The sequence below is a fragment of the Vicia villosa genome, linkage group LG4 (assembly GCF_029867415.1).
Source record: "Vicia villosa cultivar HV-30 ecotype Madison, WI linkage group LG4, Vvil1.0, whole genome shotgun sequence".
Lineage (NCBI taxonomy): Eukaryota > Viridiplantae > Streptophyta > Magnoliopsida > Fabales > Fabaceae > Vicia > Vicia villosa.
In genome coordinates this window covers 120,931,992-121,004,080 of record NC_081183.1, presented here as the reverse complement: position 1 = coordinate 121,004,080, position 72,089 = coordinate 120,931,992, and the positions used below count along the sequence as shown (strand labels likewise).

The window sequence follows — 72,089 nt, the reverse complement described above, 5'->3', positions numbered from 1 at the left end:
TTAATTTGTAAGACTTCTGTTATTGAATTTTGTCCAATTTATGTTATGTTGGTTCATGTTAACTCATGTTGGTTTATGTGACAATTAATTTGTCTGTGTTGTAATGGCTTTATGAAGGTGTATGGTTGTATTGAAATAGACTACAATGGAAATGACATTTGTTCTGATATGAAATTCTTATGTGTTTTATTATACCAAAATATGAAATTCTCATGTGTTTTAGTTAAGCCAATACCAAGTGAACTTGGATTGATTCCAAAATATTGACAATAACAAGTACATAAATAACAACTTGGAATGGTACCAAAATGGCACATAATTAACAACTTGGATGAGTACCAAAATGTCACATAATTAAAAGCTTGGATTGGATCCAATATGTTCTGATAAGTAGGAGTTACAAAATGGCACATAATGTGCTTAACATAAGTTCAATAACACAGTACATTTGAAATCACCAAAATGGCACTTAAAGTACATAACTTAAAGACATTAAAACAGTCAAATTGAACTTGTAACACAGCTACTGAGTCATTCTCCTAGCAATTCCCTTCCACTTCTGTTTTGAGATTTTCTTTGATGCACTCCAACCAGACCCTTCAGGTTCATCAATTGTCAATGGTACATCAGTAGATCAACCTCTTTGAACTAGATCCTAAGACACTCTTGGGCACCAATAGATTAACCTTCTTTACCATGCTTTTGGCTTTCATGTTTTTGGGATCCTTGGATGCACAACGCTTGAATCTCACAGATTTCCCATGGACATTCACCCTATTCCCACTCTCGGGAAGAACTACCTCCACTTGATCGAATTGTTCATCTTCTACTTCAATCACTCTTTCCTCTTCACTATCATCGAAACATTCTCCTGCATCAGTATCAGAACCACTGCTCTCAGTTTCACTAGATGTGCTGAAGTCATCCACATTAGGATGAACCACCTTGGTCATCATGTCCTTGACACCATGCTCCACCCAAATATGGCCATCAACCTTACAAGCCATACAATGCTTAGCAATTTCTACACATGCTGCATCATTAACAACATTCATAAAGCCTTCATCTAATTGCGGTATCTTTCGCCATAGCCTAAAACCTTCATATCCCCAATCCCTAACCAAACTAACAGCTTCAAAAAAACTCCATTTATCTTCATCCTGACCTTCAACAATAGTGTCGCTACCCCCTCTGTAATATATATGACCCTCTTGCACGAAGTGTCCCCCATGGTGAAATACTACACTAAAAACACCCATACCTGCAGAAAAGAGACAATATTCCGTCCAATATTTCAGAAAGATTTTCACTTGGGACCACAATCGCAAGAAGACAATACGTACGAGAATAGAAATCACAAGAAGACAATACGTACCTTTTTTAACTTCGAATCTAAAGCGTAATCAGAGTGTGCGAAATCGTATTCAGAGAGTGCAATATCGTATTCAAGTTTTTCTTTGTTACGGTGAAGTGTTGACAACAGTGAAGATGAAAATGAAGAACCCTAATTGTAGGGTCTGAAACGATAACAAAATCAAATGCAAAGTCAATAATGAAGTTAAAAAGACTAAGGGTAATAAGGTCATTCCATTTCATGAGTTAGTGATGTGGCATATAAGTTTATTAAAAAATTACAGAAAATAATGCCACATCAGATTTTTTAATGATGTGGCGTGATAAAGGTTCAAATGCAAACTTTTGAAATTTTATGAGGCATGTTTTGAAACTTTTTTTTTGGCAGGGGGGTTTTTCAACTAGGCCCCATATGGCAGGGGGTAAAATAGGTATTAACCCTAAAAACAAATGTCCTAGTCGCGGAACAACCTCAACGCATGTTTAATTGTATTCCTTATGACAATTATTGGGTAACAACTTTGTAAAATATTTAGAATATTAATAATTAGGGTTAACGACAGAGAGAAAAATCCGAGACAAAATCAATGAACGGAACAGAAAACTATGTGCGAAATGAAAAGGAATGTTGTATTTTTTCCCAAAAAAATCCCTAACACATAGGAGCCATTTCAAACGGCTCCTATGTGTAAACACTTGTACATAGGCGCATTTTCAAATGACTAACCTAATTTGGGTTGAACATAGGCGCCATTTGAAATGGCGCATTCACTTAAATTTTGAACATAGGCGCCATTTGGTTTGACGCATACTCCAGGGTGTGCTGCCAAAACTATACACTTTGGTAAATTTTCCCATAATGTGGTTTGTTTGGTAATTTTTTTAAAAACCTTGTTATTCAAATTTTTTTCTGCTAAATCGGTTTCATCATCCTTTTTTAAAAAATAATTAACTTTTGGGTTTAATATACGACACCCCTGCCATTAGAATGAGATTCGGTTTTGCCCCCCTAAAATGATTTTTTTACATAGACACCCTTATAAAAGTTTTAATTAACTTTTACCACACCCTTTTACTCCAGATGCTGACTGGGCTTTAACCCATTGGCTTAGGTGGCAATAAAATAACCATTTAATAAATTAAAAAAAAAACATGTGGAGTAACCTCATGGCTCCGTTATATACTCTTGAAGAAGAAGTTTACAACTCTTCTCATCCATTCTGTGATTATTGTCGTTGCGTAGGTTTGTTTCCGATTTTCAATCTTGAAATGGGTTCGTTCAGTTTTTTGAATTGGTTTTCGATTTTCGGAAAGTCAGCTAGCAATCTATTCAATGTTAAACATGTTACATGTTTTCTAGTTTTCTTATCAATTATCATGCTATTTGTAACCCTTATTTTCAATCTCAAATTAGTTTTTGTGTTGGGGAAAATTGTACACTAACTAAGGATCTAAGATAGAAATACACACAAGACAACCTAATGATCTTAAGATATAAGCATGATTTGTGATCTAGTCTATTTTGCTTGCATCGACGAAAATACTTAGAAATATATTTGTTTATCTCAAAATAAGAAAACAAGTTTTGTGAATTGTGTATCATCCTATGGATCCGAGTATTCTGCTTTGCATATCATGGGGAAAACCGGTTCTCTCTTTTATTTCTAAGAAAATCTAATTGTTTTTGCCATATTTTATGAGCAAGAGTTCTAAGATTAAAAGAACTTGCACTTGCACATTGTATTTGTAGTCATTCTTTATTTGCTCTGCAATTATTCATGTTATTTGTATACTTGGATGGTTATGATTGGTGGTTAACTTCATTTGCATTTCAATTTTCCTTTTGAAATACTAATCATTTTGCTTTTACAATTTCATTTTATAAAAAATCTCAGTTTTGTGATGTCTTGTTAAATTATGGATCTATGGGACAGAATTTGTAGCAATTGTAATACGGTGGGAGAACTGACTTTTTGAAATGTCGCGGATAGCAAGAGTCGCCACCGACTTTTATTTTATCCAATTGGAAAGGCTAAAAGAACAGAAAAAGACCTTTTAAAAGAATTTGAGTTCGGGGGGTAAGTTATACAAAGGGAAGGTGTAAGCACCCTTTGTATCCATGGTTATCCATGGGCTCTTAATTGCTTGGCTCACTTTGTTTTCAAAATATTTGAAGTGTAGTGTGTGAATAGGAAAAGACTTTGTTTAAGGACTTTAGCTTGTAAATAAGTGTAGCCTTGTTTTGAAAGTATTTGAAAATAAGTGGGAAAAAGAGATTGGAATTTTGAATTTGAATTTGAATAGAGCAACCAATCAGGAGCACGTACCCTAAGTTAGAAAAAATTGTTCATTTAGCTTTTCAGTTTGAAAGGGTTATCCATGCCATGTGAGGGTAGGAAGTCCTCTCATTGGATGTAAAGGGTCATCGAGGAAATATCGTTCGCCATAAAACTGTCCCTACCATGTAGAGGGTAGGTAGTCTTTAGGGAATGATAGAATAGTAATTCTTAGGGAACCGGCGAGGATACCTTAGCAATTGGGACAATCATCATTTACCGAGGCAACATCGAGGGACAAGATCATTTTTCTGTTAGGCAACTTCGAAGGGACTATGATCTTATGATGATTTATGAACTGAGAGCGACATTTTCTTTAGGTATCCCATATTTGAGGGACTTGACTATTTTAAAATTCAAAGGCAACAAGCAACAAAAGAGGTTACCCTAAAGGTGTGTGTGTGGCACAATCAGGTGATCAATATTCAGATATTTTATCTTGTAATTAGAGTGATACTATGTTACTTTTAGCAAGGCTTGCACTCCCTAGGATTACTAACCACAGCAGAAAAATAAAGGAAGAATTAAAAGTTCATACGCTATTACAATAAACACCTGCGGGCAGAAAAAATAAAATGCTGAAATTAAAATCCTAAATCTATTACATGGCTTTGGGCAGTTACAATAGAATGAACATATCAAGAATTAAACAAACCAATGGTGTTTGAAGGGGCGCGTTTGGGAATGCTTCAAGCTTTAAAGAGAGTATGGTTGCGTTCCTGGGAATTCAAGGAGGCTTATTTGATCCTTGAAAGTGATTGAAAACGTCTGGAGTGAAGGATACGAGTTTGCCCTAATCCTTAGGATTTTGCAACTTTTGAACTAGGTCTTTTTCTCCCCATTTTTTGTCCTCTTGAATGTTAGGGTTCTTATGTATATATATGGATTGCATTAGGTCAGAATCATGGCTTGAGATTGAAGCAATTAGGTGATGTAGAGATTGAAAAAGATTTGAATGAAATCTTTCTATTTTGATCACCATACAATTTTATGCATTTTACTCATTCATTCTTGGCCATTGGATGAGGTTTGATTTGATAAAATATTTGGTGAGTGAATCATAAAATTTTATTTCATTTAAATATGTTTTTATTTCATTTAATTTGAATTTTAATGAATAAAAATCAAATATAAATAAAATAAAATCATGAAATAAAGTTTATATGACCAATGGGCCTCTCTTGTGCTTGGAATCACGTGGACAATTCAAATTTATGGGCCCAATACTCAAAAATATGAATTTCATCCATTAGGGCTACATGCCTTTTTCTCAATTTTCCCAACTTCTGTCAGTCATAACTCCTTCAATATTTGTCATATGAACATGTTCTAGGACTTTTTGGAAAGCCCAAGATGTCCCCTACAAGCCACTTTGGAACCTCTTTTCCATTTGAGGATTTTATCTTAAAGATATGGCTTCTGACAAAAAACAGCTTTCCGCGAGCTTTTAGAAGGACCTGTAATGTATTGGCCCATAGCTCTCAAATGGTGCATTTCTTGACTTTGGGCCCAACATCAAAGTTGTAGAGAATCAAATTTCCTTGAGAATGAGCTTTCGTTGAGGAATTTTTGAGAAAGTATGACAGAGATATGGCTGGTCAAAGTTCAGTTGACTTTTACCTAGAAACCCTAATTTAGCAACTTATCCTTTTGATGATTTCTGAGCTCTCCTTAATGAATCATGATCAACCTTTGATCAAATTATGAATCTAACATTAAAATGCTTATGTTGACAAAAAATCAGGAGTTTTGACTGTAATGTGACCACAGTTTACTTTCAGGTCAAACTAGTCGACTGTTTACCATTTGAGCAGTTGAGTGAGCAGTCTCATGAATCAGGGCTTGAAAATTGGCATGAGTATCCTTTGAATCATATGAGAGGCCATGAAGTCCACTTAAGGCATCAGAAGTTGATTTCTCTTTGAGAGCAGCAAAACCCTATTTATGGGTTGATTGCTTAGGAGAGAAGTAAGTGTGCTCAATCCTTGCATCGACTTGAGTGACTGAAGATCATGTGAGTCAGAATATTTTGAAATATGATGGGAAAATTTTGGGGTATGACAGCAATCTTAGAGCAAGGTAATAGAAATAGTAGTAGCTATAGTAGTTACATATTTCTTGCGTTCATAAGCCAGTGTTTTATTTGTCCTTTTTCTTCAATGCAGGCAAATTGCAGTAGAAGATGCTTCAAGGAAAAGGTCAATGGATCTTCGATTATTACATGGAGTTGCTTATGGAGTCTCAAATCACAACAATTAGGGAGCTTCTCAGATTCATGCTCACTGTCAAGTCTCATCGACCCGTGTCAAAGATAACAATCACTTGTTCTTCTGGTTCTAAATCTACTTCTGCTTCACCTTATTATTTTACTACAGTGATGTATTTACCTCTACAAGAACGTGTTGTTGGGTTATCCAGAATCAGAGGCGGTGGAATAGCAGTTCAAACAATTCTCGACTGCAAAAACTTTGTGAAAGAATGGGAATTGAGAGATGAAATGTAATTAGTATAAACTTATGTACACCACTGAAATATCAAGGAGGGTCTGATAACTGGCAAGTGAGGTGTGAGTGTGGAGCACAGGATGATGATTGTGAGAAAATGGTTTCTTGTGATATTTGTGAGGTGCGACAGCATACAAGATGTTGTGGAATAGATGATACTGGGCTTTGACCTATTTTATCATGTTTCTTTTTTTTAATTAATTAAATGGTTATTTTATTGCCACCTAAGTCAATGGGTCAAAGCCAAGTCAGCATGTGGAGTAAAAGGGTGTGATAAAAGTTGATTAAAACTTTTATAAGGGTGTCTTCGTAAAAAAATAACTTCAAGGGAGCAAAACCGAATCTTGCTCTAATGGCAGGGGGTGTCGTATATTTAACCCTTAACTTTTTACTGATTAGTATCATATCTCTATGACGGTAACAAAATCATATGATAAAAAATAAATTAAATTATTTCAATTTAATGAGTAACTTAATGAAAATATTTGAAAGTGTTGAAATTGAAACTTAAAATTAATTAAAATTTAAAGTGATATTTAATTCCCATTAATAAATGAGTGTGAAATACAAATGCATACAATTTTAATATTTATTAATAAATTTAATAAATGGTAACAATATTACATTGAAAAATAATAGAATTTAATGGGAATACGCCGACGGTGTAAAGTAGTTTTACACCGTCAGTAAATTGTAACCGTCAGGTTTTAAATTATATTTGACTTTTATTTTAATTATATATATAATAATAATTATGAATGGTTGTGATGGAATGACAGTGTAAAAGTTTTTACACTGACAGTGCATAACCATTAATTAATCCCAAAATAATAAATTGAATTATTTATATTTTAAAATTTATTCAAAATATTTAAAAAGGTTAAAATAGACAATCATAAAATGAAGTCGTTAACGGAAATTAATATTTAACTCTAACTATTATACAATTATTAACATCTTAATGATTCATTATTAGTATTGGAAAAAGAATACTAATATAATAATAAAATTAAATAATTTTAATTTAATAAATAATTTATTCAGAATATTTGAAGTAGACAAATCAGACAAACATAAAATTAAATCATCAATTGGAAATAACATTTAATTCTTATTAGTAGAGGATAGTTAAATAAAAATATATAAAATTAATTTTTTTACTAATAACTGTGAATAAGAAAAATAGAAGGATAAATGTGTTTTGGAGGAACAATCGGCTTTTATTGAGGGTCGGTCTATCCTGGACAATGCTATGGTTGCGACAAAAATTATTCATGCGTTGAAACGGAGGACGAGAGGGAGAATATCATACCTTGCTCTCAAAATTGATATTAGTAAAGCTTATGATAAAGTTGATTGGGGTTTCCTCAAAGGAATTCTTGTCCGTATGGGCTTCGATGAGAAATGGATCCATTGGATCATGATGTGTGTGACTACGGTGCATTATTCTGTTGTTGTTAACAATGATAGTTGTTGAAGTACGAGAGACTAAGAGACATTTGAATAAACCGTGTGTTTTGTAAAGCACTACGGAGACTTTATTATATATAGAGAGATTACAACTAATTATATGATATATTCGATGTGAGACTATTCTATATTCAAATATTATTAACACTATATATTTACAAATACCAACACTCCCCCTCAAGCTTGAGCATATAAGTCAAATGCACCAAGCTTGCCACATATATAATTAGTTCTGGGACTTCGCAAAGATTTTGTAAACACATCTGCTAACTGATCATTGGAGTTGACAAAGCTTGTGACAATGTCACCTGATTCCATCTTCTCTCTGACAAAGTGACAATCTATCTCAATATGTTTGGTCCTCTCATGGAAGACTGGATTTGTAGCAATATGCAATGCAGCTTGATTATCACAAACAAGTGTCATTGGTCTTGCTTCTTCAATTTGAAGTTCTTTGAGCAAGTGTGTTAACCAAATGAGTTCACATGCTGCCATTGCCATGGCCATATACTCTGCCTCGGCGCTTGATCTTGCAACTACATTTTGTTTCTTACTTTTCCAAGATATAAGGTTTCCTCCAAGTACACAATACCCAGAGGTGGATCGTCTATCAATGGGTAACCCTGCCCAGTCAGCATCAGAGTATCCAACTATCTGAGTATGTCCTTTATCTCCATACACGAGGCCTGGAGCACGTTTGATGTATCTCAGAATCCGGACAACAACATCCATGTGTTCTTGGCAAGGAGAATTTAAGAACTGGCTTACCACACTAACTACAAAAGAAATGTCTGGACAAGTGACTGTGAGATAATTCAACTTTCCAACCAATCTCCTATACCTTCCTGAGTCAGATAAGGGCTCCCCTTGCTTGGGTAGGAGTTTGACACTTGGATCCATAGGAGTATCAGCTGGTTTAGCGTTCAAAAAACATGTTTCTTCTAAAATATCCATAGCATATTTCCGCTGAGAAATCACCAAACCATCTTTAGATTGGGCTACCTTAATACCCAAGAAATAGCAGAGTTTACCAAGATATTTTATCTGAAACTGATTCGAGTGATGTTGTTTTAACTGGAGTATTCCCTGTTGATCACTGCAAGTTACGACAATATCATCCACATATATAATAAGATAGACACACCCTTGGGTAGAGTGACGATAAAACACAGAATGATCAGCTTCACTATGGACCATACTAAACTGTTGTACAACAGTGCTGAATCTGCCAAACCAAGCTCTCGGAGATTGCTTAAGACCATAAAGAGACCTGTGTAGCCTACAAACCATATTTGAGGACTCCCCCTGAGCAACAAATCCAGGTGGTTGCTCCGTATATACTTCCTCTTCAATATCACCATGTAAAAAAGCATTTTTGATGTCAAGTTGATGAAGAGGCCAATGTCGAATGGCTGCAATGGCTAGAAGAAGTCTAACAGATGTCATCTTGGCTACAGGCGAGAAGGTATCACTATAATCTAACCCAAAAATTTGAGTGTATCCTTTAGCTACCAAGCGAGCCTTAAATCGATCAATCTTACCATCTGGACCAACCTTCACTGTATAAAGCCAACGATAAATTACTAAAGATTTTCCAGGGGTAGAAGGACCAATTCCCAAGTACCACTACTTTAAAGAGCACACATTTTGTCAATCATTGCTTGCCTCCACTCAGGGTTAGATAATGCTTCACCTTGAGTGTTAGGAATAGAAACAGAAGAAAAAGAAGACAAACAATTATACTGCAAAGGAGAAAGAAGATCATAACATAAATCAATATAATGTGGAGAAGTATTTCTTGTTTGACGTATACGTTTTTGAAGAGCAATCGGAAAATTAGACTCAGGTTGCGGGATCGGATCCAATGATGGCGAAGGCCACATAGGAGAGTCTGCAATGACCTCAGGGACATGTACTGTCTCAAAGATAGGTACTACCTCAAGGATAGGTGCGACAAACGAGGGTTGACGACACTGATATGTTTGAAGCGTGCAAGAAGTGGGGTCAACCGTAGGGCTAGAATGATGGTGGATAATGGGAAATGGGACTTCCAGAAGAGGTGGGGGAGTACTATCCTGAAGGGGTTCCGGAGTTACTTGGCTGGACTCGAAATATGGAACAAACTCGAAGAAAGTAACATCGGCCGATACGAGGTAACATTGTAGAATATGTGAGTAGCAACGATAACCTTTTTGGGATCAATGATAACCAAGAAAGACACAATTTAGTGATCGATCTGATAGTTTATCAAGACCAGGAGAGAGATTGTGTACAAAACATGTGGACCCGGAGACTCGGGGAGGAATTTGGTGAAGTCGCGAATTGGGAAAAGGATTAAATGAGGGATTCTATTGTTAAGGACTGATGAGGGCATGCGATTTATAAGGTAACATGCTGTTAGCATAGCATCCCCCCAAAACCGAAGTGGAACGTTACCATGGAGAAGTAGGGTCCGAGTAGTTTCTACGAGATGCCGATTTTTGCGTTCGGTTACCCCGTTTTGTTGAGGTGTATGAGGATAAGATGTTTGGTGGAGAATATCATTGCCGGACATAAAAGTTTGAAATTGTTGGGATAAGTATTCACGAGCATTATCACTTCTTAAGGTACGAATAGACACATCAAACTGAGTTTTTATTTCTTTATAAAATTGTTCAAAAATAAAGAATAATTCAAATCTATTTTTCATTAAAAATAAACACATGCAACGTGAAAAATCATCAATAAAGATGACAAAATACCTAGACTCAAGTGTAAAGACAGTACGCGAGGGACCCCAAACATCAGAGTGAACTAAAGCAAAAGGGGATGAAGCTCGTTTATTGAATTGATTTGGAAATTGACTACGAGTTTGTTTCCCTAACTGACAGGACTCACAATGTAAATTAGACACCTTCGATAAACTTGGAACCAACTTCTGTAGTTTAGGAAGACTAGGATGACCTAACTGAGCATGGATAGTGAGTGGAGAATCTTTGCCTGAGCATGTCTGAGATGACATTGAGAGGTAAGAAAGGCCTTGAGACTCACATCCGACGCCAATCGTCCGTCCCAAACTCCGATCCTACAGGGTAACTGTAACACGATGGGAGAACTGACTTTTAAAATGTGCCGATAGCATTTATCGCCACCGACTTTTATTTTATCCAATTAATAAAGGCTAAAAGAACAGAAAAAGAACTTTTAAAAGACTTTGAGTTCGGGGGGTAAGTTATACAAAGGGAAGGTGTAAGCACCCTTTGTATCCATGGTTATCCATGGGCTCTTAATTGCTTAGCTCACTTTGTTTTCAAAATGTTTGAAGTGTAGTGTGTGAATAGAAAAGATTTTGAATAAGAACTTTAGCTTGTAAATAAGCGTAGTCTTTTTGAAAAGATTCTTTGAAAAGAAGTGGGAACAGATTTTGAAATTTTAATTTGAATTTGAATAGAGCAACCAATCAGGAGCACCTACCCTAAGTTAGAAAAATTGTTCTTTTAGCTTTTCAGTTTGAAAGGGCTATCCATACCATAAATAGGGTAGGAAGTCCTTTCATTGGATGTAAAGGGTCATCGAGGAAGTATTGTTCTCCATAAAACTATCCCTACCTGTCATACCCCAAAATTTGCCCACCACATTTTATACTCAAGCTCATTTGAATATCATAAGCTCAAGACTTGACTGACTGTACACTCTCCTAAAGAACAACCCTCAAACTAGGGTTTTGCTTCTCTTCAAGAAAAATCAAGTTCTGACAATTCAAGTGGACCTCATAACCTCTCATATGCCTCAAAGGATCCTCATGCCAATTTTCAAGCTCTGATTCAAAAGATTGTTCATTCAATAGCCCAAACGATCAATAATCTACTGGTTGACCTAAAAGTCAAACTATGGTCAAACCACAGTCAAAACTTCTGATTTTTGGTCAACATCCTCATTATGAAGTATCATTCATCATTTGATCAAGGATTGATCATGATTCATCAAGAAAATCTCCAAAATCACCAAGAACATGAGTTTCTAAATTAGGGTTTTCATGGGAGAAAGTCAACTGAACTTTGACCAGCCATAACTTCCACATGGAATATCAGAAATTTCCCATCCAAATCTCATTTTGAAGGAAATTTAATTATCTACAACTTTGTCTCTCACAAGCTAAGGCCAGAAATGCACCATATAGGACATATGAGCCAAAATATTACAGGTCCTTCTAAAGGATCGCAAAAAAGTCATTTTTTCTCAAAGCTCATAATTTGAACATGGTAAACTCAATTGAGATGAAACCCAAAAGGAGGCTTTAGAGGACATCTTGAGCTCTCTAAAAAGTCCTAGAATACCTCCATACAATAAAAATTAAGAGAGCTATGGCTTGCTGAAGTTGGTCAATTTTGGAAAAATGCACAAAAGTCAATATGAGCAAAATGGATTTTTTGGATCAATAGACCTAAAATATGGATTTGAAACATGTCTATGGGCTTTATATGGACCTTTAAACTAATTATTTTATTTTTAAGATTTATTTTATTTATTTGAATTTTAATTCATTTAAATATGAGTAAATCATATAAATGTGAAATATTAGTTTTTAATCAAAGATTCGATTTCCCATCATTTTTAATCAGTCAAAAGAGGCCCATTGATAAAAAGTAATTTAATTCATGATTTTATTTCATTTATATTTGTTTTTATTCATTTAAAATCAATATAAAATCAAATAAAATCATATTTAAATGAAACAAATTATGTGATTCACTCATTAAGTATTCAGTCAATCCAAAATCAATATTGAAAGGGCAACAACACGTGAAAAGAGGTGGGGAGTATATTGATCCAAAAATAGGAAAGATTTGATCAAAGTTTAAATCTCTCCGATCACATAAGTTATTTCCTAAAGTGTTGACCTAATAAGTCCCATATAAAGAGTCTAATTCATTCAGAGAGGGGGATCACGTGAAGCCTGTCTCAAAGAACCCTAAAAAAACTTCCAAAATTCTTAAAACTAGGGCACGTGAAAAGAAGTTGTGGCTGCAAGTTTCAAAGCTGCTTGGTCGTCCAATCTCGTCCCCAAGGTGATACAGAATAGGTTTGTGCAATTACTCAGCCCCCATAATATTTATAGCGTGCGTATTAAACTTGACCATATTCATGTTTTTTTTAATTTTTCGTACTATATGCTCCGGTTGATTTAAATGGATTCTAATAGCATATATAAGTTCATAATGATTTATAGAGCAGGTTAGAACCATTGGCACTTGAGTTTGGTCTGGAATGCATGACTTGCCATTGTTAGGGCAAGAAGGTATGCATGCTTCGTGTTCCTATTTGCAGGGGTTTCAGGAAAAGCAACCACCACCAATCAACTCGTGGTACCTTGATTAATATATCTGGGTCGGTTTTAGTGTTGTTTGATTCAGTTTTTGCAGGTTTAGAATGATGGCCATGGTTGGTTTCAGATTCGCGGAATAATCCGCAGGAAATTCCATGGGAATTTCCGTAGGTAATTCTGCAGGGCCCAAGGAAGAAGATGATGACTTGGAGCGTGGAGTAGTGGACCGCACGCGTGTTGAGCTTTCACTGGCCGGTCAAACGCTCCCTCCTTCTCTCCAAATGCTACTCGCCAGTCAAAATTCCACAAACTCTCTCTCCCTCTCTCATTGGCGGCATATGAAGACAGGGGGGTCCCACGCTGACTTATCTTAACTTTGCTTCTTTTTAGCGTACTTTATTTTATTTATATATTATTAATGGTAATAATATCAATAGATCAACGTGGTACCATTGGTAAAAGCGCTTGGGTGTGTGTTACACGTTTTGGGTTCGAGCCCAGACGCTGACACTAATTTTTTGATGAATTGTTGATTTCAGATCCAGTACTCCGCCTCTCTGTACGTCTACAATACGCCCTCAGCATTCAATCGTGCGATCATCCCTGAATCGAATCTAACGCATGTGCACGCGCAGCCCCACCATGGACTTCAAAGGCCAGCCACACCAGATCCAAACCCCAGGTTTTTCTAAATTGTTTTATATTTATTTATATGATTAGTTTTATTCTTTTCTTTTTCTTGCAAACCTTTAATTAAAACCAGTTTTTTTTATAAACTAATTTAGGTTTTTAGGATTATTTTAATTAAACTAATTTAATTTTAATTTTGGGTTTTATAATAATTTTAATTGAATTTTTAATTTAGGTCAATTAACTTAATTTTAGGTTTAAATAATAGTTAATTATTTAGACTTAGGCTAATTTAATTTAATTAGATAATTTAGGCTAATTAGACTTATTTAGTTAATTCATTGTTTTATCAGGCTCAGTAATTACCCTCAATTTCAAAAACCATAGATGACTCTAGAAATATTGGTAGGTGTTGTCCGTCAACTAGGATTTTACCCTTAGGTTTTTAGCCATAAGGCTTTTAACCCTGATTTTTCAAAAATCATTTTTATGCGCAAATTCTCTTCTCATCTCACACTCCCTTTGATTGTCGCATGCCTTTAATTTTAATTGTCTATATTTTCATGTTTTATTTAAATTTGCATTTATTTAATTTTATTTAATTTCTGCCTTTATTTTGCCCTTTTATTTTTGCGCCCAATTCTTCCTCTATTATGTAATTGCCCCAAAGCCATGTAATAAGTAATTAGGACCTTTTATTTTCTGCCTTTTAATTTCTGCCTTTAAATTTCTGCCCACAGGTGTTTATTGTAATAGCGTAGGACCTTTAATTTCTGCCTTTAATTTTTGCTCATTTAAAACTGCGTGGTTAGTAATCCTAGGGAGTGAAAACCATGAACTGAACTAGAATCACTAACTTTACAAGATAAATGTCATCGAAATTAACCACGTGATTGTTGCACCCACACACCTTTAGGGTAATCCCTCTTGCTGCCTGTTGCCTTATATTGTTGCCTTGTTGCCCAAATTTTTGTTGCCTAAATAGTTAAGTCCCTCGATTCCGAGGATACCTAAAGTAATCTTGCCTTCAAAGTTATTGAAACTCCCTCGATGTTGCCTTACAAGATGATTGTCCCAATTTCTAAGGTATCCTCGCATGATGCTTAAAAATTAATGACTATTATATCCTTCCCTTAGACTACCTGCCCTCTTTATGGCATGGGACAATCTTATGGCGAACGATTATTCTCGATGACCCTTAAACATCCAATTGAAAGACTTCCTACCTTCTTATGGTATGGATAGACCCCTTCGGCCTGAAAAGCGAAAAGAACAAATTTCAAAACTTAGGGTAGCTGCTACTAATTGCTTGCTCTAAATTCAAATCAAAACATTTTCCCACTCTTTTCAAATAGTTTCAAAACAAGGCTACGCTTATTTACAAGCTAAAGTCCTTAACAAATCTTTTTCTATTCACACCCTACTTTTCAAACAATTTAAACATTTCGAAAACTAAGTGAGCTAAGCAATTAAGAGCCCATGGAAAACCATGGATGCAAAGGGTGCCTTACACCCTCCCTTTGTATAACTTACCCCCCGAACTCAAAATCTTTCAAAGGGTCTTTTCTTGTTCTTTTAGCCTTTCTTTAAATTGGATAAAATAAAAGTCGGGGGCGACTCTTACTTACCATACATTTCAAATAAAGTCAGTTCACCGTATTACACTACCATATAAAGGGTAGGTAGTCTTTAGGGAAGGATAGAATAGTCATTTAGGCAACAGGCGAGGATACCTTAGCAATGGGACAATCATCTTATTTCCGAAGCAACATCGAGGGACTGGATCTCATATGATAATGAACTGAGAGTAACATTTTTTTTTTGCTTAGGTATCCTCGGAATCGAGAGACTTGACTATTTTAGAATCGTAATTAAAAGGCAACAGGCAGTATAAAAAGGGTTACCCTAAAGGTGTATGTGTGGCACAATCATGTGTTTAAATTCAGATGTTTATCTTGTAGATAAGTGGAATAATTCATTTTAACAAGGCTTGCACTCCCTAAGATTACTAACCACGCAATTAAAATAAAGACAGAATTAAAAGTTCCTATGCCATTACAATAAACACCTGTAGGGCAAAAAAATATAGGCAGGAAATAAAACCCACAACTATTACAAGAAAACTTATTGCGACCTATACATATTTTCTAATATTTAAAAGACAGGAAATTAAATAATTGAAATAAAGGCAGATAATAAAATAAAAAGGCAAAAATAAAAGGCAAAATTAAAAGGGGCAAAATATTTAACAGAAGGCATTCGACAATCACATAGTATGGGGTGAGGAAAGAATTCGCGCATAAAAAAACCTCAACAATTATAAGGTAACAGATCAAAAATTAAAAGGGTTAGGGAAAACAGTGATTAGTAGTCATGATGAAAAATAGTTAGCCAAAAAATAAAATCAGGGTTAGAAAACCTAAAAATAAATTAGCCTAAAAATCCTAATTTGATTAAATTAACCTAAGTCTAAAAATGTTATTGTTGAATTAACCTAAATTTAAAAAAATTAATTATTTAAACCTAGAAATAAATATTACTTTAAATTATTAATTTAAATTAAAAAAAAACAAATTAATTTTATAAAAAAATATTTTAGAGTGATTTATGAAAATAACATGAATTTTATGGTTTGAGAAAAAAAGATTAAGGTTTTATTGAAAATTTAAATAATAAAACAATAAACCAATAATTAAAAAAATGAATTAAAGAAAAACCAGGATTTGATCTGATATGGTGTGGCTGGATTCTATGTGGCTGGCCTTGAGGGTGCATGATGGGAAAGTGGCCAGCAAAGTAGTTTGGCCAAAACAAGGTTAATGGCCAAAGGAAGTACCTGCAAAAAAGGATAGTAATAATGTTAATATTAAGATAATAATAATAATATTATAATAATAATAATAATAATAATAATAATAATAATAATAATAATAATAATAACACAAGAAAAGAATTAGGGTTTAGAAAATCAATTATGGACAAAATTACAAATAACCTGATTTGGCCAAATACCAAAAGGTTTTTGGCCAAATATGAATAACCTTGATTTTGCCAAAAGCTAGAAGGCTTTTGGCCAAATACGAATAACCTCCGTGAGGTCAAGGGATAAAGCTCCTTCCAGTTGGCCAATCCATTGGAAACCTGTTCATAAACCATGCAATGTTACAGTTTAGAAAACAGATGGAAAAATGGAAAAGTGATCAAAATAAAATCAAACAAATATAAGAACCCGATCATAAATCAAATAAAATAAGATAACGAAAGTACAAATTTTTTGAGATTTTTTTGAAAATATGAAAATAGAAATTAAATCAAATAAAATAGAAAAACGAGGAAAAATTCGGAGCAAATCGAAACAGTAGTTTCAGAATTCGGCTGATAGGCTGAAAAATTTATCACTCTGCTGCAACCGGAATTAGAGTGACAGAAAATTATTCATAATGGTCAGAAACGATGGTAAAGGGTTTTTTGTGGATGGGTGTTTAATCATGATAGTTGTCGATTGTTAGAGTATGGGAATGGAGAATTGGGTAGAGGTGAATGGTTGGTGAATGGTTAAAAATAAGGGTTTTTAGTTATTTATAAGAAAACATTAGGTTAAAAGGAAGATGGGCTTGGACCTCACTAAGAGCTTAATTTATTTTATTTTCTTTATTTTGAATTATTTAAATGAATAAATCAAAACAACTAAATTAAAACAATTTAAGGGATGATTGGATTAAAACTATGGCCCAATAATGAATTTGCTCAATTTGGATTTTATGCACTGATTCAAAATTTCCCAAATTTCACCAGCCATAATTTTCTCAATTCTCGTTATTTGGGAATAATTTTGAATTTTTGGAAAGCTTAGGGTGTCTTCTTCAATTATTTTTGCATTTGAAGATTTTTGTCTTTAAAAATGAGGGAGCAAATTTTGGGGTATGACAGCTGCCCCTGTTCAATCTTCTTAAACCTGAGGATGTAGAATGATTTATGTCTCAATTGGTATCTGAGGGTGGAAGAGGATTGAACACTATCGTATCCTGAAATTTGCCCCATCGGGGATGGGCTTAGAGATGCCACCAAGATATTGAGAGACTTGATTGAGATGGGCTTAATAATGCCATCCAGCTTGATAGACTTGAGAGTCAGAATACGTCGTACGTTAGACTGTATCTGAAGGATATACTTAGGATGAGTCGTACGTTAGACTGAATCCACTGTATTGATAAGTTTCAAAGTAAGTCGTACGTTAGGCTATACTTTTAGGACGGGTCATACGCTAGACTAGGTCCAGTTTGCATCGATAGATGTCTGGAAAGCCGTACGTTAGGCTGTAGGATGGGTCGTACGTTAGACCGGATCCAATTTGCATTGATAAATATCTGGATAAGTAAGCCGTACATTAGGCTGTACTTTAGGACGAGTTATACGTTAGACTGGGTCCGATTGCATTGATAAATGTCTGGATAAGCCGTACGTTAGGCTGTAGGATAGGTCGTTCGTTAGACCAGGTCTCCTGTGTTGATAGTTGTCAGAATACACCGTACGTCAAGTTGTATCCTAGGATGAGTCGTACGCTAGACTGGATCCTTTGTATTGAGAAGTACCAGAATGAGTCGTACGTTAGGTTGTATCTGAGCTCGATGTATTGAGAAGTGTTTGTTGGAGATTGATCGTGTCAGCACCGTTATTAGTAACTGGATTAGATCTTGGAAAAATGATCGTGTCTACACTGTTCGAGATGATAGAATTAGATCTTTGAATGTTGATCGTGTCAGCACCGTTCGTAGTAACTGGATTAGATCTTGGAAGGATGATCGTGTCTACACTATTTGAGATGATAGAATTAGATCTTTGAATGTTGATCGTGTCAGCACCGTTCGTAGTAACTGAATTAGACCTTTGAAGGATGACCGTGTCTACACCGTTCGTGATGATAGAATTAGATCTTTGAATGTCTCTTGATTATCTTTGAACTATCTCTGGAGAATACCTGGAACTAAGTATCAGAACTAAATCATTGTCTTGATTATCTCTGAACTATATTTGGAGAATACCCGTAACTAAGTATCAAAACTAAATCTCTGTCTTGATTACCTCTGAACTATCTATGGAGAATACCCGGAACTAAGTATCAGAACTAAATAATTTTCTTGATTATCTCTGTCTTGATTATCTATGTCTTGATTATCTCTGAACTATCTCTAGAAGATATCCAAAATTAAGTATCATAATTAAATCTCTGCCTTGATTATCTCTGAACTATCTCTGGAAGCTATCCAAAATTAAGTATGAAAAATAAATCTCTGTCTTAAATGAGTGTCAGAATTAAATCGATGACTTGATTATCTCTGCATTATATCTAGAAGATAATGTTCACTTGATTTGTAGGAATAGACTGAAAAAGCAACATTAATTTTATGCAATGTCGTGATGCATGTATTGTAAACTTTTTGAAATGAATGAGAGTGTTATGCATATGTTGTGAGGTATATGATGTATGGATGCAAAATGTCGTTATTGACGATAGTAAATTGTGGCAGTGTCTGGCGGGGAAAATAAATCCCTGACTGTTTGTGGAGAATAGGAATTCCCGCTTCATGCTCGAGGATGCTTAGCTGGGGATTTTTGACTTCTGCTTGGGGAAAGAAGTAATTTGAAAGATCGATCTTTGATGCACCCTGACTGGGGATAAGAAAGATGAATAGACCCTGTTGGAGGAGGGATTGAAGATAGCTACTTGAAGATTACTTTGTAAGGATATGATCTTGTGAAACCGGCTCTGTGGGAAAGCGTGGATGCTTTAAACATTGCCCCCCGGTGGTTATAACAACTGCCATTCCTGGACTTTTATTGATTGGGACATAACAATGAGTATTGATCGAGGTGTTAAACAGGCTTTGCATAGCTTTGCCCCAGCTAGTAGGGATTTTGAAGAGATTTGCCTCGTGAGGACCTTATGGGATACATACTATGGGTGATGCCCCTAGTACTGATAGACTTAGGACAATGCCCCATGTCGATTGGGAAGTAGCTTCAGACCCACTTGGATGCACGCCCCTGATTGTTTGGCATTCTTGAGAGATTCTCAGAATCTTGACCTGATTGCCCCAGATCGACTAGATAAACTGTGTCATGCCCCTTGTATACGTAGGAGACGTTGCTTCTGAAATGATTTCGTCTGTCGAGATAACTTTTGGTCATTAGTTGTACCCTATGTAAATTCTTCCTGATGCTAGCATTTGAAATTATGTAGCAAAATATGTTTAATAATGAATTCATGAGATGCAATGCATATGCCTGTCTTGTTTTTTTTTAAAAACATTAAAACAGGAGATGTAAAAGCGTGATGTTTATAAAAATGTGATGTTTGTAAAAACGACATATCAACTCAGCATTTATGGTCAACTTTAAGGAGTCAGGATACCTTTTTGGTGACTTTATGCTTTCGAACTAACCATGCTTCAGTTAGGACTTTCAAGGGTTGTAACGTGGCTTGGTTCACGATCTAAGAAACAAAGGATAATGGCTCAAAGTTTATTTATACCCATCCTAATCTTCGTGATGTTCTTCAATCCTATGCTCAGTTAACTTTGCGTTTAAATCCTAGCAGAGCTTTGAAGTCTTAACAATGACATTTGATTATGATTAAAGCACCGGAAGCTTATTTGGATAGGCAGTCATCCTTTTTTGTAATGTTTTCTTTTGTTGAGGATTTGTAGTGACCTATTTTTGACTTTGTTATCCCTAACTTTTGCCTGAACTGTTTATTTTGAGATTACAGTCAGCGGGACGATTCAATTTTCGTTAAGTCTCCTTCATAGGTTTTGACTTAACAATTTTTTCTTTTTGGTGGAAATTGACTGCCTGACTTAATGGTTGCGGGAACCCATTACTATTTGTGTAGAAGAAATGCTGGCATAACTGAGTTAATTGAGTAACTACCCTGCCCCAGGTTATGATTAAGGTTTCGATTTGTATGTGAAAGAAAAAATCCTACACCTTAGGCTCAAAGGGGTTGACGAGGGATTAACATCCTTATATCTCCACTGTTTGGGAATTGAAACAATGCTTGTACATCGTCAGCATAGTTTGTTCAAAAGCATAATGTATGAGGTTGCGGTATCATTTTCGTCATCCTCCCTCAAAAGACTTACAGCTAAGCAGGAGTTGAGTATCACAAAATAAAACAAAGTAAAAACACAATTTAAATGAGTGGTAGCGAAATAATTTATTCAAGACAAACATATGCAATGCACTAATGATGATTATTAAAACAAACAATGTCTATCATGAGTCAAATGTTTAAACAGCATAATAGAAATTGCAAATGAAAGTAAAACTAATGATCTGAAAGTTCATCCTTCTAGCCATCCACAACATTAGCAATCTTGTTGTGATTAGGCCTGGGAGCAGTGATCACCATAGGGGTCTTAGGAAGATTGAACTCAATTTCACCAGCATCGATCATGTCTCGGATCTTGATCTTTAATTCCCAACAGCTATTGGTATCGTTCCCGGGACTATTGGAATGGTAGGCACATCGCACTTTTGGATTGTGTTTAGCAGAGGAAGTGTTGATGTGTTGAGGAGGATCCCTCACAGTCATCGTTCCTGCCTTCAACAGATGTTGCAATGCCTGATCTAATGACATGTTAATTTTGGTGAATTGACGCTTAGGTGCATCTGGCTTGCGTTGTTGTTGTGGAACTGGTGTAGAGATGAGGACTACCCCAACAGATTTGTTGCGTTCATTACGACCTTTATGGTTGTGCACAACATCAGCTATATGAGGTTCCTCAGGTGAATTGAAATCAATGATCTTTTCATCGATTAAGTTTTGAATCATATGCTTATAATCCTTTGTATCATGATCAGGACTATTCGAGTGATAAGCACATCTTGCATTATGATTGTATCTAGGAGCGGGATTTTCTGGAGCGGAGTATGAAGTCAATAGAGTTATTAGAATCTTATTGAGCAGGCGTTGCAAAGCTTGTGACAATGGCATGTGCCGTTGAGCCATTGACCTTTTGGGTTCGGACTTCCAAGAACGTTGGCCACCCTGTTTCCTACGGTGATCTTTATGCTTCTTGGTTAACAAGGTTCTTAGCTCGTCTTGCCCCTTGGACAAATTCAGAATCAAGGTTTGGAACTAGGTATTCTGAGCCTGAAAATTTCTGATTGATTGCTCGAGATTCATTTTTGCTGAAATAAACAGCGAGAGAAGATGAGAGACCTGTTATGGACACCTGTTATGCGATGTTATGAATGCAAATGCAATGTTTTCAAGGATCTTTAGCAATTTTAGTTTGCGACATTTAGAAATTGATCGGTCACAGCTTCGTCTGAAGAATCTTAGCTTTCGTCCTTGAGCGTCCTTCTTTGAGAATCATGCTCACCATATCGAGTGGATCATCGCCTCTGATTCGGGATACCTCTGAATTTGAAGGTACATGGCTAGAGGAAAATATGTCCTCTTGCCCCTTGATAGGTATCGTGTCTCTGAACTGGAAGGCATATGGCTAGAGGAAAATAAATCCTCTTGCCCCTAGATAAGTGTTAAGTCCTTGATAATTAGCACCTGCAATCGTGCGCCCTAAATCCCTAAGATCCTTGAAAGGGTTAGTTAACATGCTATGCTACGATGTCATGATGTCATGAAGACGTAATGCTTTAGGAAAAGCATCAGGTAATAAGGACGAGTGAGTCCCACAAGAAAAACCTGCAAGGAAACCAAAGGGTTAGTAGCACACACAAGCAAGTCACACAAGTGTCCTTAGGTTTAAAGGCTTGTATGGAGTCCATAGGTAAGTACCCTCCCCACTGAAGTTTAGTTGGTTCAACCTGTCCTAGATAAAGATCGGGTTCTAGGGAATCTCATCTCGACGATCGTTCTCGAAAGCATTATCTCAGTCAGCGCTCGGGTGGCTGACCAAAAACTTCTTGAAAGATTGATCTCAATGAGTGTAGCTTCGAGTATCAACCAGCTTAGTCAAGGTCCAAAGCCAGCCATCTCGCTACTTCTTAATAGGCCAAAGTCAAGTTCAACTAGGGTTCTAAGGGCAAATTAGTGCTTGATGGCACTACAAGGTAGACTAATGTCTCCTCGATCATGTTCAAGGGCCATCAGAACCAACCAAAGTGTCACACTAACGGTGGCCACCAGATCAACCATATCAGGACGAGCCGTACAGTCTCCTTGGTCTATTGCCACATACCTAAGGTACACTAGATCCGGGTGTAGGATCTTTCACACAATAGAATACCCAAATGTGCAGATAGCATGAGTCGCCACCGACTTTTATTTTATCCAATTAAGAAAGGCTAAAAGAACAGAATAAGACCTTTTAAAAGACTTTGAGTTCGGGGGATAAGTTATACAAAGGGAAGGTGTAAGCACCCTTTGTATCCATGGTTATCCATGGGCTCTTAATTGCTTAGCTCACTTTGTTTTCAAAATGTTTGAAGTGTATTGTGTGAATAGAAAATATTTTGAATAAGAACATTAGCTTGTAAATAAGCGTAGTCTTTTTGAAAAGATTCTTTGAAAATAAGTGGGAAAAGATTTTGAATTTTGAATTTGAATTTAAATAGAGCAAGCAATCAGGAGCACTTAGCCTAAGTTAGAAAAATTGTTCTTTTAGCTTTTCAGTTTGAAAGGGCTATCCATACCTTAAAGAGGGTAGGAAGTCCTTTCATTGGATGTAAAGGGTCATCGAGGAAGTATTGTTCGCCATAAAACTGTCCCTACCATTTAGAGGGCAGGTAGTCTTTAGGGAAGGATAGAATAGTCATTTAGGCAACAGGCGAGGATACCTTAGCAATGGGACAATCATCTTATTTCTGAAGCAACATCGAGGGACTAGATCTCATATGATAATGAACTGAGAGTAACATTTGTTTTGCTTAGGTATCCTCGGAATCGAGGGACTTGACTATTTTAGAATCGTAATTAAAAGGCAACAGGTAGCATAAGAAGGGTTACCCTAAAGGTGTGTGTGTGGCACAATCATGTGGTTAAATTCAGATATTTATCATGTAGATAAGTGGGCTAATTCATTTTAACAAGGCTTGCACTCCCTAAGATTACTAACCACGCAATTAAAATAAAGGCAGAATTAAAAGTTCCTACGCTATTACAATAAATACCTGTAGGGCAGAAAAATAAAGGCAGGAAATAAAACCTAAAACTATTACAAGAAAACTTATTGCGACCTATACATATTTTCTAATATTTAAAAGACAGGAAATTAAATAATTGAAATAAAGGCAGATAATAAAATTAAAAGGCAAAAATAAAAGGAAAAATTAAAAGGGGCAAAATATTTAACAGAAGGCATTCGACAATCACAGAGTATGGGGTGAGGAAAGAATTCGCGCATAAAAAGCTTCAACAATTATAAGGTAACAAATCAAAAATTAAAAGGGTTAGGGAAAACAGTGATTAGTAGTCATGATGAAAAATAGTTAGCCAAAAAATAAAATCAGGGTTAGAAAACCTAAAAATAAATTAGCCTAAAAATGCTAATTTGATTAAATTAACCTAAGTCTAAAAATGTTATTGTTGAATTAACCTAAATTTAAAAAAATTAATTATTTAAACCTAAAAATAAATATTACTCTAAATTATTAATTTAAATTACAAAAAACAAATTAATTTATAAAAAAATATTTTAGAGTGATTTATGAAAATAACATGAATTTTATGGTTTGAGAAAAAAAGATTAAGGTTTTAGTGAAATTTTAAATAATAAAACAATAAACCAATAATTAAAAAAAAAAAGAATTAAAGAAAAAACAGGATTTGATCTAATATGGTGTGACTGGATTCTATGTGGCTAGGCCTTGAGGGTGCATGATGAGAAAGTGGCCAGCAAAATTGTTTGGCCAAAATAAGGTTAATGGCCAAATGAAGTACCTGCAAAAAAGGATAGTAATAATGTTAATAATATAAATAATAATAATAATAATAATAATAATAATAATAATAATAATAATAATAATAATAATAATAATAATAATAATAACACAAGAAAAGAATTGGGGTTTAGAAAATTAAATTTTGGACAAAATTACAAATAACTTGATTTGGCTAAATACCAAAAGCTTTTTGGCCAAATACGAATAACCTTGATTTGGCCAAAAGCCAGAAGGCTTTTTGCCAAATACGAATAACCTCCTTGAGGTCAAGGGATAAAGCTCCTTCTTGTTGGCCAATCCATAGGAAACCTGTTCATAAACCATGCAATGTTACAATTAAGAAAACAAATAAAAAAATAGAAAAGTGATCAAAATAAAATATTAAAATATAAAAACCTGATCATAAATCAAATAAAATAAGATACTGAAGCTACAAATTTTTTGAGATTTTTTTGAAAATATGAAAATAGAAATTAAAACAAATAAAATAGAAAAAAGAGGAATTTGCGATTTTTAGCGTCGAAACAGTAGTTTCAGAATTCGGCTGATAGGTTGGAAAATTTATCACTCTGCTGCAACCGGAATTAAAGTGACAAAAGATTATTCATAATGATCAGAAACGATGGTAAAGGGTTTTTTGTGGATGGGTGTTTAATCATGAGAGTTATCGATTGTTAGTGTATGGGAATGGAGAATTTGGTAGAGGTGAATGGTTGGTGAATGGTTAAAAATAAGGGTTGTTAGTTATTTATAAGAAAACATTAGGTTAAAAGGAAGATGGGCTTGGACCTCACTAAGAGCTTAATTTATTTTATTTTCTTTATTTTGAATTATTTAAATGAATAAATAAAAACAACTAAAATAAAACAATTTATGGCATGATTGGATTAAAACTATGGCCCAATAATGAATTTGCTCAATTTGGATTTTATGCACTGACTCAAAATTTCCCAACTTTCACCAGCCATAATTTTCTCAATTCTCGTTATTTGGGAACAATTTTGAATTTGTTGGAAAGCTTAGGGTGTCCTCTTCAATTATTTTTGCATTAAAATATTTTTGTCTTTAAAAATGAGGGGGCAAATTTTTGGGTATGACAGTAACATAACTGTTAGTGAAAGTGACAGTACAATCAACAGACCGAGTTAAACGACTGACTGAAAGTAAATTAAATGGACAACTAGGTATATAGAGAACAGAAGTAACAGAGAGAGAAGGTAGAATTTGAACAGTACCAATCCCTTCAGATCGGGTTTGAGAACCATTGGCAGAAGTTATAGTAGGTAAGAAACCCGAGGTAGAGAGGGAAGTGAAAAGATTTTTATTACCAGTAACATGATCAGACGCACCAGAAACAAGGACCCAGGATCCAAGAGAAGATGATTGAGAGATGCAAGCAGATGAATTACCAGTGTGTGCAATCGAACCAATAGAATCTGAGTTCTGATAGTTTTGAAACCACTTGAGAAAATCATCGTAGTTTGGCATAAAGTTCTGAGGAGTAGCCATGAGTATCGGATCTGGAACAATTGCATGGTGGCAAGTAAGGCGATGGAAAAAATCGCCGGGATCGACCGGATCGGTGGAGACGTTTCTTCCGGTAAGGTTATTTAGCGAGAAGGTTGCCGGAAACAATAGCAACAACAACGGATGGAGGCGGCGACCGGAGAAATTTGAAAACATATGCCGAAATGAGTCACGGCTGTGTATGGAAGGAAAACTGGAGTTATGACAGAGTTTGCCAAAAAATTCTCACCGGACGACAATTGGTCAACCGGGTAAAGCATGTAACACCCTAATTCTACCCGCGGAATTTAAATAAAATCAGAGTATAAAAATTCATAAAAATAAGAAATTGAGGTATCACATATTCATTCTCAATGACAAATCACCTCGTCACATAAGCGGATACATAGCATTCACCAAATACGGAAGAACCGACAACATCAAAATAATAGACTTTAACATGAATCAACTTCCATAGAAGTGTAACGGAAACTTAACAATTAGTTCAAGGATTCATAGCATCTTAATTCAACAATTAACACAATTAAAGTGGATATCTCAAATAAATAACTCGAGTATTTGCCAAAACGTAATAAATCAATAGCAAGTAAATTAACGCGTTCGTCCCCCCGAGTGCTACGTATCAAAGAGACAATGACTCAAGACCAACTCGGCTAACCTCCTCTCAATGCAAATCACCTGCACGTTACCAATATAAATGCAACGGTGAAACAAAGAAAGGGTGAGATATCAATTCATATAATCAAGCGCATGATAAATTATATATTAGAAATTAGACATATTAGGTTAATCGCATTCACAAGTATTAATATAGTCATTCTATCATTAAGTCACAAATTCACATCTTCACATAATCCCATCATTTAATAAGTCACAAAAATACAAATCACAACAAAGTCACAAACGTCACGCTATGAATCACATAGAAATATATGGGACATGACTCATGTATATGCATGTGGTACCAATTGGAGCTTCAGCCCCCGTCACCAATTGCCCAATTCAGAGGCACAAGGCATAAGACATAAGACTTGGTCACTAATTTGCCAATCCAGGCTGTCCCAATAAATATGCAAATGCATGCGACTCGATGAACCGAACATCACACAACACCATCATCATCATTTACTTCACAAAAATATTCGTCACAAGGCACACACCCATATCACAATTATTATCGATTATTAAAGGTAATACACTTCACACATAATACAACAACTTCATACAACAACGAAACAATTCCGACAATTCATCAAATCAACGGACGATGCCATTAGCAAAAGAATCACAAAGATATTCACAACAATCACATTCACGGTCAAATTCGCAAGATACCGTAATTTACCGCTAAACCGAATAGTTAATCTAAGTTCAATTTAGTATAATTAAATAGGCTTATTAAAAATAAATTCAACTATTAATTTAATCGACCGATTAATATTACAATTTCGACAAAAGAACACTACCACGTTAATGTACTAATTATACTTAGCTACCACGCTAATTTTCATCAAATTCCGGATAACTAATTATACCGCTTAATTCGGCTATTTCGATCAAACGGAACTGTTTTGCATTTTATTATAACTGTTACCAACCAATAGTTCCATTCATAACATGCACTATTGTAATACCTAATGATTCATTTATCATTTACTACTACATATATATATATATATATATATATATATATATATATATATATATATATATATATATATATATATATACATCCACTAAATAAAAGAAAATAATGTAGTTACTGCCAAGAAAGTAACATTTGATTCTGGTGTGGGTCAATTTGTAGTATGTAGTATGTACATATATTTATTAGAGTAGTATTTATCAACATCATCATCATGTATGCACACCAGTACAATTTCGGTTTTGTTCTTAGCATGTATACCGAAACAGTAACAACGGCAACAAGTAACATCAAACAGCAATAACAAAATTTTCAAGTTCCGGTAACAAATTATCATAGCAAAATATTAGCCTAAATCCCTAATCCTCAACATACAATTGCTCATAAGCCCCATTATAGGAAGAGAACCCCACTCTTACCTTGGATTGAGTGCAGCTCTAATGGATTCTTGGAGAAATTTGGAGAAAATAGCTCTTGAATGGAATCCCTCTTTGGCCTCCTTCTTCCCTCTGAAACCCTAGTTTTCTCTCTTTCTCCCAAATGACTTTCTCTCTATTTCTTTTTCTGGTTTTTGACACTTAACAAAACCTTATTTTTTCCCATCTAATAACATATTTGGGCTTAATATACTAACACCACATTTCTATTCCTCACTTAAATACAATAGGCCCAATATTCTCCTCAACATAAAATAAATAAATCAAATTACTACTTCTAATAATATTCCACTATTATTCCATAAAAAAATAATATCTGATTATTTAATATACCAGATTAATACTCAATAACTCATATTTACGGTCTAATCTCAAATACTCAGAAAATTCCCAAAATGCTACATATTAGCTTATTAATATTTCTAATACTAAAAATATTAAAATTTTCCGATTAAATGTCGATCCGCTATCCCGAACTAATACCGACTAAATCGCCCCAAAACGCAAAAAAAATTCAATAAACATCACAAACGTCTAAATTAAGCGAATAAATAAATTTCCGGGCGTTACAAAGCACGATAAAGATTGTCTCTCTGTAGGCTCTATATACCATGTTGAAATACGAGAGACTAAGAGACATTTGAATAAATCATGTGTTTTGTAAAGCACTACGGAGACTTTATTATATATAGAGAGATTACAACTAATTATATGATATAGTTGATGTGGGACTATTCTATATACAAATATTATTAACACTATATATTTACAAATATCAACAATAGTGTTGGACCAATCATTCCTGGACAAGGGCTAAGGCTAGGGGACCCCCTGTCTTCTTATCTATTTATCTTGGTCTCTGAAAGGCTTTCTACATTAATCAGAAGTGCAGTGTTTCGAGGTGATTGGCATGGGGCACAAATTTGCAGGGGGCACCTAGTGTGTCCCACTTGCATTTTGCTGACGATTGTTTTTTGTTTTGCAAGGTTAATCTAGAAGAGGTGACCAATCTTATGGAGATTCTCAATATCTATGCAGATGCGTCGAGCCAAGAAATCAATTTAACCAAATCTGAAGTGTTCTTTAGTAGCAATATTAGTGGCCCGGCTCAAGAAGACTTGGCTAAAATGATGGGGGTGAGGCATGTGTTGGGTACAGGTTCATATTTGGGATTACCATCTATGATTGGGAGGAGTAAAAAGATGACTTTTTCTTTCATCAAAGATAGGATATGGAGAAGAATTAACTCTTGGAGTGGTCGATCATTGTCTAAAGCGGGAAAAGAAGTCATGATCAAATATGTCCTCCAAGCAATTCCTGCATATATTATGAGTGTCTATTTAATTCCAGATGGGGTGGTGAAGGATATTGAAAAAATGATTAACTCGTACTGGTGGGGGTGGTAGCATTAACAAAGGTATCAGGTGGATGGCTTGGGAGAGATTGACGACATTGAAAAAAGAAGGAGGGATGGGATTTAGAGATCTAAAAGCATTTAGTAGAGAGATGGTTGCAAAGCAAGGGTGGAAGTTGGTTTCAAAACCAAATTCTCTGGTGGCCAAAATTTTTAAGGCGGGGTATTTTCCTCACTCCTCGTTTCTTGATGCCAAAATTGGTCACACCACGAGTTTTGTCTGGCGGAGTTTGTGGACGGCAAAAGATGTGTTAAAGGTGGGATGTAGGTGGAGCATTGGTGATGGTAGGAGTATAAGGGTTATGCAAGATCTGTAGCTTCGGGATAAAGGGAATTGGTGGGTGAATGGACCACAATCGCAAGAAGTGTATGATCTTAGGGTGAAAGATCTATTGCTTCCTAATACAAAGCAATGGGATGTAAGTAAGGTGAGACATACTTTATATCATATTGGGGCTGAAATGGTTCTTCAAGTTTCCTTATTGGAGGATGTGGTGGAGGATAAGTTGATTTGGCAAGAGAAGATGAATAGAGAGTATAGTGTGAAGTCGGGCTATAGGTGTCATACCCCAAAATTTGCCTTCCATATTCCATTCACAATGATTCAAACAACTCAAAGACTAACAGTCAACTGGTTTGGCCTAAAAGTCAATCATAATCAAAGCACAATCAAAACCTCCCAATTTTGGTCAACATCAAATAAATGAGAGTATATCCATCATTTGATCAAAGGTTGATCATGATTCCATTAATAGAAACTCAGAAGTGAACAAATGCAAAAAAGGTTCAAATTAGGGTTTCTTTAGGAGAAAGTCAACCCAACTTTGACTGGGCATAACTTTCACATGGAACATCAAGAATTCCCCACTCAAAGCCTATTTTGATGGAAATTGGATTCCCTACAACTTTGTCTCTCACAAGCCAGGGCTAGAAATGCTTCATTTGAGAGGTATGATGCAAAAGATTACAGGTCCTTTTCAAGCATCCTTCAAAAGCAGTTTTTTGTCAGAGAGGATATGACCATGATAAAAGCTCCAAATGAAAAATATGTCCCAAAGTGCCTTATAGAGGACCTCTTGAGGTTTCCAAAAAGTCCTAGAACTTCTTCATAGCTTAAAAATTGAGTGAGATATGCTTGGGCAAAGTTGGGTGATTTTGGAGGACCAAATGTGAAATACAAGGGGTTTAAATTGGACTTCTCACAAGTGGGCCTATGTTTTGTGATCCAAACTTGATCCATAAGATATTTAGGCTGTCCAAAACCACAAGCCACGAAAGTAGATGTATTATTTGATTTTTTAGGATTTTATTTCATTTTTAATGATTTAATTAAGATGAAAATCAAATATTTTGGTAAAGGATATATTTTGATTGTCTTCAATCAACATTTATGATCAAATGCAATCAGATTTTCGTGCACAAGTAAATTGGAGAAGATTGATGCAATGTGAGCCAAATATGGTAACTTAAAAATCAAGAAATAAATCAAGATTGGCAAAGGTGGATTTAATGATCAATGGGCCTCCAATTCGTGACCTAATAGAAGCCTATGAGTAGTTGAAGCTATGCACATGAATAGGGGTTGGAGGATCGGATTAGAGGCACACTTGCAAGAACTTGAAAGTTCATAAAAAACTCCAATTCGGTTTTCAAGGAATCAAAGAATTTCAACAGGATTTGAAGGTTGCAAAAGTTCCCTCGAGGGATTCTGAAGGTGACTGGATACTCACGCTGCTTCAACACCCCCAGAACACCTCCATACAAGCCCAGGTAAGTCGCTAATAAATTGAGCCCGATTCCAATAATTTATGCGTCTTCATTACAATTTGTTTGCATATTGTGGTTTATATGTGTGTTGTGATCGTTCCTGGACATTTAATTGGATTTCTGGGCACTTTTGGTGCCGATCACCATTGTTGATTATGTTAGGGTTCTTGAGTTTAATTTAGGGTTTTCTATTAGGGGTAAAATTAGACTAAACCGAGGGCATAATTAGGTTCGCATGATTAAAACAAATAGATTGAAGAGGTCGCGAAAGATTTATGTGCGTCTATGTGCAATTCGCTATTTTCCAGGTACGTTTGCTACAAAGAGAATCGTAGTAGATTCGTAGCTAAATACACAGGCTTGTTGCAGGGTCCATTGGAGAAGATGATTGTGTGTCAACGTGATATTGGCCCATTTGAATTTACGCGCTCATTATAATGTGTTTCTTCTTGTTTTTTTATATTGTGATGAGTGCGTTTTCTTAACGCGCTTGGAATTTAGTTGGGATTGTAAGAGTAGATGCTGTCAAGGGAGAGGGCGTGGGTTCAAACCCCATCTCCCACATTATTTTTTTTTTAATAGCCATGTTTCTTAATCCCGTGCGCCTGCAGCCTGGTAGCTTACCATGTATCTTCTAGGTCTGACCATTGACCTCACCACCAACTTAGATCCAACGCCCAGAGCATGATGCCTATACCATGCACCCTTAAGCCAACCATACTGAATAAAAACCCTAACAAATTAAAATAATTCTAATTAATTTATTTGATTTAATTAATTCTTTTTAATATATTTATTTATATAATTATTATTATTTTTATAAATAAATTAGTATATGATATAAATATTAAAAATCACAATTTGTTGTTCGTTCCGGTTAAATCGATTAATCGTGATGGTCAATAATAATTTTAATTAAAATGATATTTAATTAAAATCCAATTAATTTCTATTTAGTTAAATTGTTTCAACTATCTTATTAGTTGCGATGATTAACTTATTCATTTCCCATACCTCAATTCGTTATTCTTTTTAATCGAATCAATCGATTACGAGGGGTAATGGTACAAATTAATTCATAAAAATTATTAAAAAATACTATAATTCATTATTAGTGATAATTGAATCAATCAATTAGAATTGGTAATGATACAACTATTAATCTGTTAACTATGGTAATTGAATCAATCAATTATCGCGGTTAATAGTACAAATTAAAATCAGGGTTGTACGCTCAAATCCTAAAACACTTCCCAGATCAAAAATATTCAAAACACTTCAAATCAATCTACGGATTTTAATCCTTATTCATAACTACGATAGGCCACTCAAAAAGCCTCTAAAAACCATCTAAAATAAAATTTCAACTCTAAGGGCGTACAACCCTCACCCGAACTACGTAGACTCTGATCCTCCATAAGGAGGTACGTAGGCACTTGGCAACAAGGCGAGTCCCCTTCCTCTAAATTCTAATCATGTCAATATAATTAGCCTTATTATTACTCTCTGTCACCTTTCTTTATAAACCTTGCCATAAACCCTTGTCTTTGAAATGTTAGCCTTTAGGAAAGGGTTGAGGGTGCCTAATACCTTCCCTCGACCTGAATATAGTATCTTACCCTGATCTCTTAACTGCGAGAGGTTTCCTATTCGCCTTGGTAGAATAGGTGGCGACTCTAATCTTTAATTTTTAGGGCAGGTTGCTACAGCTAGCGACTTTGCTGGGGAAACACTATAATGGTGAATACTATGCTCCTATAGTTTTAGGTTTTGGCAGAGTTTAGGTTTGGCAAATTGTTAGGGTTTGGCTAATCTGCCACCTTTTAGGGTTTGGCTAATTTGCCATTTTTAGGGTTTGTAATTATTTTTTTATTTTTTTAAAATTTGTTTATTTGTTTATTTTTGTCTAAAAATATTTAATTGTTTATGTTAATATATTTATATTTAATTATTTATGTTAATATATTTATATTTAATTGTCTGATTGTTATATTTTTATATGCACTGCTGGGTATATTATGTCGTGTTAAAACCTAAGTGTGGGAGTTATCCTTGAGATCAGGGGGGACTTGAATCGCCTACGAGTCTCATTGATAACTCCACTCGGAGGGGGTTGAATATCCGGAAATGTCCAATACGAGGCTTGACCTTGTTGAGGGCAGGACTGGGTATTTGGCTGATCTCTTTGAGAACCTAACCCAAAATTTCGAACCTCATGGATAAAATGAGTTGTTCTAAAATCCGAAGAGACAAAAAGTCTCGGAGGATACGAACGACCCCATGAGACCTTCTAGAACCCCCCATAAAAAGGTAGGCTCCCAAGAGCCGCTACATCGAACCTATGAACTTAGAATTCTTGAAATATCATAATCTGATTTGTATTTTTTTTGTCATTTATGCTTGGGTTTGTTTCCTTGTTTGCTTGTTATTATATCTTTGTGTTTGCATGCATCATTCCTCATGTGCATCCTTGCATCATGTCTTATTCAAAAAAAGAGAGATAAAAAAGAAGGGATTTATTATATTTAATCCATAAATATGGATAATAAATACGAATAAAGCATATCATTCATGACATGAACATCATTTTCATGGCATTAAGAGAAGATTTCTCTTCTATCTCCAGAACAAGGAACCATTGGGAAGGATAACCTAACATCCCGACCGTATTATCAAACAAGATTTCAGCAAAAGAAATCAATGGATCAGCTAGAACAGAATCAAGCCGCCCTTCGTGAGGAGGTGGATCAACTAAAGGTTAGTATGGAAGAGGTTAAAGGAGGTATGGCTCAGATGCTAGGATTCATGAAGGCCCTCCTAGATAAACAAGACAAGGCAAAAGAGGTTCAGTCTGGGGATACCCTGGTTCAGGATGAGATCCCTAACGACGAAAACCCGCTGCTAGGATTTGTTTCAGGCTTTGGCCCGGCTAAGGACAAACCTCAGGTCCGATCTGTCAGGAGAGCTATCCAATTCCAAGAGAAAGGAGAGACCTCTCAAGAAGGATTTGTCCCTCCTCCACAAACGAAAGGGACATCCCGCACAGTTCGCATTCCTGCTAACAATGTCCCTAAGGATGATGATTACCTGGATCTACAATACGGAGTACACGAGGTGGACAACACAAACCAAGCACCTCAGACACAACAGTCTATTCCTAACTCTGGGGAAGACTCCAAGGACAGTGAACAAATCAAGGCGCTAGAAGAGAGACTAAAGTGGTAGAAGGATACGATGTCTTCGACGTGGATACCTTCGAAATGAGCTTGGTCTCAGACCTGACTATCCCACACAAATTCAAGATCCCCGACTTCGAGAAATACAAAGGACTCACATGTCCGAGGAATCACTTGCGCATGTATGTGCGAAAAATGGCTGCTTATGCTCACGATCAAAAGCTGATGATACACTTCTTCCAAGAGAGTTGAAGCGGAGCATCTATTAACTGGTACATGCAATTGGAGAAATCTTATATCCGAAGCTGGAATGATCTGGCTAACACATTCTTGAAGCAATACAAGTACAACCTGGACATGGCACCCAACCGGATGCAATTAGAAAATATGTCACAGAAGAAGGATGAATCATTCAAGGAGTATGCCCAAAGGTGGAGAGAAATGGCTTCTCGAGTCCAACCTCCCCTGATGGAAAAAGAACTGGTGGACATATTTATGAGCACTTTGCAAGGACCATACTACGACAAGATGGTCGGAAGCATATCTTCAGGGTTCTCAGACTTGGTAGTCATTGGTGAGAGAATTGAAGATGGAATCAAAAATGGTAAGATACAAGGGGCACCCTCAGGTTCCTATCACACAAAGAAGTCATATGACGGAAAAAAGGAATCCAACAATGTGGGGGCAATCCTAGTTAATCAGACATCAGCACTACAACAGAAGGATCAGCAAAAGCAACAGGGTGGCCAACGCCCCTGGAGGTCCAAGCCAAAACGATCATTTACCCCGTTGTACATGCCACTGTCTCAAGCTTTGCAACGTCTGCTCAGTCAGAATTTGGTAACTCTGCTACCTCCATACTCAGCTCCAGCTAACCCCGCTCCTGGGTACAAGCATCATGCTAGGTGCGCTTACCATTCAGATAGTCTTGGTCATGATACAGAGGATTGTGGGCCGTTGAAGCACAAGATCCAAGATTTGATTGAAGAAGGGCTCATTGAGTTCGAAGATCCTCGCAAGTCTAACGCCATAGGTGGCTAGAAGGAGGATTTCTTAGATCATTAGTTTTGTTTTCATTCGCAATTTCTTTCCGTTTGTCTAAACATTAGTCTTACGACATATGTTGTGTACTTTACAATAATCATTAATGCATTGCTTACATTTGTCTTGATTTATCCCTAGTGTTCTCACTATATTTAAAACTATGTATTACTTGGTTTTCTTCTCTGTGATATTCAACTCTCGTTAAAGCCGTACACCTTTATAGGGAGAATGACGAAAACGATACCATAATTTCATACATTACGCTTTCGAACAGACCGTGTTGACGATGTACAGGCATTGTTTCAATTCCTAAATAATGGAGATATAAGGATGTTAATCCCTCGTCAACCCCTTTGAGCCTAAAGAAGTAGGAGTTTTCCTTCATATAAAATAAAACCCTTAATGCATAACCTGGGGTAGGGTAGCTGCTCAGTTAACTTAATTATTCCAAACTATTCCTTTAGACATAATCAGCGATGGTTCCCCATCATCATTAAGTCCAGCAGTCAATAGCCGCCAAAAAAAAAGCAATGCAAGGGCCTGCTGAGTCAAAACCTATTAAGGAGATTTAAGCAAAATTGGGGCACCCCGCTGACTGTAGTTTTAAAATGAACAGTTCAGGCAAAAGTTAGGGATAACAAAGTTGAAAAGAGGACACTATATACCCTCGACAAAAGGAAAATATTACAAGAAAGGAAGATGACTGCCTTTGCAAATAAACCTTTTGTTTTTAAACCATCATGAATATCAGTATTCCCAAAGTCTTTTGGAGCTTAAACACATAGTTAGCTGAGCATAGGACTGGAGAACATCACGAAGATGGGGATGGGTACAAATAAACTTTGAGCTACTATCCTTTGTTTCTTAAAACCGTGAACCAGGCCACGTTACAACCCTTAAATTACCTAAGTGAAACATGGTTAGTTCGAAAGCATACCGTTACCAAAAGGTATCCCGACTCCTTAAGGTCTACTATAACTCTTGAGTTGATATCGCTTTCTAACAAAAAAAAATATTTCGTTTTACTCAAAAAAATGCTTTTAAACTTTCAAGACAGACATATGCATTCGCATCTTATGAATTTCATTATAAAGTACACTTGTCTATGTGGATTCAAATGTTTAGACATCAGGGAGAAGTTGCATGGGGCATGGCTAATGGCTAAAAATCCTACTGACTGACAAAGTAGCTTTAAAAGCTTGTCAAAAGAAGAAACATCCCTTACGCATGACTGGGATGGCTAAGGTGTACACAGGGCATAACCAGTCATTATCCCATTTACATGGGGAAATCTAATCAAGATCCATGGAATCTCTCAAAGACGCTGGATAGCCCATGGGGCAAATCCATTACCTGAGGGCACGTCGCAAAGGTCACTCAATATCAGATGGTGTCAATACCAATCTCACATCCTTTCCAGGAACCTTTATAGGACATCTCTCAATCTGTCCGTGTAGTCTTCTTTAAGACATGTTCAAGTATTTCTTACCCTTGCTAGGAGCCATGTTCAGAAAGTCTTCTCTAAGACGCATCCCCTCGTCCTTTCTACGAGCCTTTCCAGGTATCTCTCTTCATTTTCAGGAATCTTTTCAGATAGTCCTCTCTAAGATATATTCCTTTCTAAGTAATCTTCTTTAAGATACCCGTCGATCTTTTCAGTCAATTTTTCTTAAGACATATTCAAACTCTTCTTATGCTTCCAAGAACCTTGTCAAACTTTGTTTAAAGTATAGAGTCTTCTCTAGGACGGTTTACCATCCTTTCTAGGGTAATCTTCTTCAAGATGTCTTTTCCTAAGTTTTGTTTAAAACGCCACATTCCTTAAAACAGTCTTTATCCTCTATAGGAATCTTCTTGACCCTCTTCACAAGCATGTCCCTTTGAGCTTTGTTTAAAGCACAGTCTTGTTTAAGACAATTTCCCATTCTTTCCAAGGACCTCTTCAGGTAATCTTATAGAAAACATCACCTCATTCTAAGTACTCAGCAAATCACCGTCCGTCGGACGCGACCGAAACGCATGACTCATTCTGAAAAGCATCTGCTTCACATCCAAATCAACACTTAGCATCAAGGAGACCTCGAAATTGGTCTAATCAAAGGCAATCATTTCTGATAAAGACTCTTGAATGGGGAAACCACGTTCAGAGGGTTTTCCTAAAACAGGGGCATACAATCAAGGATCCTATTGACTAGGGGCATATCTTTCAAGAATTCAAACACTGGGGCAATGCATATCAGGCAAGACATGGTAAAATTTGAGTTCTCTCTAAAGATACTTCCTTCAGGTTAAGGGACACGTCTCTCAAATCTTCCGATGTTGGAGAGCTCGCTCAAGTAGCATGGTTGCGTAATTGGCCTTCTTACGCCTGTATCACTTACAACCTACAATATGGGATCGTCATACATACATAATTCTCATTTATTTTGAGAATCTCATTACATGACACATGCATCATGACATTGCATAAAACTAAAGCTGCCTTTTCAGGTCACTTCATAATCAAAAGGATGTTATCATCCAATTACAGCACAAATGCGATCGTATCAACAATTCAATCTTAACGCGCACAGATACAATTCTAATACCTCATTCCAAGTCTTTCTTCAAAGACAATCCAGAAGCAATCAAAGAGTTTCTTACCTCTCTAGGTAGTCTTGTCCAAAACGATTATCAACCTTCCCAAGCAGTCTTCTCTAAGACCCTCCTTGACCTTTCTGGGCAGTCTTGTTTAAGACGTATCCTAACCTTTCTAAGTAGTTTTGTTTAAAACGTATTGTGCCCTTTATAGGAACCTTTCTAGGTAGTTTTTTTTAAAACGTATCGTGCCCTTTATAGGAACCTCTCTAGGTAGTTTTGTTTAAAACATATCATGTCCTTTCTAGGAACCTTTCTAGGTAAGACTTGTTTAAGGTATCCCGTATCCTGTCTAAGAGACTTTCCAGGTGAGTCTTGTGTAAGAAGTATCACATCCTTTCCAAAGACTTTTCTAGGTTAGTCTTGTTTAGGACATATCATACCTCTATAGGTAATCTTCTTCAAACATATCTAAGTTAACCTTATAGTCTTATTTAAGGCGTATCGTATCATTCCCGGGAACCTTTCTAGGTTAGTCTTGTTTAAGACGTACCATAACCTGTCTAGGTAGTCTTGTTTAAGACATTTCATATCCTTTATAGGAACCTGTCTAGGTAGTCCTGTTTAAGACGTCTCATACCCTTTATAGGAACCTTTCTAAGCAGTCTTGTTTAAGACGTACCATAACTTGTCTAGGTAGTCTTGTTTAAGACATTCCATATCCGTTCTAAAAAAGCCTCTCCAGGTGAATCTTATTTAAGACACATCTCAACCTATTTAGGTCAGTCTTATTTAAGACACATCATGCCTTTCTAGGTAGCCTTCTTAAAATATTTATCCAATCTTTTCTAAGACATACCTAGTTCTTTTAAAGAACTCCTTAGTTAGTCTTCTCCAAGACATTCTTCCTAAGCTTTGTTCAAAGCCTAAGCTTCTTCGCATTAACCTCTGATATACCCTATTCAAGAACATCTTCAGGTAGTCTTCTGTAAGACATTACTTTATATCTCTCCAGATACAATCAATATGATCCTAGTATGTAGAGCATACGCTCTGGACAAGCATTTTTGTCAAACAACTGGATGGCATCTTTAAGCCCATCTCAAAACAAAAAATGTTTCCTACACCGACAATCGCAAATTTCTAGGTATTCTAGTGTTCAATCCCCTTCCACCATCAGATCGCGATAGGCAAACAAGCCAATCTACCTCTTCAGGTTTAAGAAGATTGAACAGGGGCAGCTCTCATACTCCAAAATTTGCCTTCCATATTCCATTCACAATGATTCAAACAACTCAAAGATTCACAGTCAACTGGTTTGGCCTAAAAGTCAATCATAATCAAAGCACAGTCAAAACCTCCCAATTTTGGTCAATATCAAATAAATGAGAGTGTATCCATCATTTGATCAAAGGTTGATCATGATTCCATTAATAGAAACTCAGAAATGAACAAATGCAAAAAAGGTTCAAATTAGGGTTTCTTTAGGAGAAAGTCAACCCAACTTTGACTGGGCATAACTTTCACATGGAACATCAAGAATTCCCCACTCCAAGCCTATTTTGAAGGAAATTGGATTCTCTACAACTTTGTCTCTCACAAGCCAGGGCTAGAAATGCTTCATTTGAGAGGTATGATGCAAAAGATTACAGGTCCTTTTCAAGCATCCTTCAAAAGCAGTTTTTTGTCAGAGAGGATATGACCAAGATAAAAGCTCCAAATGAAAAATATCTCCCAAAGTGGCTTATAGAGGACCTCTTGAGGTTTCCAAAAAGTCCTAGAACTTCTTCATAGCTTAAAAATTGAGTGAGATATGCTTGGGCAAAGTTGGGTGATTTTGGAGGACCAAATGTGAAATACAAGGGGTTTAAATTGGACTTCTCACAAGTGGGCCTATGTTTTGTGATCCAAACTTGATCCATAAGATATTTAGGCTGTCCAAAACCACAAGCCACGAAAGTAGATGTATTATTTGATTTTTTAGGATTTTATTTCATTTTTAATGATTTAATTAAGATGAAAATCAGATATTTTGGTAAAGGATATATTTTGATTGTCTTCAATCAACATTTATGATCAAATGCAATCAGATTTTCATGCACAAGTAAATTGGAGAAGATTGATGCAATGTGAGCCAAATACGGTAACTTAAAAATCAAGAAATAAATCAAGATTGGCAAAGGTGGATTTAATGATCAATGGGCCTCCAATTCGTGACCTAATAGAAGCCTATAAGTAGTTGAAGCTATGCACTTGAATAGGGGTTGGAGGATCGGATTAGAGGCACACTTGCAAGAACTTGAAAGTTCATAAAAAACTCCAATTCGGTTTTCAAGGAATCAAAGCATTTCAACAGGATTTGAAGGTTGCAAAAGTTCCCTCGAGGGATTCTGAAGGTGACTGGATACTCACGCTGCTTCAACACCCCCAGAACACCTCCATACAAGCCCAGGTAAGTCGCTAATAAATTGAGCCCGATTCCAATAATTTATGCGTCTTCATTATAATTTGTTTGCATATTGTGGTTTATATGTGGGTTGTGATCGTTCCTAGACGTTTAATTGGATTTCTGGGCACTTTTGGTGCCGATCACCATTGTTGATTATGTTAGGGTTCTTGAGTTTAATTTAGGGTTTTCTATTAGGGGTAAAATTAGACTAAACCGAGGGCATAATTAGGTTCGCATGATTAAAACAAATAGATTGAAGAGGTCGCGAAAGATTTATGTGCGTCTATGTGCAATTCGCTATTTTCCAGGTACGTTTGCTACAAAGAGAATCGTAGTAGATTCGTAGCTAAATATACAGGCTTGTTGTAGGGTCCATTGGAGAAGATGATTGCGTGTCAACGTGATATTGGCCCATTTGAATTTACGCGCTCATTTTAATGTGTTTCTTCTTGTTTTTTTATATTGTGATGAGTGCGTTTTTTTAACGCGCGTGGAATTTGGTTGGGATGGTAAGAGTAGATGCTGTCAAGGGAGAGGGCGTAGGTTCAAACCCCATCTCCCACATTATTTTTTTTGAATAGCCATGTTTCTTAATCCCGTGCGCCTGCAGCCTGGTAGCTTACCATGTATCTTCTAGATCTGACCATTGAACTCACCACCAACTTAGATCCAACGCCCAGAGCATGATGCCTATACCATGCACCCTTAAGCCAACCATGCTGAATAAAAACCCTAACAAATTAAAATAATTCTAATTAATTTATTTGATTTAATTAATTCTTTTTAATATATTTATTTATATAATAATAAATATTTTTATAAATAAATTAGTATATGATATAAATATTAAAAATCACAATTTGTTGTTCGTTCCGGTTAATCGATTAATCGTGATGGTCAATAATAATTTTAATTAAAATGATATTTAATTAAAATGCAATTAATTTCTATTTAGTTAAATGGTTTCAACTATCTTATTAGTTGCGATGATTAACTTATTCATTTCCCATACCTCAATTCGTTATTCTTTTTAATCGAATCAATCGATTACGAGGGGTAATGGTACAAATTAATTCATAAAAATTATTAAAAAATACTGAAATTCATTATTAGTGGTAATTGAATCAATCAATTAGAATTGGTAATGATACAACTATTAATCTGTTAACTATGGTAATTGAATCAATCGATTATCGCGGTTAATAGTACAAATTAAAATCAGGGTTGTACGCTCAAATCCTAAAACACTTCCCAGATCAAAAATATTCAAAACACTTCAAATCAAACTACGGATTTTCATCCTTATTCATAACTACGATAGGCCACTCAAAAAGCCTCTAAAAACCATCTCAAATCAAATTTCAACTCTAAGGGCGTACAACCCTTACCCGAACTACGTAGACTCTGATCCTCCATAAGGAGGTACATAGGCACTTGGCAACAAGGCGAGTCCCTTTCCTCTAAATTCTAATCATGTCAATATAATTAGCCTTATTATTACTCTCTGTCACATTTCTTTATAAACCTTGCCATAAACCCTTATCTTTGAAATGTTAGCCTTTAGGAAAGGGTTGAGGGTGCCTAATACCTTCCCTCGACCTGAATATAGTATCTTACCCTGATCTCTTAACTGCGGGAGGTTTTCTATTCGCCTTGGTAGAATAGGTGGCGACTCTAATCTTTAATTTTTAGGACAGGTTGCTACAGCTGGCGACTTTGCTGGGGAAACACTATAATGGTGAATACTATGCTCCTATAATTTTAGGTTTTGGCAGGGTTTAGATTTGGCAAATTGTTAGGGTTTGGCTAATCTGCCACCTTTTAGGGTTTGGCTAATTTGCCATTTTTAGGGTTTGTAATTATTTTTTTATTTTTTTAAATTTGTTTATTTGTTTATTTTTGTCTAAAAATATTTAATTGTTTATGCTAATATATTTATATTTAATTATTTATGTTAATATATTTATATTTAATTTCCTGGTTGTTATATTTTTATATACACTGCTGGGTATATTATGTCGTGTTAAAACCTAAGTGTGGGAGTTATCCTTGAGATCAGGGGGGACTTGAATCGCCTACGAGTCTCATTGATAACTCCACTCGGAGTGGGTTGAATATCCGTAAATGTCCAATACGAGGCTTGACCTTGTTGAGGGCAGGACTGGGTATTTGGCTGATCTCTCCGAGAACCTACCCCAAAATTTCGAACCTCATGGATAAAATGAGTTGTTCTAAAGTCCGAAGAGACAAAAAGTCTCGGAGGCTACGAACGACCCCATGAGACCTTCTAGAACCCCCCATAAAAAGGTAGGCTCCCTAGAGCCGCTACAAAATCCTCATGTCCAATGCCCGTCTTTTTGTCCTTGGTGTGAGGTTGAAGAGGAGGATGATTGGCATGTGTTCTTTGGTTGTTCTTCTACCTCTCAAAGTTGGCGGGCAGCAGGTTTGTTATCTATAATTGATTCTCGATTACATACTTTCCTCGATGCTAAATTCCTCATTTTTGATGTGTGTAGTCGAGAGGATAATAGAGATGCAGGTAGATTTGCCGTGTTGTTATATAATATTTGGAGGAGTGGGAATAAGGTGGTTTGGCAGGACTCTCGAGAAGATGCCACTAATATTAGGGTGCAAGCTTTTCATAACTAGAAAGATTGGTTTATAGCCAAAGAGGAAAGGAATATTAGGGTGGGTACTGTGGTTCCGGAAAGTTGGAGTCTGCCTTTGTACGGTCAGGTGAAGTGTAATATTGACGCGGGTTTCAATAACATCTATGGAACCACTAACAGAGGTTGGTGTATTAGGGATCATATGGGGAGATTTCAAACTGCTGGTGTGGCGTGGGATGTAGGCCTTTTATCAGTCATAGAGGCCGAAGCATTGACCTTGAAGGAAGCGATCCAGAATGCTATTTTTTTACAATTATCCCATGTTGTTTTTTAGAGTGATTGTCAAGGTGTAGTCCATGTTGTTTACTCTAAGCAGTTAGGAAACTCTGAGTTTAGTGTTATTATTAAAATTATTAAGAACTTGTTGCTCTCTTTTCCAAACTTTGAGGTGAAGTTCATAAAGCGCCAAGCAAATTCGGTTGCCCATTTGTTAACTAAGGCGGTCAATTCTAGGTCTAGGCGTAGTATCCTTAATATGTTACCTCCTTGTATTGATACTTATCTATTGAATGAAAGTCGTTAAGTTGGTTTTTGTAAAAATAAAAATAAAAATAGAGTTGTGTATCAAAATATATTTTTTGAAATTTATTTAAAATGATGATTTTTAATATCATCTCATACATGCTTCAAATTTTTAGAATATGCCTATTTTTTTTTTTAGGATTTAAAGATCATTAAAACATTAAATATATAACAATATACTATATATCACTTTCATATTCTAGAAATATATTTTTCTTGTAAAATTTATACTTATTGTAAGCAATCCATATCATTTCTCATTATTTCAAATACATTATTTCTATATTTCACAATAAAATTATATTATAAAATATTATAATATAAGTCAAAAAAATATATTCATAAATAATAGATGTGTTTATTATTGGGAAGTAAATCAATGCCCAAATGCTTTAGCCAATATTACGCGTAACATGAATAATAGATGTGTTTATTTTAATATTTCGGATCACTAACCCTAAAATAATACCGTTGTAATTGTTTTGGTCTTGGGCTTAGGCCTTCAACCTTCTATTAAAAAAAAAAAAGACTATTGACGCTTTTCTAAAACAAAATAAACTAATTGACTAGTATTGTATTATAATTAGTCTTTTTTTAATCTATTATAATTAGTGATTAAATATTACAACATTGACTTTCTAATTGTATTATAATGAGTCCTTTTTTATACTCAATTATAATTAGTCATTGAATATTAATTCCATTATTGACGAATTTCTAAAACAAAATACGGAATAACTAATTGTATTATAATTGATCCGTAGTCTTATAAAAGGGAAACAAGGGTTGTGATTAATTCAAACCACAACCAATCAAACACACAAATGCCAACTAATCTCAAATTGTGAAAATGTCTAAAGTTATCTTTCGCGAATACATTGGTGTGAACCAATCTTCAACAAGTTTAACAGATTTTCCAACTGAAATCATCAACACCGAAAACTTTGAATTCCACTTCATTTTGGGCTTTGCTAGTGAGGAGTATGACAAAAATGGAAAAGGCAAAGGAATTTTCAAAGAAACTTGGGATGTGGATTACTTCGGTCCAAAAAAAGTGAAAATTTTGAAGGAAAACAATCCAAATGTGAAGGTGGTAATAAGTATCGGAGGTCGTGATGTAAAAACTCCATTTGATCCTTATGAGGAATATTCGTGGAATAGGAAGGCTGTAAAATCACTCAAAGAGCTCATTGGAAAATACAAGAATGCTAGCGGTAACATGATCGATGGCATTGACATCAATTATGAAACTATCAAAACTAGTAACGACCTATTTGTTAAGTGCATAGGCCGAGTTATAACACAACTCAAGAATGATCTTGACCTAAATATTAATGTGGTATCCATTGCTCCATCTGAGAAAAATGAACCCTACTACCGCACTTTGTATTATGCTAACAAAGACAATATCAATTGGGTTGACTATCAATTCTACGATCAAGAAAAAATTGTATCTTCAGCTGAGGCCTTTATAGAGATATATAACAATTTAATAGAAGACTACGGTCCTGATAAAGTCCTTCCTGGAATTAGCACCGACCCAATTGACACTAAGAATGTAAAGATTACACAACATAATTTCATTGATGGCTGCGTAAAACTCTTGCACTCCTCAAAACTCCCCGGTGTTTTTCTCTGGAACGCTAATGACTCTGCTAATCCCTCTAAGAGTGAGAACGAACCTTATGCCCTAGAGTATACCTTGCAAGACGCCCTCACCATATCAGCCAATAAATAATCATTCATATTATGTTTCAATTATTATAGGCTATCATATAGAGCTAGTTCCTAGTTTCCAAGCTCTATATGCTTTAGTCTTTTATATATGTGTTAAACAAGACCTACGAGTGCTGCTTCATTATGCACTTATTTCATGTGTGTTTTCTTATTATGTTGTAAGTGTGGAGAATGACTTCTCATGTATTAATATATGTGCTTGTAATATGGTTTAATAATAAGGAGCACTTGTTTTTCTTTGCATATTTTATTTTATGTTTTAAATTTATAAAAGTAGAACTATTAGGTGAGTTTAAGAATTGAAAAATACAAGTTTTGAATTTTAGGTGGCTTGGATGCTATGGCATCGTGCTTTTTGTTTTTGAGATTTTTACTTAGTTGGGGGCATGTCTAAGATTATAGGTTGTCTAATTATGATTGGTTTTTTCTTTACCCACCTTCCTATGGGGTCATCCCCGGCGAAAACCCCAGTTTACTCCTGCTTCGGAAATGAACTTCTGAAGATTTTTTTTTTTTTTAAATTTTCTCAGGCTTCGGAAGTTCATCTCCGAAAACACCAAATGGGGGGTGTTTTCGGAGATGAACTTCCGAAAACACCTTTTTTCAGATTTTGGGGGGTTTCGGAAATGAGCTTCCAAATTATGCAGAAACTGTGTTTTTTTTTTATGATTTTGGAAACAGCCTCGTATTTTTAATTAAAGAAAGACGGCAAATAAAATAATCGATATATAAACAGAAAATACTAATATACTAATATGATAAGAATAGTGATATATACAAACCGATCCGATCCAAATCCAAATAATAATAGTGTACGAAAGATACAATCCGAAAACAAAACAAAAAAAACCCGACCACTACTGGGTATGCCTAACCCTCTCACCCTGGGCCCTCCTCTGCCGCCTGTATGCCGCCGCACGACCCGCATCAGTGACGATCATCTCCATCACGGCGACTGCCTCTGGACCGCCCTGATGAACGACACCTCGATCCAACGCGTCCCGCCCAAGCATCTCTATCCGCTGGCAGATCGACAGGAGATCAATGGCGTGGTCATCCTCGGCCTGCTGGTTCTCCAGGATCTCCTCGTGTGCTGGCCTACGAGCGCCGGGAGCGTCGGGTGTCAGCAGAGGATGTGACACCCGATAGAACCATGTGACATATCCCTCCACACTGTGCCAGTCCTGGGCGACCCGCATGCGACGATACTCCTCCGGTACCACATGATGCTCCCAATCCTCAAACATGGCAGTGAGCTGCACTCTGGTCACTGGTGAACGGTGGTCAAGTCCATGAAGTAGCGGAGGTAGGTCACGTCGACGTACCTCACACTCTTGTCTACAAATATCGCAGCGCCTACTACATGCATGTACCAGCACCGGAGAGCGCAGCCACGGTGATAATGTGTAAATAGCTCGTCACCCGCATCCTCAGCCTCGGCCGCCGCCACCACGTGGTGCTCGAAGTAGCGGCTCAGTGTGGTGAACCGGATATGAGGCCCAGATGTCGTGGCGCACTCAAAGTCAACAACTTCGGGCTCCATACCCAAATAGAGCGCCATCCACTCAGTGGCTTCGACCCTCTGGATCCGGGAGTGGGTCAATAGTGGCCCCCTGATCGGCAGGTGGAGAAGACACTGCACATCATGCAAGGTGATCGTCATCTCCCCAACCGGCAAGTGGAAAGAAGACGTCTCCTTGTGCCACCGCTCCACAAAAGTCCCATGCATGCCGTGGCTGATGGTGGTGTACCCCGTCATGCAGAGCCCACTGAGCCCTGAACCTCTCACAGTGTCGTTAAACCACTCAGCAGTCGGTTTAAACAGACTGAAAATCTTTCGGGCATGGTTCACCATTTTCAACGGCTCTCTCTCCTGTTACAAAAAAACAAATAAAAAAGTATGTTAAATAGACGGTTAATAAAATATTGAATAAACTTCTAAATTATAAACGGTTAAATAATGTAGTCGGGCAAATTATAAAAAATACCTCTCCCTCCCAGATCCGCCGAGCGACGTGATCGCGGTAGGATATCAGCACTGAAGTGTCACTGGGCCCTCCCGGGAAGCCCTCCTCCTGCTCATCCTCCTCCCCGAGTGGAGGGTCAACATCTGGTACATCCTCCGCCTCGTGGTATGATACTGCCACCTCCGGTACCTCCTCCTCCTCCTCCTCTTGCTGGCGGGAAGAAGATACCCGAGCCAGACGACTCCTCGATCCAGATGTAGAGGTACCCTCGACCATCTCCATGGGAACTCGCACACGTCGTCCCCGGCCCTACCCCCGTCCCCGTGTTGACGCCAGCTGCGCCGCCCGCCCGCGTCTAGCCGACGCAGTCTGGGTCTCTCTACCCTGTCTAATGCGTGCTAGGTTGTCTGACATGTTCCTAAAAACAATTGAAATCGATTAATATGCGAGACAACATAAAGAACTAAATAAAATTACACTTCTGATATAATTCGGAAGTTCATTTCCAAAATTGGAAATGGAGGTGTTTTCGGAAATGAACTTCCGAAACACCCCTGCGAAGAACTTCTCTGCAACCTGTAAGTATAAGATTGCGCCTAAGAGGGGGGGTGAATTAGGTTTTAAAAAATTTAATCGGTTTTATGAGAATACTTCTAATAATTTTTGGTTAAGTGTTTGAAGGCTTTTGATGGTTTTTATCTTTTTCTTGGTAATGGTAATGAAAGCGGTAAAAGCGAAAAGATAAAGAACACAACGATATATACTGGTTCCCCTCACAATCCGAGAGTACTCCAGTCCCCTTTCAAACACGAAAGAGATTTCACTATAGTTAGAATTATTGTACAAGCCTATGCCTACTATCTAACCTATAGGGTGATCAAAGGTTCTTAACACCTTTAAGACCAAAACAACACTAATGTGAATGAAGAACAATCCTCTTCAAACACAACACTTACTTCCAACAATCCTGGATAGTAAGGAGATAATTTTCTTTGAACTTTTACAAGAGATTTAGATGAAGTTTGTATAGCACTATCAATCTTGGATTGATCTTCTTCTTCAAATAAACAATTCTCAAAATGAATATAAGTGTTCACAATGTATGCATGAAACTTTAAATGGATTTCTCAATGAAAATGTGTATAGAAAGTTTCACTTGAAAATAAGATTTGATGAACACTTGGAAATATTGAAAGATGAAGAATATATGGTTTATGAATTGTTAATGAAGAAGGTGAATAATGATTTTGAAATATGTAGAATTTATAGTGTCTTAAACACCTCTTTGAATGGTTATTTTTCCATGAAACAGTGCAATGATCAAGTGGTATGAAAAAGAATTCGTTTGAATAAGATCATGCAATGAAAAAACACACTGGTTCAGTAGGAACCGGTTCCTGCCTGGGACAACCCGGTTCCTGCTGAACGTTACAGCAGAAAATTTGAATTTTGAACGTGGGAACCGGTTCCTGCATAGGGACAACCCGGTTCCCCATAGTAAACCACAGAATGCTGAAAATAGAGAATGCTGGGAACCGGTTCCCCCATAGGGACAACCCGGTTCCTAAAACCTTTATTTTGAATTTTAACTATGAAAAAGGTTTTAAGTGAACTTTTGAGGGATGACACTTTGGAGTATGATTATGGTATGCATGAAAATATATTTGTGAACAATTATATGTCAAAGTGAGTATTGTTTATACCTTTGACATTTTAGCTTGATCCTTGAATCTTCACAAATTCTTCAAGACTTTGAAATGATGTATTTTTGCTTGATACTTGAAATTCTTTTTGCACATCCTTTATAAAAGCTTGATGTCCATATTGTCTTCATCAAAACACACTATGCTTGAGAAGCTTGCATTTACACAACCTCCAATGGCAGACCCCAAAAACCTAAAACATAACTAATTTTATTCATTCTAAACGACCTAAATAGCAGTTTAGAGTTTGACTAAATGATCTAAACAACCTAAACAACCCTAATAGAGATATAATAATGGATCTAAAAATTGAAAAAAATGCACTAAACTTACCACTAATAGAGTTTGGGATGATTTAGATTGAGATTGGAAGAAGATGTTGGCAATCTCTGATACTTCACACTTGCTTTTTGCAGAAATTTTGAAGAGAGGTTGAGTTTAGAATAGGATTAGGGTTAAATCAATGGGGGAGGGGGCTGTTTTGCTTAATCTGCAAAACGTCCAGTATTTCAGAAATGAACTTCCGAAATGCTGTTTTCAGAAATGAACTTCCGAAATAAGACAATTTTTTCAAAAAAAAGGCGCTTTCGGAGATGCATCTATGAAAACACCTTTTTCTTGCATTTGGGAGATGCATTTCCGAAGTCAGGGGTAGTTTGGGTTTTTCACCAGAGGTGGGCTAGAAGGTTGGGAGGTCTATAAAGAAATTTTCTTATGATTCGGCATTTTCTACTTTAATCTATTTAGAAATCCATTTTTGATGCATTTTTCTGAGGTAAGCGCCACATCCGATTTACACCATAAAAGAGCGAGAGAAAGTGTTAAAAGAGAGTAGTTTTAGTCTCGCCGTAGGTTCAATATTGCATAGACCAAATATTCTCCCATCCAATATAACTCCCCGTGGGAACACTAGATAGGTATGATTATCTTTATAATTCACTCTACCCTTTTTTACTGAGTGACTTGAACTTTGAAGTGGTAATTTTATAGGTCCATTTCATACAACCACATCAAAGCAGCATGTACCACCATATTAACAATTATCATTGACAATTTTGGTTCGCAAACTGAACAATGGCGTTGACTTTGAGAATAAATTTTATGAAATAAATAAGATGTGGTTGGAGAGTCCATTCACGGAGAAGGAGATAACTAGTGGGGTTTGGGATTGCGATGGCAACAAGAGTCCCGGTCTGGACGACTTCACCCTTGAGTTTTTTCAACAATGTTGGGAGATGGTTAAGGTCGACGTTTTTAGTTTTGTGAAGGATTTCCACAACAAAGCGAGGCTAACTAAAGGTTGTACTTCGTATTTCCTTGCTCTTATCCCTAAAGTCAAGAATTCTCAATCCTTGTCCGATTATAGACCAATATGCCTAGTAGGAAGCTTGTATAAGATTTTAGCCAAGTTATTAGCGGGAAGGTTGAGAAGTCTTTTAGGGAAGTTGCAGCTCAATTGGTAGCAGGAATTGCTATGAATACGTAGTTAACCCCTAGGTACGCGGTTCGATTCCTGCGGGAGGCAAAAACAATATTTCCTGGGCAGCCGGTAAGCGGACTTAGGGGGGAGTATTGATTAAGATGGTGACATGCTTGGTAGGCCGGAAGCCCTGCGGGGTAAGCGGAAATCCAGGGTGTTACATTTTCACTAGTAGTATGTCGGTCATGGTTAATGGTAGCACAACTAAGGATTTCATGGTTGAAAAAGGATTACGTCAAGGTGATCCTTTGTCTCCTTTTCTATTTGTGTTGGTGATGGAAGTTCTCACGGCGTTGATGAATAAGGCGACAGAGATTGGCGAGTTCAAGGGGTATAAGATCAATGATGGTGTTGAGGTAAACATGCTTCAATTCGCGGATGATACGGTTATTTTGGCAGAGGGAGACACGAAGAATTTGTGGGCTTTGAAGACAATCTTTAGGGGATTTGAGATGATGTCCGGTTTGAGGGTTAATTTTCATAAAAGCAATATTTATGGGATTAATATTGGCGATTGGTATCTAGAAGCGGCGTCCTCTTTTCTTTCTTGCAAAGTTGATGTTCTTCCGTTTAGGTTTCTTGGAGTTCGAGTGGGAGATAGTCCGAGGAAGTTGTCGATGTGGAGGGATTTGATATCTACTTTAAAAAGAAGACTGACTATTTGGAAAGGGTTGCACCTCAATATTGCGGGACGGGTCTGCTTGATAAATTATGTCCTTAATGCAGTCCCTATATATTTGTTATCCTTCTATAAAGCACCGTATAAGATTTTAAATGAGATCCGGTCTATTCAAAGTAAATTCTTTTGGAATGGGGGTGATGCGAATAGATCGATCCATTGGGTGTCATGGGATACCATTTTCAAGTCGAGGAAAGAAGGTGGTCTCGGAGTTAAGAATGTGGACGTGATGAACGTAGCTCTATTAAGTAAGTGGAAGTGGAGAATCTTAATGGAGGATGAAGCGGTGTGGAGTGCGATCCTTATTTCTAGATATGGAAATGTGAAAAGGAAGATTCTCATTGGTGACGTTTCCGTCATGGAGAAGAACGACTCCATATGGTGGAGAGACTTACTTATTTCTGACAATTAGTTGTTATTGCAGGATTTCTCTTTTGCTGCTGCAGTTTGCTGCTCTATTGGGAATGGTATTCATGTACCATTCTGGTACAGTTGCTGGGCGGAAAACCAAACACTTATGCACAGTGGCGGAGCCAGGAATTTTAGACAGCCTGGGAAAAAACTTTTTACACCATTGATTTTCACACCCTATTTTATTAATTTTGCCTCAAATTTTGTCCCTGAATTTGTCTAAAAATCAACTATTAAATTGGGGGGAGTGCAAAGAAATTAGGGGTTGAGCCCGGGCGCCTGCCCGGGCTAGCTGGGTATTGGCTCCGCCCTTGCTTATGCAGGCCTATCCCGAGCTTTTCACTCTAGCGCGCAACGACCACTTGACGGTTGCTGAAGCCAGGTCTTTTTCTGCTACTGGTTCTGCTGCGGAGTGGACTTGGAATTCAACGGGATGCCTTCAACAGGTTTGAATGGAGCAGCAACGCGGAGCGTGTTTTCACGGTCAAATCTTGCTAAGAAATGTTCAAATCGAAGCTCTCAGGTCCTCCTCTCAATCCTCGCATTGTTATAGCTTTCAATCACTTGTGGAGGGTAAAAGCACCTCCAAAAATTCTGTTTTTCGCCTAGAAAATTATTCACAATAGTTTATCCACCAAAGATCAATTAATTAAACGTAGAGTGTTGGAAGTTAATGGTGATATCAAGTGCGTTTTTTGTTCGACGAAAGATGAATGTCTTTCTCACCTATTAGGAGGTTGTGAGGTCGTGTCAAAAGTTTGGAAGAAGGTGTTCGAATGGATTGATTGCGGCGAAGTACTCATGTTGGAAGAGTTCAAGGATCTCTTTTTTGCTATAGAAAAGGTGAAGCCTTTACACCATAGATTTACGATAGCGGTCATTTGGTTATCAATTTCGTGGTGTATTTGAAATAGGCGCAATGTGATTATCTTTACAAACGCTTCGTTTAGCTTTACCGAATGTATTTTGGAGATTATGCTTAACTCATGGAAGTGGCTATGCTCTTATTACACCCTAGTGGACTCTTATAACTTTTATGTGTGGAATATTCTACCTCTCTTTCGTTTTGAGAAGTAGAAGTTTTTCGAGTTGTATTTCTGATCGGGGTATCCTTATACTCCTATTAATTCCATTACTTATTAAAAAAAAATAAACAATTGAATTGTTTTTGTTCAATATAGGCGAATAGACGACCACGTGGTAATCTTATTATTTTACCCCTAGACTTGTACTTTTAGTATTTTTAATATATAAATGAGTCTTTCCTAAGTGTTGTATTGGGTGCTTTAAAATGGATAAAATAGAGGCCCACTTTCTAATACTTACCCATCACTAAGTATAAAAGAGGAATCAGTATGCCGTAAGGAATTCTTTTATCCTCAATTAATCCTAAGTAATCTTCTAATAGTATATATTGATATGTATACACAAGTAGGTAATTATACCTTTAATATTTTTTATGTATTCATATTTTCTACAATTAGAAACCATAATAGCATAATCATTCATGCATCATGTTGTTGTATATATGCCATTAAGATCATTATAGGTTAATTTGTTCCATTGCATCTTATGAATTTACGTATATTAGGTGTGATTAATCCTAATTCTTAAACATATATTTATTTTTGGCCCTTAATAATTATTGATCATACCTTATCCTTATTTATAAGTCAATTTTGAGTAATAATTAAATCTAATATCATTAAATTAGTCTTAGCGATCATTACCTACCTTAAACTAGTTTTTAGAGCTTAAAATATATTTTTTGAGCAAAACTTATTTCATGATACGAATAATGAATGTCATCACTAGAATAAAAAAATAGAAGGGTGTGTTCTTGACTTCTTAATTCAGATCATGTTCTCCTTAATTTAAATCTAGATCCATAGTTGCCATGATTTAGATTCATGCACCCTCATTCGAATCAGTCATCTAAAAACTCAAAAAATTATGTGTTCTCACATCCAAATCCTCACCAATCACGTCCTAACACTCCCTAATCATCATGAATCAAAACATACATGCTCATAACATTTGTTCTCTCTATCAATACTTTTTCATGTAACATGTGAAAATTGTTGTCTAAAACTATTTTTTAGCAATGATTTGTACTGGTTGGCAACTGTTAAGAATCCCACATCGGATAATATATGGCCTAAACATGTCCTTATAAGTGGGGGCAATCCTCACCCTACAAGCCGGTTTTGTAGGGTTGAGTTAGGCCTAACCACATTTCTTAACATGAAATCAAGAGCCTCGTTTAAGATCCGGTGGGCCACCTTCTATGGTTTTTGCTATCGGGCCACCCACCGTTTATTTCCACGCTCCAGTTGTCTAGTCCTGAACGTGAGGAGGTGTTAAGAGTCCCACATCGGACAATATATGGCCTAAACATGTCCAAGCAACATACATAATCGTCCCTTAAACTCTCTATGGGAACATTTTTACAACGTTATAAAAAATATCTCGCAATATTCAATAAATGTCCCCTTAAACATTTGAAGAAACAATTTTTAATTGTTGCATGATATTTAATAAAAAAACTAAATTTGTGAAGCGTTGTTTAAAATTTTTACCGACTACTGGAAAATTTCGGAAAAAATCTTCCTTCTAAATATATAAATATTTTTTGTGAAATTAATCTTAAAACATATAAAATAAATATGATAGATCAAATATTATAAATAAATAAATATATTTATATTTATATTATAAAATTAATTAATTTTATTTACTATCTAATCTAACAAATAAAAATAATTAATAAACTACTAAAATTTAAAATAACAAATTATGTTCTCGTGATATAATGGTAACTAAAGCCAAAATAAAAAAAAACTTAAATCAAAATAATAATAATAAGTATTGTATCTTAATACAATCTTACTATATATATTATTTTTTATTAGAATACACATTTTTTTTATCATAGAGTACTCGGTTGAAGCCGTCACTCACATATTCAGTTAAGAAACCCAAATTCCATCCACTTAAAAGTGAGAAATTGCAATTCCTATAATCAAAAATTATTTTCTCTTAATCCAAATCTTGTTTTTCACCATTACAAATGGAAATCAATAATTCATCTCAAAACCGAATTCGATTTCTCTTAACATTGAAATCAATTTCTGACAAATCGTTCTTGTTCCTGTTTCGAAGTCACGAAGCAAAATCGAGTTCCCTCAGAGCTGAAATCGTTCTTGTTCGTGTTTCATAGTCACGAAGCGAAAACCGATTTCTCTCAAAGCTGAAATTGTTCTTGTTCCTGTTCCGAAGTCAAAGAATCGATTTCTCTCAGAGTTGAAATTGATCATGTTCTTGTTCCAATGTCACGATTTGAAATCTCTTTTTCTCAGAGTTGATATTGTTCTTGTTACTATTTCGAAGTCATAAATCAAAATTGATTTCTCTCAGAGCTGAAACTGGTCTTGTTCCTGTTTTGAACTGGTTTGTTCCTGTTTTGAAATCATTCTCTTTCTTGTTCCTGTTTCTCTCAGCCGAAATAAATTTCCGCTCTTTGTGTTATCCAACATCTCCATGCCAACAAATTTGGAGAGTTTGTTACTCGGTTGAGAAATACCATTATCTTCTCTGAAACCAAATTAACCTCTGGTTATCCTCTTCAGCAAGTAACAATTCAACATCCGCAACATTTAATAATAGGAAATACTAGTTGTATTTAATTGAGCTCTTTTGAATTGAATTTCAGGTTCTTTCTTACTCAGATGCCATGCAGGCTATCGTTAAAGCATGTTTATGGCCGACGAGACCGACTTCCTCCTGCTGTTATTTTCGACGGTAATTACCACATGTTTGAATTCACTTTGAGTTTAACAAAATTACCAAATGCCACGGAAATTTATATTGAAAATTATAATTTGATGCTTCAACAAAATGAATGATGATTTTTCCAAACTCATTGTCAATCCAAACATAATTTTAGCCTCTTTTGATTGTTTCCGTTGCGACGGTGTTTGTGTTGGTGGGTAGATGGTTCTGGATATTGCAAATTTGGTTGAAGCAAAGAGCAGTGTCCATTGGGGCGAACTCCTATGTTTTTGGCAAGACTATCTGGTTTAAGTAGAGCCACATATTTACCAGGTTTGAAATTGTTTGGCGTGTCTAACTTCTTGAGTAAAATTTGTTTATAATCATTTACGATAAAGTCTGTAACTTATGGATTTGAATTATGACTTAGCTTTTATATTTAATAACCATGGAGCACCTATGTAATATTATTTACTAAGCATCCGTTGAAACATATAAATCTCTACAGGATGAAGGTGAAACCAAGTTCTCAAGCTGTTGTTTCTTTACCAATATGCCACTATGATGGTTTGTTAATTTTTTTTTTCATAATTGAAGATTAAAATTACTTGCGTTATTTGCGGATCCATATCGAATAAACGCTAATGTCCTACCGGGTGCCTAACCTTAACCAGGTTTAACTAATGCCCTCAGTTTATATACGTTGAAAATAAAAGGTATTAGATGAAAATTGATATATGAAAATGTTTGGTGTGTCAGCCTTGATAACTATATGAATTATGATTATTTGGGTAGTTAGGCACACTAAGTTATTAGGTGAAATTTTGTTTTTTTTTTTGTGTTGCACTTATTTTTACTATATTTATCTTATTTGTTTTCTATTTGGGTAGTTAGGCACACTAAGTTATTAGGTCAACTTTCGCTCTGTATGCTGCAAAACAAACTTCTGGAATATCTGTTAATATAGGCTTTCAAGTATCATATGTAGTTCTAAGTATGCTTTATCATTTTGTTTTCTCATACAATTTCTAATTATGATTATTTAAATATCTCTTTCATAAAATACATGAACTCTTAGGAATATCGATAGAAAAATTGAGAAGGAATATTGATAGTAAGAATAAAAAAAGAGAACAATTATTTTCGTAATTAAATTGAATACTACCTATCTATTGATATAAGTGACTAGTAAGATGCAGTTTAGTAACAAAGAACAAAAGAGAAATGATGTCCGGAAATTATTTGCCTGATTTGTGACTCTCATTCCACATTTAGCAACAACTTTTTGGATTTTTTTTGTCTTCATAATTTATAACTAAGAGTTTTATTAACTTATGTTATAAAAAAACATGTTATTGAACTAGGTGATAAGGATGACATAGGTAATGAACTTCAAGAGGATGTCATAAGTTTTGACCTCAAGAGAATGTTATGGATGATGAAGAGGATGATGGGGATGATGATAAGTTCGAGAAACTTAAATGAGTTGGATAATGTTCTTTTAGACTTGTATTTAAGCATTAGAAACTATTTTTTTTTATTTATTTTGATAGACTTATACTTTTAAGATTTAAACCTATAGTATTAAATAATGTTATAATTTTTTTGTCTATTGTGTGTATTTGAATTAATATTTGAAAATTTTATTAATACAATTTTCTTGGTAGTACATACAATTTGTGTTTGGTGCAATTATTGTTTCAATTTATGTTTGTTCTCACTATTTCACTTTTAGGGAACAATTTGTAACTGTTATTAGATATGACAATATTTGAAAACCGTACCCATAGAATTTTCTCACTACAACTTTTAGGGTATGTTTTGTGTTGTTACAAGTTCTAGCAACATTTTAAAAGTGTTGCCTTAGATTAATTGGAAAAACGTCCCCTTTTCTATAGTTTAGGGAACGCTTCATGAAAGTGTGGCCAAAGAGTGATAAAAAGCGTCCCCTATTCTCTTTGGCAACGCTCGCACAGAGGACGCCTAGAAAACGTCCCCTATTCTTTTAAGTAACGTTTTTCAGAGTTCTGGCATCACTTTTTAGTTGTTGTTAAAGAGAAAAACTGTTGTTATGAATTCATAACAATATATCATCCTAAGAGTGCTCATGTATATTTTTCCCTCAATAATTTTCCTCTATAATCCGTACCCTTGCTAGCCAACCAATCACATAATCCACACTAATTGGACAAAATATTATTGATACTACTCAACTTGTTAGCTATCAGTAACATGAATGTTGGAGGAAACTAGGGGGCTCAACGAGGGAGCATATTACACTTGGGACACAATTTGTGAGACACACGCCACTTGTCCACCTAAAATCTTAAGGCGATAGGTGAGTGGATTCTTCCATTTATAAATGCTCAAGTCACCATATTTCTATCCAATGTGAGACTATTTTTCCAACACTCACATTTGAATTACACTTTGTGTGAGACACACCACTTGTCCATCTAATACCCCCACAAAGAAGTGTTGCTCAAACTTACACACCACTTGTCCATCTAATACCCCCACAAAGAAGTGTTGCTCAAACGAAAAGTCCCGAACATAAGAATGCTCACCGCTCTGATACCATGTTAAGAAATGTGGTTGGACCTAACTCAACCCTACAAAACCGGCAAGTAGGGTGAGGAGTTCCCCCACTTATAAGCACATGTTCAGACCATATATTGTCCGATGTGAGACTCTTAACACACCCCCTCACGCCCAGGACTAGACAACTGGAGCATGGAAATAAATAGTGGGTGGCTCGATAGCAGAAACCATAATAGGTGGTCCATTGGATCTTAAACGAGGCTCTGGTACCACTGTTGAATGTAATTCGAGGGATCATCTTACACATGGGACACACTTTGAGGGAGAAACACCACTTGTCGATGTAAAACTTTAAGGTGATAGGTGAGTAGGTTCTCTCACTTATAAATATTCAAGTCACCATATTCCTATTCAATGTGGGACTATTTTCCTACTTACTCACACTTGCATTATTATTCTAACAAGGAAGGTAGACACCTTCAACTTCCAACCAGATATTGCCAGCGCACTTTTCATGAACTCCACAATCCTTGTCAAACGCAATAAATGTCCATCAATAGTGATAATCCACTTCCAATTATTAGGATCAATATAAAAAAAAACTATGGGAGTATATGGTATCATCATTGAAGTCCATTATTAGTAATGCATGCCAAAAACCAAAGCAACTAACTTTTAAGCGACTAATAAATGACATCTAAATGATATCATTTAGAATAGATTATATATTCAACAATTCAATATCAATTGATCCAATTCAAAAGCAATAACAAAAAAAAAAAACTCACATTATCAACAAAAGGTAATGATGAGAAAATGATCGTAGCACTAACATTACCAATAACTTGTTGACTAGGGAAGCATTTATGGCATGAGCAACAAGGAAAAAAAGCTTGACGTGAGAGAAGACTTCCTTAGACCCAAAGAGAACATGGGTGGACGATTCTTGGATTTGAAGTAGTTATGTGCTTCTAGTATTTAAAATGATGGGGCCAACGAAATTGATGTTAACTGAGGGGCCAACAAAAAATCATAATAAAAATCATGAAATTAATCAACAATCAACCTACCCGAGGAGGACAGAGGCTATTCCTGGTCATCAATCTTAGGATATTTAATTTGCGTCAATAGAAAATTTTGAAATTATTCATTCTCATATATTCAATCCTGATATTGATAAGCACCTAACTTTCTACCAATTTAATTTTCTACCTAAAAGATTAAACCCTAATTTTTGGCCTAAAATATTAAACCCTACTGCTCTACCTAAAAAATTAAACCCTAATTGAATAAAGACTAACAAATTAGTCTAATTTCTTCATAGTGTGTGTCGTTACTGCTTTCCACCTTCATCGAGTTGTGCGACGTCCTTGTGAAAATGGATGTGAAATGAGAGATGCCATAATGGATGTGCAATGGTAGAATGGATGCGCGATAGAGATCTGGATTTCACAGAAAATGGTTGTGCGACGAGATATAGGTTTCGGAGGGAATGGTTGTGCGTGGAATGAGAGGATGAGTATAAGGTTGTGTTTTGAACGATGAAAGAGAAAAGATTGTGTGGGAATTTTTTAATGTGTTCAAATTATTTTATTTTCAAAATATTCACTTAATAATATACACCCATTAATATTCACTTAATTAGAAAATCAATATTTAATAAAATAGAATTTGGTTTGTTAATGTGTTTAGGATTAATATTTTTAGATATAAAATCAAACTACTTTTTTAGTCCATTAAAATTTACACCCGTTTTAAATTTAATGTGAGTAATAGAGATTTGATTATAATAATATTTTTAATTTACACCCTTTCTTAAAAATAGGTCTATTGTCATGTGCTAATATTTAAAATGACACTTTATTTATAAAATTGCAACCACATTTTTTATTTACACCCGTTTTAAGTATATTGGGTGTAAGTTTTAAAATTATATTGTTCTTTTTGCACTAGTGAAGGTCTTTATCAATAAATAAATAAATAAAAATTTATAATAACAGGTGAAACTATTTCCAAAATTTATTCAATATTTAGTATCTCAATAAACTAAGAAATGTATATTTGTGATTTCTCCAAATAAAATATGAGGGTGTTAGAATTGTCAAAATTTTACATTGGTGATGTTGAAATAAAGTTCCAAACAACAAAGAACAAGTCAAATTGGTTATTATTAAAATAGTAGAAATATGTTGAGCTAGTTCAATAAATGTCTCAAAAATTAAGGCACTTGGAGCGACGGTTTTGCACACTGTTGTAGAATAGGCTGGAAACACGCATTTTTGCAATGGTTGCATAATCGCTGCAATCTGAGTTTTTCAGAAAGTTTAAATTATTGTAACAACAAAAGAAACCCCTAGCATAACTCATTTTCCTTGTAGTGCTAATCCATGAGAGATAAAGAGTCAGTTTCTCAACGAGATGAGAGGGAGGAGAAGATTATTTAAGATGCAATAGAGAAGATATGCCCTCTAGTATGATCACACTCCATTTGTTTCTATCTTTAAAGAGAGTAAAGCCTTGGAGAAATGAGAGGAGATTTTTTAAAAGTTGTCGGGAACCTAGTTCTAATTTCTTTAACGTATCATCTATAAACCATTCAGATGGATCATCCTTTTGAACTTAACAAGAGACACACCTTTTCGCCATGTAAAAATAGACTAGAAGCCCGAGATCCTCCACCTCAAAAAGAAGAAACAGCCGAAGCACCTTATATACAACAAAAATATCATAACAAAGCCCATAAGCAAGTGTAATTAATCTATGCATCCTTTTAGCCAAGAAGAATTAGTTCTTTAGTCGGAGATCCCTAACCTCTAATCTCTATTTGCTCTTAAGAATGCAGATGGTCTCCCACTGGCCCGGGAAGTCTTAGCATCTCCCATCATTCCTTCCCATGAAAACCTTCTTTAAATCTTTTTTCTCTTTTTTTAAACCTTCGCATGCATCTTCAAAAAAGATGGACAAATGATGGCGATATCATTAAGCACATAATAAAATAAAACCACTCGAACTTTCAAACTAAAATATTTGAATGCCATATTAATAAAGTTTATTATTGGTTAATATTTTAATAAAAAATACCATATGTTCCCTCACTTTTGTTGAAAACCGAGGGAAAAAGTATTTATCAGACGTATCTTCGAATCCCATCAATTACATTTTATCACCTATTAATATTTGTTAACATTTTTTATGACTTATTACCTAAGTTTTGCTGAAAAGTGAGGGATAAAATATTTAGAGGACATGTCTTCGAATTCCAGCAACTACACTTTATTACCTTTTAATTTTTAAATTTTCTTTAACATGACTTTACCCCTCGTATTTTGTGAAAAATTGAGGTAAAAAGTAGCACAGTCTTAAAAATTTAAAAGATGTCGTCGTTGGGGATCAAATTCATGACTACTGTCACTTTTCCCCTCGATTTTTAAATCACTGAGGTGACAAGTGAAATTTTTTTATGTCGTCATTCGTTACCTCGCCTGTGTAACCGAATTTATATCGATTTCACGTCCAAAATTAAAAATGTACATTTTGTAATAGTGCGCATCAGATAGCGGTTGTGTAGGAATATTTAATTATAGAGATGTGAGATTAAATAAAAAACATTCCACTAATTCACTTTTAAGGACTGGAATTTCAATCACTTTGCTACTAGCAAAGAAATGTCAACTTAGAAATACAAAGGAATGAAGCATCCAATCAATATTTTTATACCACCAATTAACTAATTGACTAATTAATGTATTATAATTAGTCATCCCATTACTTTCAACTAAAATAAATTTACTAATTAACTAGTAATTGTATAATAATTTGTCCTTTTTTTACTCAGTTATAATTATTCATTGAATATTACACTAAAAATCAAATAACTAATTGACTAGAAATTGTATTATAATTAGTCATTTTTTTACTCAATTATAATTAATCATGGAATATTACACGTTGCACTAAAATAAATAAACTAAATGACTTGTAATTGTATTAAAATTAGTCCTTTTTTTTTACTCAATTATATTTAGTCATGGAATATTACACGTTGTACTAAAATAAATAAACAAATTGACTAATAATTGTATTATAATTAGTCATTGAATATTACATTATGACAACAAGATTCATTTATTTGCATTGATAAATTGGATCCGTAATGTTATAAAAGGGAAACAAGAGTTTGTTATTAATTCAAACCACACCACATAAGCCAAAATCTCATATATCCTCCTCTTTTCAAATTCTAAAAATGAGTAAACTTATCTTTCGTGAATACATTGGTGTGAAGCCATCCTCAACAAGTTTACGTAATTTTCCAATTGATATCATCAACTCAAATAAATTTGAATTCCAGTTCATTTTGGGCTTTGCTAGTGAGGAGTATAACCAAGATGGGAAAGGCAACGGAAATTTCACAGAAACTTGGGATGTGGACTACTTCGGTCCAGATAAAGTGAAAGAATTCAAGAAAAATAATCCAAATGTAAAGGTGATGATAAGCATTGGAGGTCGTGCTGTTGAAACTCCTTTCTTTCCTGCTGAGGAAACTGTATGGACTAGGCAGGCTGTAAATTCACTCAAAGTGCTCATCGGAAAATACAACAATGAAAGCGGCAACATAATTGATGGCATTGACATTAATTATGAAACAATCAAAACTAGTAATGCCCTATTTGTTAACTGCATAGGCGAAGTTATAACAAAACTAAAGAATGATGATAGCCTAAATATTGATGTGGTGTCCATTGCTCCATCCGAGAAAAACGAACCTCACTACCGCGATTTGTTTTATGCAAACAATGCCAATATCAATTGGGTTGACTACCAATTCTACAATCAAACAAATATTGTATCCACAGTTAAGGACTTTCTAGGGATCTATGACAATCTAATAAAAGGCTACCCTCCTCAAAAAGTCCTTCCTGGAATTAGCACCGACCCAAATGACACTAAGGATAATAAGATATCACGAGAGACGTTTATTGCTGGTTGCATACAACTCAAAAAACACTCAAAACTCAATGGTGTTTTTCTCTGGAACGCTAATGACTCTGCACATCCCCCTCCTTATGAGCACGAACCTTATGTTGTAGAGCATAGCTTGCATGACCTCCTCACCACACCAGTTCAGGTGTTACTCGATCGCTAGATATATCTAGCCAATAATGAATCTTTCATATTATAGGTCAAGCATCAAAAACTATATAATATAGAGCTAGATCCTACGTTCTAAGCTCTATATGATTTAGTCTTTTATATATATGTTAAATAAGACCTATGTGTGCTACTTATTTCATGTGTGTTTTTGTATTATGTTGTGAGTGTGGAGAATTTTACTTATGTATTAATATATGTGCTTGTAATACAACTTAATGATAAGAGGCACCTATTTTCCTTTTTTTCTAGTATTTACATCATATCTATAATTATTTGTTTGATTTTGTGTTTTAAATTTTTATAAGTATAACTATTAGGGGAATGAAAGAATTGAAAAATACTACGATGTTCGAGATTTGAATTCCAGTGCTTATGTTTCACAGGTTCTTAGGCCAAAAATATTTTTTTTTCTAGTTCTCTTGGCAAAAGACATCAACTTTTTATTGGTGTTTTCTTCTTTGTCATGGATTTAAGTGTAGTCTAGGACAAAATCTTTTTTACCGACACGTCCTTCTCGCCACTGCTGTTTTTGTTTGTCTATGTTCTGGTTCATTAGAGTCTCCTTCTCATCTCATTTTGACATGGGAGATATAAAAATTCTTTTAACAACAACATTATAGGAAACAACAAAACAACCCACCAGTTGCTAAAACATAAGCACCCAATCAATAGAGAATCCGAATATGTTGAACCAATATGTGAAAAAACAAAAAACAAAATTGAACATGAACCTCAATCTGTTGATGTAGAATAAAAACAACATATACCCGTTTCTTTCCCTTAGAGAACAGTAAAGATTAAAAAATGTGGAAGTGAACACTCCATTCCTTGAAGAAATCAAGTGGATTCAAAAGTATGCAAAATTTCTAAAATTATTTGTTCACACGTAAGAGAAGGATGAGAGGGAATGCAAGTGCTAACATGGGGTAGAAAGATTCTACCCACGCCCCAAAAAAAAATGCAAAAAGCTAGAAACTTCTACCATTCTACTCTCTCTAAAACTCTAACCTCTTACTGCCAACACAATTTCTTATTCCACTTACTGAAATTAATTTTTCTTTTAGAGATACTTGTGCGTCAACTTTGAGAGTGGATGACCTTATTAAGTTAGACCAAAACATTCTTCTCATTCTCTCCAATATGGAACAAGTTTTTCTGGCTAGTTTTTTTATTATATGGAACATCTTCCTATGCATCTTGCATATGAAGCTCTTCTTGGCGGACCTGGTCAATATAGGTAGATGTATCCTTTTGAAGATTTCATGGGTGATTCAAAGAGATCAGTAAATAATAAGGCTAAAGTTGACGGGTCAATATGTGCACATTACTTGCATTCGGAAACATCATATTTTTTCTCTCATTATTTCAATCACATGATGTTAACTCTAAGTATCATAAGGAATGAAGTTAATGTTACGTAAAAAAGTGTATTCACCTTATCAGTCTTCCTGGTCGTAAATCTAGCAAGATGAAAGTGTATTGTATGACTGAAAAGGAATTGCAATTTGCGCATGTTTATGTATTGATTAATTGCGTCGAAGTTAAGCCATATCTTGTGTAAGTTTACCAAGTGAATATCTATTTTGAACAAATCGGATATAAATTTATTACCTTCTAACTTACTTTTAATGTATTTTGATATAAGGCATTTAATACCTACTATTTTGAACTCACCGATGAGCAAGAAACAATCACTATAATACATTCTTATTTTCCAACATGGTTCAAGCAACAAGTGACATTCAATGTTGCACTGTCTCCACAAATACTCCATTTGAGAAACTTGTTTAAAGGCCATGTTAAATTTTTGAACGAATGACACACATACTTTGTAAGCAAATATAAATTTTACACTTAAACATAGACAGAAGGGAAGAAAACAATAAATAGTGGTGTTTTTGTAAAAGCCATCATGGATGGTGGTGAAGACAATTTATGTGGCATCATTACACACATTTAAGAGTTGGTATATATACAATTATTTAGACTCAGAAAACAAAGTTGTCTAGTTTTATTGTGATTGGTATGATCCATCTGCTAGAGGCACAAAAATAAATAAAAAATATAACATTGTAGAGATTAAAATGGACCAAGGTATAAACATTATGACATTTTCATCATGGCACATTCTGTAAGGCAAGATTATTACGTCCCTTATCCTTCAATTTGGCAAGGTAAGCGAGGCTGGTGCGTTGCAATAACATCAAAACCATTCGATCATATTGAAGAAAATAATCATATGGAAGACGTTGCAATAACATCACCTCACAGGATTATCCACCCACATCATTTTAGCCTACACATGCATCCCTATCACACATGCAGTCCGAGGGACCATTCTAGCCTACACATGTACCCCTCCCATACATTCAGTCTAGGGGATTTAGCTTTCCCTTTTCCCCACATATACCTCCATCATACATGTAGACTAAGGGATCTAGCTTTCCATTTTCCTCACACATACTCATCATACATACAACCAGAGGGATCTAGCTTTCCCACACATCCACCATACAGTCAGTTCGAGGGATCCTGCATCCCTCATCCCTTACATGTACCATCATCATCATATCATCCTGAGGGATCCCGCTTCCCACATCCGTCACATGTATAATCATCATCCCATCATCGTGGGGGATCCCGCACCTCACATGTACCATCATCATCCCACAAGGAGCAGGATGACCCTATATTGCATGATCATAAGGGGGAGGAAGATGACGACGACAACATTGAGGGTGTGGATGTAGTTGCGATGGAAGTTAATCTTCCGCGGCTTAATAGGAGAGGGATTTTTAGGCCTTTTGGAAATTCATAAGTTTATTCATATTAATACTTATTCAAATTATTGCACATGTTGTAATTTTTTAAAATTTAATACTTATTCAAATTATTTTTGTTTATTTCTTTGCCGAGTAGGCCTGCTACAATAAGCATAAAAGAGGTTATTCAAAATTTATATAAAAAATCTTGGATGACTTCTGGATATCTTGTCAATAAGGACTTGAAATTAAATGAAAAATGGTTTGACGAATTTTGGGTATGATTTCTTTTTAAAGTAATTAATTTTTTAACTACTATATTGTTTTAATTATCTAATAATATTTTTAATATTGCAGGAGAACTGCGCCTGGAATGTTATAGATGACAAGATGATGGAGCGTAATTTTAAGATAAGAGCCTCAGCACGACTTTCTTATACATGCTTGTGCGTCCCAGGCTTGGTTGGGAAGAAAGAAGGATTATGCCTCCATGGATGGGCAAAGATGTATTTAAAGTAATGCTTGCTTATTGGAATTCAGACGAGTTTAAGAAAAACCTGAAAAAGCAAAGCAAGGTAAAGCATCTAAAAATGGAGCCTTCAATCATAGAGCTGGAAGCATTAGTATTGTCGAACATGTTGATCGAATGGTAATTATATTTTCATCTCACTACTTTTTTTCAATTATATTCTTATTCGTTATATATTTTTACTTGAAGTTTAAATGTATTAATTGGACTAATGTTAAAGGAAGAACCTCATTAATGGTTGAGGTTCATGAGAGGATTTATAAGGGGAGAGATGGAGAGTATAGCAACAAACGTGAAAAATGCTCAGGTAAGATGATATTAATATTTAAATTTTTTATTTAATTCTTTTATTTTAAAATTATCTTGTCTTGAAAACTTTTATTTGATTCATTTATGTGTAGGAGATGTACCGTACAAGGAATAAAGACTTAATAGGTCAACATCCTATGTTAGGTACTCCATCCGGCCAATATCCTATTGATCTTGCTGTTGATCTTTATCTTTGGATGGAAACAACTGGTGGAAAAAAGTCAAATGGGAAAATTTATTTTGCTGGACCTTTGGCCTCCAACTATAGTAAAAGGGATATGTCTTTGTTTAGGAGAATAGCAGACGGAGAAGCGTCGTCACGTCCTTTGACAATAACGCCTCAAATGGCTGAAACAATTAGACACTTAGCTCAAAGTGAAGCAACGTCTTGTGAAGCTGCACAAAAGACTAAAATGGAAGAAATGAGAAGAAGACAAATTAATCTGGAAAACGCATTGAGAGTTTCACAAGAGCAAATAAGAGTTACACAGCGAAAATACAAATTATATGTTTCAATAAGCTCTCAGTGGTGGTGGAGATGGAGCGGATGGTGACCAAGGAGGGGTAAGCGAGAATGAGAATGATGATTTCGAAAATGATGAAGACTTTATGAATCCATGAATTATGACTTTAAATATTTTTAATTAACTATGTATCTAAGTATTTTTAATAAATTATGATTTTCAATATTTTTAATTAATTACGAATTTGAATATTTTTATTAGTTTTGCATTTAAATTATTTAATATATTTATATTATTATAAATATTAAAATTAATATTTATAATAATATAAATATAAATATTTTTTTATTAAATCCATTTCTCTTTGCATTGTGTAATTCTTTCAGCAAAAACAAGAATATTGCGAGGTGAATATAACCCTTTTTGCGAGGTGAGTTTCACCTAGTATTCGTAAGTCAACTTCCCATCATCTCCCACTGACACAGACTGGCGCGCTGTTGTAAAGCCTGGAAAAAATGTTGTGAAATGATATTCACCTATCAACGTTGCAGGATGTTTTGTACCTAGCAAGGTTGCAGAATGATTTTCATCCTGCAAAAAGATGCGTCTAACATTTTTGCGGAGTATTAATTCTACCTCGCAGTAATTTAGTTGCAGAGTATATTTTATTGCTATGAGGAGGAAATCACACTGCAACTTGAGATTTTTTTTATCCTATGTTTAGGAGTTTGGAGAGGAGGGGAGGGGAAGGCATTCGAAAATGAAATTTTAAAAAAAGTAGGAAATATTTAACATTTTTATAAAAAATGATTTTGTATAGAATGATAAAAGAATGTATATATAACAACATAAAAGATATTTTAAAAATTCATGTAAGCCTTCCAAAACCCTCCAAAATCCTCTTCAATATAAATTTTGAGTTTCTCCATATTAGGGAGTTTTTGGTGTTATGAATAAAAGCAAATCCTCTAAAACCCTCCCAACAAAAATCATTCAATTGTTTTCACTCAATCCTTCTTTTTTTTCAAAATCCTCACCTCTCTTCCCCTCCAAACTCCCAAAAATAGCTTTAGTGTACTAAAATAAATTTACTAACTAACTATAATTGTATAATAATTAGTCCTTTATTTTACTCAATTATAATTAGTCATTGAATATTACACTAAAAAAAATAACTAATTGACTAGCAATTGTATTATAATTAGTCAATGAATATTACATTATTGACGTTCTTGTATTTAATTAAGAGTAAAATATTTGTTTTATGTTAGCAGCATGACAACTAGGTTGATTTATTTGCATTAGTTAATTGGATCCGTAATGTTATAAAAGGGAAACAAGAGTTGGTTATTAATTCAAACCACAACACAAAAGCCAATTAATCCCATATCCTCCTCTTCCCAAATTGTAAAAATGTCTAAGCTTATCTTTCGTGAATACATTGGTGTGAAGCCATCCTCAACAAACTTACATGATTTTCCAACTGATATCATCAACTCCAAAATCTCCGATTTCCACTTCATTTTAGGCTTTGCCAGTGAGGGATACGAAAATGGAAAAGGCAACGGAATTTTCAAAGAAGCTTGGGATGTTGAATTCTTTGGTCTAGAAAAAGTAAAAAAATTGAAGGAAAATAATCCAAAGGTAAAAGTGGTAATAAGTATTGGCGGTCGTGATGTTGAAACTCCATTCGATCCTGCTGAGGAAGAAATATGGATTAGGCAGGCGGTAAACTCACTCAAAGCGATCATCCAAAAATACAAGAATGATAGCAACCCAAACCGCAACTTAATCGATGGCATTGACATTAATTATCAACACATCGCCGAATCTACTACTGAAAGCCTTTTTAGCCACTGCTTAGGCGAAGTTATAACAAAACTCAAGAGAGATTCTGATCTAAATATCGACGTGGTGTCGATTGCTCCATCTGAGAAAAACCAATCCCACTACCGAAGATTGTATTGGGATAACGCTAAAATGATCAACTGGGTTGACTACCAATTCTACAATCAAATAAAAACTATATCCTCTCCTGCTGAATTTGTAGAACTCTATAATAATGTAGCAAATGAATACGGCCCTAATAAAGTCCTTCCAGGAGTTAGCACCGACCCGGATGACACTAAGAATACTAAGATTTCACGAGAGAATTTCATTGCTGGTTGCATACTTCTCAAACAAAGCTCAACACTACCTGGTGTTTTTTTCTGGAATGCTAATGACTCTGCGGTTCCTCTTCCTGGTGGAAAAGAAGGTTTCCTCCTAGAGCGTTTCTGGCAAAGCCTTGTCACAGAATAAGATAAAGAGTTACTATTGTGCTGTTTCTTTTTTTACTTACATCATGTTTTTTTTTTTTACTTGTATCAATATAATAAAGATGTTATTACAAGTTATTAATAATAAATAAGTACTTGCTCACTTTTCTTAATAGAATTTAATTTATTGATATCATCATGTATTCTTGTTATCATTTTCCCTGTACATAACTATAATATTTTAATTCTACGGCAATGTGTAGGTTTTTAGAGATAAAATTACCAATTTTGTAGACTATAATAGAAAACGAATTTGATATTTCATTGCGGTAAAGTATATATATTTTCTTTAAATATTATGCAACGATTAAAAACCATTTTTGTAGATGAAAAAGAGAACCATTTTTTATCGTCTTCTTTAGCAACTAGTAAAAGCACACTTCATATTATTTTTAACTATTTTAGTAAAATATTTATACATGTAAGATCTTTCTCTTATATTAGATAAATGACAAATATAGAAAATTGTTGCTATATGGTGTTTGGAAATTTTGTCATACGCTTAACAAAATTTGAAAATTTCTTATTCCACCTCATGTTGTATAGAAAGATCCTACGCATTTCTTAAAACACTACTAGAAATACTCTGTTTCCCCGCAGATTTGAGCTAAAATTCTGCAAGAAACAAGTTTCCTACGGATTTTCCTGCTGTTTCGCATCCCTAGCTAAAACCTTCGTGGGTAATAGTAAATCGGAAGGATTATAAAATAAAAATCAAATTTTATAGTCTCCGAGACCTAAAGTAACTTATCTGAGATTATAAAATAACACAAATGATTCTTTTAACGAATTCACTATCTCCATGCCAAAAAAATCATAATAATCTATCAATCAACTTATATAAGAACTGATATGAATTAATGTACCAAAACTTGCATGAGAACTGATATGAATTTGGTGAGAGGATGAACCATATTTCACATTGACTTTGATGATAGATGAAGAACTTGCAGGGCCTTCTCAAGTCAAACTAGTTTATGGTTCTTCACTAAAGCAAATAAGTCTTCATAAGCTTATAGATGTTAAAGAATAAGGTAAACGAGAGAGGTTCTGAAAATTTGAAATGGAAAAGCTAATTCCATTATACAAGAAATCATTATTTAAACAACTACAAGTTATAGTGAAGCCCAATTTGGGTTAGCTTATTTGATCTTATCTACTAACATAAGCACTTGTAAGACTGAATATATTCCTCCAGCTACAAGTCCTACGGTACAAAATCAAATCACATTAATTCTACAAAACATGATGAATATATTCCTCAAATATCATCTCATCAAATATCTACAGTTGAATTACCACATTGAGTTCCAAATATGAGAACCGTGCTTCATAGGTAACTGTTGAGTTGAAGATACTGATTAGAATTGAAGTTAACAGGAAATTAAGTTCTAACAAACCTGTAAATGGACAGCAATGAATCTAAAGGTGACAAATCACAAACAGGCCAAAACATGGCATCGCCTAATAATGTAGGAAGAAGATCCCGCTTGAGTCTGTGAATAATTTCAGGCCCATTGTGTTAGGTTACACTAAGCTACCATAGAACTAAATTGCATAAGAAGATAAAAGCAAAAGAAAAAACTTTTCAGATTTTCATTAAACAAACAACAAGGTAGTTCTTACAATATATAGTTAGGATTTAAAGGAACTATTGGGCCATGGGCATCTAGACCCAATAAAGCACAAACATAAACTTAAAGCCTAATACTAATAATAAATATTAATAATAAAAGTCTTTAAGTAAAACAGAGTCTCTTTTCTCTCTAATGGGCCTTTTCTTAATAATACTCATTGGGTCCACAAGAACGTTGTCCAAAAGGTTCATAGGAGAGTATTGAGATGGGCTGCTGAAAACATTGGTCCCGGGTTGAACGTCAGAACGGAGAGGATATGCTTGATTGGGGAAACACGTGTCGTGAGGAGAGAAAGCCGCTAGGAAATTAGGGTTTCTCGTTTTTTGAGATAAAGAAGGGTTTGGGAGGGAAACCAAATTAGTTTGAAAGGAGGGTGAGGATTTATCATGGGGAGACGTGGACGGCTTGGATCGCACAAGGGGGGATAAGGAAAGGTAGTGGGAAGTGGGTGGGATACAGCTGGTTTGGTTTGGGAAGTTGTGTGGGTCTCAGGCAGTGCAAAAGGCTGGGAGGAAACATGAACGAATGGGACATTAGCTGGCAGTATGGGTTTGTGGGTCCCTTTAGCACGTGAATTTTATTTCCGTTGAGCATTGGAAGTGGTACCAGTTAATGGTACTTGCAAACTACTTACTCCCTCACTACTTACTCCCTCAGATGTATACTTCTCTTCTCCTTGAGACTTATGTTTTCCAAAATCCAATTCTTTTCTCTCCACTTCCGAAACCTCACTCTTTTCCGGATTCCTTTCTAAGCTTCTGTTTTTCTCATAAACACTAGCTTGAGCTTGAAGCTTATTGTTTTGATTCGTGAGCTCCTGCAAGACTGTGGCGTCTCTGGTGCCAGTAATGGAGGCCTGCTGATCCTCAAAGCATACCTTTGTGTCCTTTGGAA

The 72,089-nt window shown here is 35.4% G+C and overlaps 3 protein-coding genes and 1 long non-coding RNA gene across 4 annotated transcripts; all 4 read left to right on the top strand.

Annotated features, from left to right (window-relative positions):
• The first annotated feature begins 44,549 nt into the window (after positions 1–44,549).
• On the top strand, positions 44,550–45,690 carry LOC131599583 (chitinase 2-like). The gene has a single exon (XM_058871883.1). The coding sequence runs from the start codon at positions 44,584–44,586 to the stop codon at positions 45,469–45,471; it is 888 nt and encodes a 295-aa protein (XP_058727866.1). The 5' UTR covers positions 44,550–44,583; the 3' UTR covers positions 45,472–45,690.
• Positions 45,691–54,655: 8,965 nt separating this feature from the next.
• LOC131599582 (uncharacterized) lies at positions 54,656–56,029 on the top strand. Its single transcript, XR_009282851.1, has 2 exons — positions 54,656–55,511; positions 55,704–56,029. It is a non-coding gene; the product is annotated as an uncharacterized LOC131599582 (long non-coding RNA).
• A 6,196-nt stretch (positions 56,030–62,225) lies between these two features.
• LOC131599581 (chitinase 2-like) lies at positions 62,226–63,416 on the top strand. Its single transcript, XM_058871882.1, has one exon. The coding sequence runs from the start codon at positions 62,269–62,271 to the stop codon at positions 63,166–63,168; it is 900 nt and encodes a 299-aa protein (XP_058727865.1). The 5' UTR covers positions 62,226–62,268; the 3' UTR covers positions 63,169–63,416.
• Positions 63,417–68,613: 5,197 nt separating this feature from the next.
• On the top strand, positions 68,614–69,654 carry LOC131599580 (chitinase 2-like). Its single transcript, XM_058871881.1, has one exon. The coding sequence runs from the start codon at positions 68,654–68,656 to the stop codon at positions 69,539–69,541; it is 888 nt and encodes a 295-aa protein (XP_058727864.1). The 5' UTR covers positions 68,614–68,653; the 3' UTR covers positions 69,542–69,654.
• The last annotated feature ends 2,435 nt before the right edge of the window (positions 69,655–72,089 follow it).

Bases quoted from the DNA above. Each gene is read 5' to 3' on its own strand.
- LOC131599583 (XM_058871883.1), top strand. From the start codon at position 44,584: ATGTCTAAAGTTATCTTTCGCGAATACATTGGTGTGAACCAATCTTCA.
- LOC131599581 (XM_058871882.1), top strand. From the start codon at position 62,269: ATGAGTAAACTTATCTTTCGTGAATACATTGGTGTGAAGCCATCCTCA.
- LOC131599580 (XM_058871881.1), top strand. From the start codon at position 68,654: ATGTCTAAGCTTATCTTTCGTGAATACATTGGTGTGAAGCCATCCTCA.